The sequence below is a fragment of the Protomyctophum parallelum genome (assembly GCF_964188405.1).
Source record: "Protomyctophum parallelum genome assembly, chromosome: 4".
Classification (NCBI taxonomy): Eukaryota; Metazoa; Chordata; class Actinopteri; order Myctophiformes; family Myctophidae; genus Protomyctophum; species Protomyctophum parallelum.
In genome coordinates, this window is record NC_139700.1 from 7,967,876 (window position 1) to 8,039,964 (window position 72,089).

At 42.9% G+C, this 72,089-nt stretch overlaps 2 protein-coding genes across 2 annotated transcripts; both read left to right on the forward strand.

The window, feature by feature from the left end:
* The first annotated feature begins 1,462 nt into the window (after positions 1 to 1,462).
* mbtps1 (membrane-bound transcription factor peptidase, site 1) lies at positions 1,463 to 34,327 on the forward strand. The gene is made up of 23 exons (XM_083763981.1): positions 1,463 to 1,614; positions 6,350 to 6,877; positions 10,006 to 10,269; positions 13,088 to 13,294; positions 14,146 to 14,256; positions 14,365 to 14,474; positions 14,797 to 14,913; positions 16,340 to 16,407; positions 16,541 to 16,643; positions 19,209 to 19,360; positions 20,846 to 21,007; positions 21,924 to 22,068; positions 22,647 to 22,835; positions 23,692 to 23,867; positions 24,113 to 24,228; positions 26,175 to 26,331; positions 29,165 to 29,289; positions 29,899 to 29,976; positions 30,398 to 30,538; positions 31,223 to 31,354; positions 32,164 to 32,290; positions 32,453 to 32,583; positions 33,270 to 34,327. Exons 2-23 carry the CDS (start codon positions 6,655 to 6,657, stop codon positions 33,473 to 33,475), a joined length of 3,240 nt encoding a protein of 1,079 aa, XP_083620107.1. The 5' UTR covers positions 1,463 to 1,614; positions 6,350 to 6,654; the 3' UTR covers positions 33,476 to 34,327.
* Positions 34,328 to 43,957: 9,630 nt separating this feature from the next.
* On the forward strand, positions 43,958 to 57,025 carry slc38a8a (solute carrier family 38 member 8a; the record flags this gene model as incomplete). The annotated part of the gene is made up of 10 exons (XM_083763983.1): positions 43,958 to 44,164; positions 48,291 to 48,489; positions 49,974 to 50,130; positions 51,048 to 51,152; positions 51,651 to 51,708; positions 54,822 to 54,936; positions 55,060 to 55,207; positions 56,047 to 56,249; positions 56,357 to 56,408; positions 56,923 to 57,025. The coding sequence occupies 10 exons, from the start codon at positions 43,958 to 43,960 to the stop codon at positions 57,023 to 57,025; spliced, it is 1,347 nt and encodes a 448-aa protein (XP_083620109.1).
* Between the last annotated feature and the right edge of the window lie 15,064 nt (positions 57,026 to 72,089).

Consider the following 72,089-nt stretch of genomic DNA (forward strand, 5'->3'; position numbering starts at 1 on the left):
TGTGATTGTCCATAGGATACACAATACACATAACAACCTTAGAAATATTTTCTTTCACATCAGGATGTAAGTATCATTAAACTCAGACCAATAACCCACCTATCGATCTCCCAGAATACCTCCCCAGGGATGAGTTACGAGTTTGAATTAATGTACAGGATTAATGTGTGCAGGATGTAATTTGTAGATGTGAGACAGTGGACTTAATTTAACTGACTGTTTTTTTTGGGGAATATTTAAATTTAAAAGAAAAAACTTCTGCCTCACACTTATGCCAGTGATCACCCTCCCCTGTGCCAATGTTGGCACCCGTGCCTAAAGTAGACTATCTGACTATCAGATTCTGTTTGGCTGTTAATAATGCAAATTATGCAATTACAATGAGTTTTGTATCCCTTTTAATGTCAAACCTGATCATGTTGCCACAGACGCCCAATTCCGGCAAAACCGCAGTAAGACTGATTAAGCTTTGCATTATGCCTTAGAAGACTGTTTCAGGTCCATAATCAGATGACTGATTCTGCTGTTGTGATTTACTAGTAAAACGATAATAATAACGCACATGGCTCTAGATTACCTATTATTATGAGCTAAAGAACAAAAACATTATGGGGGATGATCTACACAAAACATGGCAACCCGACACAATCAGACGTCAGTGGTCTGCGGCTGAAGTCTACGTAAGCATTTACTTTCCGGTTAGTGGACTTCAATATAAGAGCAATTTTAGTTTTTTCTTTCTTTCTTTTTAAATGAATAAACAAATATGAAATGAAAAGGTACCAACAACTGTGTTACTGTGTATTTTACAATTAAACATTATAAAATGAAAGGAACATATGGAATCATATGGAGATGATGCAGGAAAAAAAGGCAAAACATTATTTCGATTTATAGCGATGGCCAAAACCAACTACAAGTAGGCCTACAACTCAGGCGTAAAGGTACGTTAGTTCAGATTTTTTTGCAATAATAATCTTTGAATACAGAGGCAATATCGGCCTTATCGGCCATAACAGCAATTAATTATATCGGATATCGATATCGGCCAAAATGTCTCATCGGCACACTCCTAATTTCAGCCTATCAAAATGGGTGGGGGTGAGGTGGGTGAAGTGAGATGGGTGATACAGTCTTGGGTGGGTGAGGTGGACCTACTAAATTGTTTCATAAAACTAGCGTCATTTGTATTGTTGACCTATTTCTAGTAGTCTACCATACTATAGTTCAACTCTTTGACCTCTCTGTCACATACATGGAAGTTCCATGTATGTGATGGAACTATTTTTTTGTGTCCAGTATGATAGTATCAGTATCACTACGCCAGCAGGCAGCGTACCCAGCACAAAAAAAGTTCCATGCCTCAGAGCTTACTCTTATTTTTTAAGTCCGCCGACCGGAAGTCAAATACAATCGACCTGACGCGTATGATTCACTCTATGGTATGATTAGAACACTTGACGAATGTGGTTTCGCCAGCCTTTTGCTAGCTTTTTGTTCGATGCTTGTGTGTAACTGGTAACTAAACGGAGTAGCCCCGAATCTACCACCATACGCGGTAGATAAATGATACAAACGAACGTCAGTTTACCTTGAGAAGGCATAGTTCACTGGGTGAGTAATGATGGCCGTCATAGCAACAACAACAACAACACACACACAGACAGACAGCACACAATGTGAGCTAGCGAGCTTAGCAACGCATGTGATATGAAGGCACTGTAAAATTCCTCCTGCATCTGCACGTTCCCTTGTTTACAGACATCATTTTGAGCTGTTGCGGTGTGATTCTGACACACGATCGCTTCATGCGTAACGATAACGACTTACAGATGTACTTTACGCCAAAAAATTAATTGCAATATCGTAGATTGTACAAGAAAATACAAAAGCTCCAAATACAACAGCAAATATGTCTGGTTGATGCTCTGTCCATGCTATTATTGATCAAACGTTCTTCTTGGCCATATTGCTGCTATAAACTATAGTGTAATTATAGTATATTTCTATACCACACACAGTACCGTCTTTACTTTTGTATTTTCATCTCATTAGCGCTAATGCTAACTTGTAGTTGGCTACTTCACGTGTTTGTTGGTAAAATGGGATGGTTTTAAACTGTCATGCATTGGAAATCATAAATATGCTGTGTTCCTTCTGGCCTCCTCGATTGTCGAAGTGTGCCAAGCACGTATTAATTATACTATATAATATGTTATCGTTTTGAACAGATCATATTGATGATTACCTGGCAGTTATGAAACACAAACGAACCTTTTGCATTTAATTCGTGGAAGATTGTCTGCAACCATGCAGTCTTCTTTGTGCAGACATATGCGGTATGACTACATCATGGACATGACATGTCTATTACACATCAACAACTAAATGAGTAGTTTGTTTAGTCTTGTGACTTGTGGACCAATATCTAATCAGTTTTTTTCTCAGGCACTGAAGTATTTTGGCAAATTGTTTCTAGTAGGCAGTTCCATTGTTATGACTGTTGTCTGGTATGATGTTAAGTTATCTTTAGTACTTTATTTTATATTATATTGTTATCCTATTATTATTTTTTGTGTGTTACCACTTTTTCGGTACTTGTTCACTGACTGACTACACGACCTACTGTACCTCGTGTGTATTTTTATTTTATTTCATCCTGATCCTTACTGCTGTGCTATGACAACTGAATTCCCCTCACATATAGATTTAAAAACAAATCTGAATCTAATATCTGGAAATTGGAATGAACAGTTGATCTCAACCGTTAGCCGTTTGAGAACATTTATGGCTCTTTCTTTGTTCTTTGTTCTTTGTTCTGATTTGGGGGTCTCTTAGTTGGAATTCTACTCTTGTAATCCATTATAGTTTAGGTTTGTGATCTTTGTGATGTTGACACAAGTGCTACCAGCCTGTCTTTTACAGCTCTCCCCTAACCAATACGACTACAGCCCCGAATCTTAACCAGTAGTTGTTAGGTGTATTGTTTCCACTTTCCAGGCAAAGATCCTGCTCCAAGCCGGGGCTAGTGATTCAAGGTCAAGCTAGCCCCCCCAATGCAAAGCCAGCTATGCTCCTATAATTAACACACACACACACACACACACACACACACACACACACACACACACACACACACACACACACACACACAGCAGGGTGGGACACAACGTATGCATCTAGCACCAGTATGTAATCAAGTCCCTGATTCAACAAGCTTGGTCTCCTTTCTGTGAAGTAGTACATCATGAGTGATCTTGTTTTGCTCAGCATTTGCACAACGTATCGCTTTAGGTGGGAGAGATAGACTTTGAGGACATTTATACCATGTAGTAGTAATAGTAGTGCTTTTTTGGAGGGAGAGATGGACTTTGAGTACATTACATCACCATGTTCTAATCTACACACAGGCCTGAAGTGATGACCAGTGTTGCATTGGTCATTGCACGCAGTACCGTCCACACCGTCTCCCTAAGATGTTTCAGGAGCACACGTGCATGCACATACATCGCACAAAAACAACCTTAAGTTCCCACGAACAATGTTTGGCTGCGAGTGTCACGCCTAGTGCGAAACAACATAGGAATAAGCCTGAATACACTCTACACTACAGAAGTTGTGACCTGCTAACTCATGTCGTGTAGGTGTTAAACGACATGCACTTGGCGTCATTAACAATAAGATTGTGTCCCCTCCAAAGATAAGATTGGAGGGGTACCTGCATGTGACATTGTGGGTACCTGCACATGGCATGGCACTCAACTCTGCACACTGCTGCACACTCCACTCTGGATGGAACATAACAACATATTGCACACTTTGTCCAGCCATACAACTCGGTTGTCATATCAAGCTGTGCTCGTAGAGGCTAACGGGCTCATGGGACTATGCAAATGCAAGGCACATCCATGAAATGACACCATCAGACTCTCCAAGGGAGTGACTCACACTCAATTCATGAAGGAAGCTGTAATGAAAAACAAACAAAACAAGTCATTCAATGTGTTCTGATGATACAAGGTTATAAATTCCTCCGAGGGAATGTGTCAAAAATGCAAACAAAACATCCAAAATGCCTCATCCATGGCCATCTGGTGTGAGGTACTGTAGGAGCCAGTGAAGGCAGTAAAGCTGTCTGCATTTGGCTTATATAACCTGCACTCAATATGGAGTTGATACTCTGAAGTTTTCTGTTGAATTTGGGGAATTGGTTGTGTCTGTTCAACTGTCAATTTGTCCCGGCTATGGGCTACAGGGGAAATGACCCCATACTGGCTCGGCAGTGCCGTTAGAATAGATGGAACAAAGTTTCATTGCAGCGTTCTAGCCCGTGTGCATGGAAGTTAATTTTAGGACAGGAGATCCATCTGCTGGCTGACTGAACAGCAGACGTTTAATCTCATTCACGTGAACCTCTAGAGTAGACTACTACACTATGCGTTGTGAGATTGTAGATCTGCTATATTTGGTCTAGAGATCTGTTGTGTAGATGGAAACAAGCAGTATAGTACATACCAGTAAGAATTTGAAATATAGCAAGCACACTTGTGATATTAGCCAAAAAATTTGTTGCTATTTCTGTGTAAGTAAACTACCAAATCTAAACCAAATTTACAGAATAACAACACTTAACATAACATAACATAACATCACAACACTCCATATTTGGGCATGCCTGACACAGAACATATATAGGAAGGATTAAAGGGATACAGAGAGACCGATTCAGAAATCTCCATATATGGGCATAAAAGGGACACAGACAGATGAGTGGAATGGGTACTCTGACACCGGTACAACAGGTATTGCATAGCCGGGTGGGGCATGGATCTCCAATTTCCATTGTTACCGACTTGGTGCTGTAGTAAAGACTGGCTAAAATGCACATTATCTTTAGAAATACAAATTATGAAATGGTTTCACCACACACAAAGTCTTGGAATATAATTTAATACATACAGTATAAGTATGCACTTCTTAGTTGGATGCAAGTGCAATAATAACTATACAGTATCTTTAGCTTGAACCCTAGCTCTGGTCCATATAGCTCTAATGCGTTGCATTGTTACTCTCGACTTCCACCGCTCGCATGGATGCAGACCAGCCTCTCGTCTTTAGCGTAAAACGTTTTTGCTACTCACCAAAACAAAGGCGGGTTGTGTCATTAGAAAGCCTACTTTCCTTAGTGGGAGCACTCTGAGCCCCCCACCACACGTTTAAACGGTACTTTTTGGCCAAAAGGGGATTTTGTTTACACTGGAGAAAAAAAATACTTTTAGTTACTCCACTGCGCCTTCTACCGATATTGCCCAGATAATTGCCTCATAGAGAATATTTTTCCTCTGGTGAAAAAAAATCCCTTTCTGGCCAAAAAGTACCGTTTATATGTGTGGCGGGGGGCTCAGAGGGCTTCCACTAAGGAAAGTAGGCTTTCTTTTTCTTCTTTTTTAATTGTTTTTATTTTGGTCAATGTGTACAAGCATAATGAACAGCTTTTACATCATGTGGTCAAGTGCATTAGCTTCGTTTGTGCTCGTTTCTTACAGGTATATTTCCCATGTTCTCAATGGTGACCAAAGTTACAACATTTACAAGGTTACAGCAGTTACAAAAAACAGACAAGAAAAACAAAAGACAGGAAAGTAGGCTTTCTAATGACACAAGTAGCAAAAACTTTATTTTTATTTACGCTAAAGACGAGAGGCTGGTCTGCATTCATGCGAGCGGCGGAAGTCGAGAGTAACATAGCTCTAAATGCAACGCATTAGAGCTATGGACCAGAGCCACTTGAACCCATGCCTGGTTCTCAGGGAGCTCGGATAATTTTGATGCAAAATGTGTCTTCATCACTGTCAAATGAATCACAGTATCAAACAACCATGTGCTCCAGTTTCCTTTTTGGCATCCTTCTAGAGTCTCTGCTCCGACTGTTTCTCAGGCCAGTTTTACAGTTTAGTACTGTTGATATAATGATTAACGAGTACAAAAAACAAATATAGATATATTAGCTGATTATTATTTTGTCCTTTTTTTTGTCTTCTAGATACAGCTTGCTTTGTTTGTTCGTTCATGCATCCGTGTAAAGTTGTACCTGGCCCTGACTATCCCATCTGGTTGTACTGTCCCCTTAGGGCACCATAGGTCTTATGAATGTAGGAAGAAAGGAGTGGCTATAGGCTCTGAACAGAACACTGCATGAAATGGTGTACGAAGGATAGGCCATTGTCCATTCCTAACCCATTTAGGCCATTGTACATTCCTAAGCTTTGGCACGTTAGAATTCAAATTGTGTGTTTTGTTTGGCTTTTCATTGCTTTATTTGTAAATGCTGCTCTCCTTTTTCCTGCAGGAATAAAGGACCAAAGGCACTGCAGGGGGTGTGTTCCAGGTTGACTGCATTGTCCCCCATCAGATACATTTCTCCTGGTTCCCTTCTCAAATCCAATATGGCCACCGTGTTTGTAGTCTGGCAGCATTACTGACCAGCACTACACTTGGACTACAACCATGGAGAGGAAACGTCGAAAGAAATGAATCAAGCTGCTCAGGCCGCACGCCATGTGGACTCATTTCCCAAGCTTTGGCCCTGAACTGCTCTGAAACCACAACCTCCGATCTGTATCCTGCCACTACTTGTTCATGAGTGCTTGAGAGATGCAACACAGAATGTCTCTACTTCCTGTGTGGGTGTGGTCCGTGCTGCTGGGGCTGCTGGTTGGCTACCTGCCAGCGGTAGGGATGGAATCGGGGGGAGGGGCTAAACCTTCCTCTAACCACACCCCTACCTCGGACCCCCTCCCCAACTCGGGCTCCGCCTCCAACAACTGCTCGGATCACCTACTCAAGCTGGAGTTTTCCACCAATGTGGTAGAACACGGTAAGATTATCTCCTTCCCGTTTGCACTGCTTTCCGTCCAACCTATCACGTTACCTATAACCGTACCTATCACGTTTAGTCGGATATCCTAATTGGTCAGCTCAGCTGCCTCCGGAAATGTAGATGGAGCACAATGTGTCAACTACACGAGGTTCCGTTGAGCACGGCGCCCACCGCCCAGCATGCAACTGCCCCCAAGCTACTGGCTGTCTCAATAGCACATAGTTCATACAAGTACATGATTTTTCTTGAAAAGGTTAAGAAAACACGTTGACCTTTTTAGAGAAGGTGTGTTGCTATAGGGGGGCTAATGGATTTCTGTGCACACACACACACACACACACACACACACACACACACACACACACACACGGGACAAGCAGTCTGAATGAAAAGTGTAAACGAGGCCTTAGGCAGATGTTGAACTTTGTAAGGCTGGCGCAGGCCCATCTGACAAGCGGCGCGTCTCAACCCCAGACACGCCTGCTGAGATCAACAAAACATGCTCCTTACAGTGACACTTCGTGACAAAGCCGCAGGCACAATAATAAGGTGTTTGAGGGAGAAGTATAGGGATGAAGGAGAAAGACTCAGAGGATGGATGGCTGGATAAAATGTGAAACAGAGGTCTTGAGATCGAAATGCAGGCTATTATGAATGACGTGACCCCCCCCCAGAGAGAGAGACCTGTTCAACTATCTTTGAACCGCAATCTCTGCCATTCTTGCTCAGCCGTAACCAACTCTCTGCTCTCCACTAATGTCCCTCACACAGTAGTCACCCCTCTGGGGCAGACTCTAGCGACAATGGATGTCTTAATGATACAAATGAAATACTAGCTCTGCCTGAGAGACACACCTCAGTGTCAGTAACATCAAATGATAATGGCAGCATTGTTGTTGTTATTTTGAACCCGGGGAAATAACTCAACCCATCCAACTGGTTCATTTGACCCGGGCGTTCCACCTGTTGATGTATTTTGAAAGTAAAATCGGCAATAAAATCCAGTGATGTGAGTGAATAGCCTGCATCCTGCATCCTTAGATTCACTATATTGAGAAAGGACGCAATCATGTCACCCTCCGGGGGTCCTGGGATGTAATACTGTACGAGCAGTGGCACTGACTGTACTCTAACATTGTTGAAGTAGGACTCATAAAATGTCCCTGGGACCCATTTAAAAGACCACCCCTGGGACCCGGCACCCATTACATTGAAAACCCATTACATTTTCAGTGATCTACATCACTGAAAATCTCTATTCATTAATTAAGTTGTCCTGTCTTTAATCATATAATACTAATGATGAAGTGAAACAGAAGGGCCTGAAATTAAACATTGCTTCCCTTAACATTTTGTCAAGCATTAACAATACTTGTAATGTATGCATGATTCTTCTCCAAAAAAATTAAATGCCATCCCACGACCGGCCTGGCCTTGTTGTGACCCACTTATTATGGGCTGTCCTGTAGTCCACAGAATTGAACACTACACCACCCTCCATATTGCTCTTGTCGAGTAATCCATGGCGTTTGGTGTCCTACTCAGTAGGACACCAAACGCCATCGATTACTCGACAAGAGCAATACCTTATTGTTACGCTCAATTCAATACATACAGTAGGTCCTACTGTATGTATTGAATTGAGTGCAACGATAAGGTATTTGACAACAGCTTATCCCATTTTGGGCGGGAACCCCTTTTGGCTATTGAAAAATAGCAGATCTACAAGCTCGAGTGGTGCACTACGAGCTTGTAGGTCTGCTATTTTTGAAAAATCGAAGAACGACTGACATAGAAAGATAGCTTTTTAAGAAAACTGTCAGGATGTAGAAGACATTTTTAGAATCTGATCTCAGGTCAAAAACTCAAAATGTATCATAGATTTAGTGAAGTGGATTCTTGTGGGAATTATTGTACAGCGCAATGCTGTAGCATTGTCAGTGTTGTGCTAGTCCATGCACTCTGCCATTGATGTAATTATCTCGCAGCCTGCATTTCCACAACAGTGTTCTTTATGTCTCCAAAAACGCATTTCTTGGTTCTGACCTGGGGCGACCTATCCAGTAATGGAGCAATGTTCTCCAGACTGCTAATGTACTACTAGCTTACACTTGTTGTTTTCTCCGGGCCATCTAATGTTTCAGGGATTTGGAAATGCCTTGGCAACTACACACAGTTTAAAAACCTGATACCATTTTTCTTTCCCAAGGATAATTTGGGGATGTTTTCTTTTTTGAGAAGCACCCGATAGTGCACAGTAAGATCCTTAATGTTACTTTATCTGTTCATTTTACTCTTTGGCAATAAAAGGCCTAACACTGAGGGCTTTAGTGTATCCTGCTGTCTGTGGAAGGCAATACTTGGAGCCTGTGGTTGTGTCCTATTATGCAGTTTCTCTCTGTCAATACATTGTGTCCCTAAACCTATTCAGCTGAACCTGACCTGGTGGTATTAACCCATTCTATACGGGAACCCATTTTGGTGTTAGCATCATGTTATGCTTTAAGCTATTGAAAAATAGCAGATCTACAAGCTCATATCGCGCCACCGAGTGGCGCGATACGAGCTTGTAGGTCTGCTATTTTTGAAAAATCGAAGAGCGACTGACATTTTTTAGAATCTGATCTCAGGTCAGAATGGGTTAAAAATGGATAAAAACTCCTGCGTACTGTAGTGCAGCTGTAACGGCTGCAACCGGTAAATGCTCGCCTTAAAACATGCTCGCACTCATTTTTTCTGCCGACCGCTCGGTGGGGCAGTTCTTGTATTTGTTATTACTGAGGATAAAGTTAGAAATAAGTTTAGGGTTAGGCATACTTTTACTGAGGTTTAGTAATAGTGTTAGGTTTTGTTGTTCTCAGCCTCAGCATAAAGACAGCCTGACGAAGTGAACCGAAACGTTGTGTTTTCCCTTAATAAACCTTTCAACTGCATTTGAAGACGGTGTGCAGGAGCTTTTTCCTTTTTCAGTACGTCGAGTCCTTGGTTGTCCTCCTGCTCACCTGTAGATGTGAAAAAGCCTTACTTTTACTTTTTGTTCTTGTTCTCAGCCTGAAACTGTCAAGTCTGTCTGTGTACACGGAAACACTGTTTCATGTGTGGTTTTCTCACCTCTTGTTTTCCAGAGTACATTGTAGGATTCACAGGGTATTTCTCGGCCAAAGCCCGGCGCCTTTACATCAGCAGCGCCCTGCGTAACACCGGCGAGGGAGCGTTGGAGTGGCACATTGTTCCCCGGCAAAATCCAGCCTCAGACTTCCCCAGCGACTTTGAGCTGCTCCACATCCGTAAGGCGTCGCCTAGCAACCTGTTGACCTTAGAAGACCACCCATACATCAAGAGAGTGACGCCACAACGGAAAGTGTTCCGAACACTCAAATACATCCCCTGTAAGTAAACAATAACAATTACCATTATTAGAATGATCCATAAACATACAGCAAGCCAATTCACCACAGAACGCAATGTACCTTTATATTTCAGAATTGAGTCTGTATTTATGTTCCGTCTTGGCTATCTGTGTTGCAATTGTGTTTTGGTGGGGATCACATATCGTAGCTCTACGTGGGGACCAGCCTGGGAGTGTTGATGTAGGTAGGGAGAGGTGTTTGTGTGTCCGTGTGTGGCTGTGCACAGAGAGAGGGGAGAGGGAGAGAAAGGGAGAGTAATGGGGGAGCTTGACACTGGAGTCTGTGTGCCTTCCTTGGTTCCTTGAGTGTAGTTAGTGAGTTAATGGGGAGTGCGGGAGGGGGGGGGGGGGGTAGAGAAGGGTGGGTCACCCCACTGTACCTGGCATTGCATGAAAGGCTTTAGTCAGCGTGCCCCCACTGACACAAACCCCAGCCCACCACATAACATTTGACTGAAGTCTTAACAATGACGGCATGTGTATCACTAGTAGCACCAGTAGCACCGTTGTACTTTCCCAGAACTCGGGGAAAGACCTTGAAAAAAAGTTCACACCAATGTCCGCTGCTGTTCAAATTACATTGTTTTTTGCCAGCTGCTTGAAAAGCTGTTCCCAGACCTCTGCTAGCGACCTAGTGGAAACCTTTTCATCTGCCTCAGGCTGCCTGTTAGCCAATGGGAGACTTACCCGTAAAACCCACAGGGCCCTAACGTACTGTATGCTTACCCACAAATAGCGGGTTTAGAACCTTCCACTATCCGTAAACCGTAATCCGTGTGTTTATGCGCATTCCTTACAATTGCTATCTTGCCCCCAAAGGTTTAGGACAGCGGAAAGCGCCTCCTCAGACCAGCCGCAACACAAATTCCAAATTTGATAGAACGTGTAATAGTCAGGAGTTGAGCTGCCTGGACGCACAACAGCAGTTATTCACAGCTCAGAGGTCTCGTTCTCCACAAATCTCTGTGCTTGTAATTTCCCTATAGTCGGCAGAAGTGAGAGTGTTTAACCCATTCTGACCTGAGATCAGATTCATACGAGGTTTCCGCCGGACACACACTGGTCTGATGAACCCATTCTGACCTGAGATCAGATTCTAAAAATGTCAGTCGCTCTTCGATTTTTCAAAAATAGCAGACCTACAAGCTCGTATCGCGCCACTCGGTGGCGCGATATGAGCTTGTAGATCTGCTATTTTTCAATAGCTAAAGCATAACATGATGCCAACACCAAAATGGGTGCCCGGTCAGAATGGGTTAAATCCTTAATTTAAATTGAATTGTTTGTCTATTCAAAGAAGTTATTTGATTTGTGCCGTGCATTGTGCGCTATTTCATCACTCCATTGCTCAGCAAATAATTAATGGATTCAAATTATATACAATTCCCTATAGTAACACGGGCAGCACAAAGTCCCTGCTTTATTGAGTTGGTCACAGAGTGGAATCGTGGATGATAGGGAGGAGCTACTGGACGTATTCCAAGGCAGCGACGCACGTGGCTCTTCCATGGGCCATATTGTAAGGCAAGATATCACTGGGGATAATGGGTAATGGATTGCGCAGTCTTCTCTTAAAGGCGATGGCATGTGGCGCGGTGATTGGTTTAATTATTGTAACGCCCAAACCACACCTATGCATAATGTAACGGATAGCGGAGGTGTTTTAGGGATTTAGGCTGGGGTGCAAGATGGCAATTCTTGCGGGGGAACGCCCCAAATTATGGACTTTTGTGATAGGGCCCATAGTCTGAAAGGCATAAAACCCATACTCTGAACTAGAGATGTCCCGATACCGATACAGTATCGGGACATCTCTACTCTGAACGCCGCAATGTGAAGCCGTGAGCAGAGACTGATTATACATGTTCATAAACGAGAGCTTGCTGCAGCTGGCAAATTATGACTGAGTCATAGTTATTCTGTTGTTCTGACCATGAAGTACCAAAATGATCAGAAAAGAAGCAGCTGGTGTGTATCAGAGCCTCAGAGGAGACGTGCTTGTCTTCCCCCTCCCTGAGACAAACAAGTAGGGGTTGGCAGCGACGAGGACAATACACATGGGCGGGAGTTGGCATAATTAATACATTTGGGTATACATTTCATTTGAAGTAAACTGAAGAGAATGTTACATTTTTTCCCTGTTGGTCCAGATTTCCTTTTGAAGGTGTGAAAGACGTGATTAGCTTGTTGGTTGCTGCTGCACATTGCTAATGATCTTATAATGGTGGTGTTATGTTATGGTGAGACTAGATTGACTCAAATGAGACAATAATGTAATAATGTGCCTGACTCCCTTATGCTTTCAAGTGAAAGGAGATGAGAGAGAGACAAATAAGAAGGAGAGAGATTGGCTAAATAAGGTCCGTGCTCCAGGGTAGTGCTGCACGATTCTTGCTCAATGTGAATCTCGATTTTCACACGATTATCATTTTGTCCATGAAAATAATTGTCTTTAGTTTGTAGAACATTACTACATTCAAAATGCAGTAAAGTCTCTCTCTTGTAGCAAAACCATAAGAGCCATACCTGAAATGAATTGGACAGCCAGCTAGTTCTGTTTTATATCACATGATAGGATAGGTGTCTGAATCTAGATTGCCATCTTTTTTTGATTAATTGTGCAGCACTAGTCCGGGGGATTATGTTATGTGGAGTGGTAAGTACAGTAGGATAAGGTAGTGGTACTCTACAGGGAATTGTAGTGACGTCAATGCACGTAGCAACATAAGCTGTTATTGATGTTCTTTCGACGTTAACAGTACAAGCAACTGTAAATGTGGCTGATGTTGTTTCTGTAGCACCTGAACCCCCTGCACCCTGCAACGCCACTCGATGGAGGCAGTCGTGGCAGTCATCCCGCCCCTTTCGCCGGGCGAGCCTATCCCTCGCTTCGGGCTTCTGGCACGCCACGGGTCGCCACTCCAGCCGGCGTCTGCTCCGGGCCATTCCCCGACACGTTGCTCAGATCCTGCAGGCTGATGTCCTCTGGCAGATGGGACACACGGGTAAGATGCTGACGTTTAACAGCTGCCATAAGTGACTCAGGAATTTAAAATGGAACGGGCCCATGGGAGTTCAGTGTCTTGAAATGCGATCAAAATAATAATATTGGCAAGCCTTAAAAATCCTTCAGAAATGTTTCGACACTAAAGTGTTTTGACGAGGTTCTAAACAAGTCTTTAACTCTTGAGTGTACAAATGTATATGTCCTTGAAATTAAAAAGTTTGATAACTACTTTTTCTAGGCTACAGGTAACATGCATCTCTCCATTGAAACCCACGTAAAGGCAGTAACTTAAGAGTTGTTTGAGGAATGACCATGATCCACCACAGCCTTTGAATGTAGCATGTGTACAGTATATTTATGTAGTTATCAGATTTTCTGACTGACTTGACAGCAGGTCAGCATCTTATTCTTAATAAATGAATGATATGGACTTAGAAAATAGATAGATAGAAAATGGTCATTCATTGGTTAATGCCATCACTTTTACTGTGTGTGTGTGTCTGTGTCTGTACTGTATGTAACGATGCTTTGCCGTCCATGCACGTTGTAACTGGCTGCTCTCCCACTGTCAAACTGCACTGGCAATGTTTATGTCCTTTGTACAAGGTATTCCTGTACTTCTCATTATGTGGACATAAATAAACATTTTGTGTGTGTGTGTGTGTGTGTGTGTGTGTGTGTGTGTGTGTGTGTGTGTGTGTGTGTGTGTGTGTGTGTGTGTGTGTGTGTGTGTGTGTGTGTGTGTGTGTGTGTGTGTGTGTGTGTGTGTGTGTGTGTGTGTGTGTGTGTGTGTGTGTGTGTGTGTGTGTGTGTGTGTGTGTGTGTGTGTGTGTACGCGTGCACGTGCAGGCTCTGGTGTAAAGGTGGCAGTCTTTGACACAGGCCTCAGTGAGAAGCACCCTCATTTTAAGAACGTCAAAGAAAGGACCAACTGGACCAATGAGAAGACACTGGATGATGGTGAGGAAGATGAGCTTGATGACAATGAGCTGTCTGTGAAACCAGATCACATGTGAAATGATGATGATGGCCTCTGTCCTGTCTCTCTCTCTCTCTCTCTCTCTCCAGGCCTAGGTCACGGTACCTTCGTAGCGGGAGTGATAGCCAGTATGAGGGAGTGTCAGGGCTTCGCCCCGGACTCTGAACTCCACATTTTCAGAGTCTTCACCAACAACCAGGTACATGAATTGAACATTCATTAATTATTATAATAATAATATTTGGGACATGTATAGCGCTTTTCATGGTACTCAAAGACGCTGTACATGTGTGGGGGGCCAGGGGAGGGAACATAAGAAAAGGACAACTTTATTAGGAAAACAAGTAAAAGATAAGACTTAAAACCAATAAAACGGTACATAAAGAGTCTTCACCAACAACCAGGTACATGGACATTCTCGTTCATACTTCATGGCATATTTAAGCAAAAATAATGCACTGGATACGCGCTGGAAAAACGTGTGTTTCATTTAGTCTTTTTCTTTTTCTCTTCTCTTTCAGGTTTCCTACACCTCGTGGTTCCTGGACGCCTTCAACTACGCCATCTTGAAAAAGATAGACGTTCTCAACCTCAGCATCGGCGGCCCTGACTTCATGGACCACCCCTTTGTTGACAAGGTGATGATGACGCACTTCCTGGTTAGAATGCGGTCTGAAGAAAGATTAGGAAAGTGTAGTGTAACATCGAACCCCATCCTCACTGCCAGCGATGCGAGCTAGCGAGTGATGTAAAGTTATGAAGGTGCGTTCTGAGTGACGTACCTCGAGCAACAGTGTGTTGTGCAGCGATGGCGTCCGAACACACTCGCCGTGTCTCTGGGCAAGGTTTTGTGACTGTATTCCTTTTTTATTTCCATTAATTATCTTTTTTGGCTGAGATCTTCAAAACGGAGCAAGATTTAATTAACTCAAGGAGATAAAAAAAAGCCATCCTGTAGAAAATGTCTGGAAACAACATCTGGACAGACAGACAGACAGACAGTAGACAGACAACACAGTAGCCTAGCTTCTCTAACTGTACCCTCACTTTACTTCTGACGTACTACATCATATTTATATTTGAGGATTGTTCACAGTATACATTAGCGAGACCCTCATAATTTTATAGCCTTCAGTATAGTTCAAACAACTGTCAGCTAAATGTATATTTCAGAATCGTTCGGACAGTATAGTGAGACCGTCATATTGGTTGTTTTTGCTGAAGGAGGCTCATTAAGGGATACTTGATTTATTATGCATGCACGCTGTGCAGACTCTCTCTCTCGCGCGTGTGTGTGTGCGTGTGTGCGTGTGTGCGTGTGTGCGTGTGTGTGCGCGCGCGCGTGTGTGTGTGTGTGTGTGTGCGTGCGCGCGCATGTAGATCTGTGTGTACACATGCCGCGTTGCTTAATTTGTTTCCGCTCCTGCCATTATTTATTCATTAGTTCATTTGATTGGTTCAGGCTTGATGGTTCAGGATTGATCGCAGCGCCATGGCCTGCGCTACATATCAGGAAAGTTAGTCGTGCGGTTTCCGTTGCCAGATCACTCGCTCGCTGGCAGACGGGATGTTTTGAGAACTAGAAAGGAAACCTGTGACCATGTGTGTCACGCATGTCTTCACCTCACACCCCTTGCTTTCGCTCGTCTCACTTTGTTTCACTAATATCTCAGGAAGGCAAACGTAATTGCCTCTTTCTCTTTTGTCTTTCCTTGTTTGATGTGGTGTTTGTTTACATTATGACTTTGATTGACAACCCAACGGCTGTGAAACCAGCTTCTTACTGATCTGAAACCCTTTACTTGTAACCCTTTTTTGTGGTAAAAGTGCTCAAACATTTCTTCTTTCCTGCCTCGATGTCCCCCCTCTCTCTTCTTCCCTTTCTTGTTTTTCTTGGAGAAAAGAAATTACACAATGGGAACTATGCACAAAAAATTATTTCACCCACTTTACTTGTAAAACTGTGTGACAATAAAGTTGATTCTGCTTCTGACAGGTATGGGAGCTCACCACTAACAAAGTGATTAAACTGTGTGACAATAAAGTTAATTCTGCTTCTGACAGGTATGGGAGCTCACCGCTAACAAAGTGATCATGGTCTCAGCTATCGGCAACGATGGACCTCTGTACGGGTACGTTTATCGCTTCAAATCAGAAGCTATTTGTTTCCTGTTCATTGTCACAAATGTATTTAGATGTGTCTCACTATGTGCTCATGTTTTTTGTCTTTCTCCGTCTTTTTCCCCACAAACATCATTGGCTCAGGACCCTGAACAACCCAGCAGATCAGATGGACGTGATCGGAGTAGGAGGGATCGACTTTGAGGACAACATCGCCAGATTCTCTTCTAGAGGCATGACGACCTGGGTATGCTAGACCCGGATCTCTTTCTGATTGATTGATTGATTAGTTTATTAGACAGAAATGTAAACGGCAACAGAGTACAGTGAAGTACAGAGTGAGATACAGATAAGTGATTATTGGCCTGTTTTAAAGGAAGCCAGTGGTCTGCATTTTTTGAGGGAAGGGGTCAGGGCCCCACACTTGGGTGGCAGTGCTAGAGAAGCAGAATGTATAGCCTGGTTTGCAGCCTGATTCGCTGCGTTCCGTGAATTTGTTTTGTCACTACTCAGTCTGGAAAGTCTTTTATCTCCAAGGTAGGCGGGACGTGCCAACAAACGTCCTCCTTCTGCTTAACGACTAGCCTACAAATACACTGTCTGTGAGCATCTTTATCTTTTGCATCTGCCGCAGCATAACATTGTGGCAGAGTAGAAACCCCCCCTCCCCCGCCGTGCGCACCAACTTGCATGTACAGGTGCTCCTTTGAGAACTAGCCCAAATAATTATGTACAGCACTGGGTATGAAATTCGAGTTAAACAGGAGGCTGGCCAGAATGACTTTACTTTAATTGTTTATTTGGACAGGACAGTGCATATTAATGGACGTCACATGGACGTAAATACACCGGATATAGCACAGTTGCTCATTTTCATCCGCAGTACTCATAGGAAACACAAAACGGAAAAACAGACAGTCAAACAGTGGAATACATTTACATAACATTACATAGCGAACACAGCATAAAAAAAAGAAATACACCTAAAATAATCATGAATGGTTGCAGCTTTGGTTTTCAAGCAACCATTTTTTCAGATTGTATTTAAAAGAGGGAAATGTGGGGCACGGTGGCACAGTTGGTAGTGCTGTCGCCTCACAGCTAGAAGGTCCTGGGTTTGATTCCCGCTGGGGACACTGTGGGCACTGGCGGCATGTTCCCTCCTCCGCGTCATCAGTGCCCATACCCGAGGCGGGGGATGGCGATAGGGCCTTTCTGTGTGGAGTTTGCATGTTCTCCCTGTGTCCCCTAGGGTAGATACCCTCACAAAAACATGCCGTAATCCTGGTCTCTAAAACTACCTCCCCCTGGCCAGCCGGGGCACCTGATGGAGGGGAAAGGAACTGGTCGGAATAACGTGTCCCTTCCACGCGCTACGTCCGGCCGGGGAAATTCCCCTCTGTCAGGTGAAAAGAAGCAGCTTGGACTCCTCATGCATAGAAGGAGGCATGAGGTCAGTCCGCTGCCCCCCCAGGTTGGCAGAGGAAGTGTAGCGCCCAGGATTACATTAGATAATTGGCACTGGGTGAAAAGAAAACTGGGTTACAAAATCGTGGGATAAAAATGTAAGTAAAAAAAAAAAAAGAGGGAAATGTAGCACAATCCCTTATATTCAGAGGAAGGCCATTCCATGCTACACAACCCTGTACTGAGAGGACATTTTGGCCGAATGTTGTTTGCCGGTGCGGCACTTCGCAGTCTCCTCGAGTGGTGGCTCTGGTACTGATTCCCCTATCGGGCTTTCGTTTAATGAATTCACTTAGGGGGGGGCGGGCACAGACTATGTAGGGTCTTGACCCCAACCTGTTTGAAAATGTTAAAGATATCAAAACTAAAAAAGAATTAGCCTCCGGGGGATGTTACAATGATGATATGAGGCTTCCTGTCAAACACTTTGAGCGCACTCTTGTAGAGCTGTTCTATGGGTTTGAGAGTAGTCACACCTGTGCAAGACCAGTTTGTGAAACAGTATTCAATGTGTGTTGATAGCGGAGTGACAAAACAAATTCACGGAACGCAGCGAATCAGGCTGGAATCCAGGCTAGATACTTCTCCCATGTTTGTTTTATAAGAGGGTGGTACCACATCGTTGTTCTCGCTTCCTCTAGTATTGTGGCTGTTGCTCACTTTGTTATTGTAGCTCACTCTCTTGCACTCTCTCTCTCACACGGGTGTCGCCAAAGGGCAAATGCCATCGTTCAGAAGTCTTTGCACCACACAGCAACTTATCTATCTGCAGTAGACCAGAGCTCACAGCCACCCTGGGCTCTGCACTCTGTTCCTTCAGTCATCCAAGGCGTAGACCAGAGCTCAGCGCCACCCTGGGCTCTGCACTCTGTTCCTTCAGTCATCCAAGGCGTAGTTCTGCTCCTTCTGTCGTATCCAGTCAGGCGTTTCAACACTCTCCTGTCTCCTGCACATACCGGCTCTTCTATCAGTCGTAGACCCAGGCTGTCATCCACTTGAAGATCTCATTTAGCTGTGACTCCCACCCCCAGCTGTCTACTCAGTCAGTCCCTCCAGATCCTTTCTGCTCCCATATTCACAGTCAGTCAACCACACAAAAGTAAAAAACAGAACTGTCCCACTTCCCTTTCAGCCCAATATCCTTTTCACTTTCTCTCTCCATCTTTTGCCATTACTCTAGCCTTCACTCTCCATGTTTTTGCACTCCATCTGTCACTCTGCCATAATCCATCATTTCAAAAGCTCAACTTCTCATCGTCACTTTTTCTCTTCGTCAACTTCTGTCTTCATTTTGCCTCTCTTTGCCCCTCTCTCTCTCTCTCTCTGTGTGTGTGTGTGTCTACAGGAGCTGCCAGGTGGCTATGGCCGAGTGAAGCCTGACATCGTGACCTATGGGTCGGGGGTCAGGGGGTCAGGGATGAAGGAGGGCTGTCGCTCCCTGTCTGGCACCAGTGTGGCATCACCGGTGGTGGCCGGGGCGGTCACCCTGCTGGCCAGGTCGGTATCAGAACCATTGTTGACTCGCCCCTATGCTGTTAACACGCCTACATTGTTGTCGACCCCATGCCTGGCGAAGACCCAGAATCAAATCAAATCAAGCTTTATTTATATAGCACATTTAAAACAATCGAGATTGACCAAAGTGCTTTACATCTAGAGACAGTTATGCATACAAAATACAAAAACATCAAACAAGTAACAACAAGAAATGAAACGGTTCAAATGACAAAAATTAAAAATCAGGAAGGATCAAAGGCCATAGAAAAGAGATGAGTCTTGAGAAGAGTTCAATGGACTGAGCACTTTTAATATAAAAAGGGAGGCTATTCCAGAGAGTGGGTGCTGCAACAGCAAAGGCACGATTACCTCTGGATCTTAAATTGGATGGGGGAACAGTCAAAACATTATTTCTCTGGATCTTAAATTGGATCTTAAACAGTCAAAACATTATTTCTCTGCAAATTAAGTGCCTGGGAGCGTGCCTTCCCTTTTCACAGTATCATAACCCTGGCAGAGTCCATATCATGAATTTTAAGATCTATATTATATTATTTTCTTTTTTGAGGGCCACTAGCCCCTCCAACCTCTGGCTTTTAGACATGACGTCATGTGGCAGCCAAGTCTATGGACTTTTAAAGTTTGTCACCCTCAAAAATCAGCAATTTACCCCTCACAAAAAAACATGCCCCCCCCCCAAAAAAAAAATCAGTGTCAGCCAAGTCTATGGACCTTTTATGTTTGTTTTAAGAATGCCCCTTCTGTGACGTACAAAAGCAAACCAAGGCGCCCCTCACTCCTCGGCACGAGTGTGACTTTTTCTTTTCCAGTTTGGTTCTACAGGACCAAACTTGTGTCCTATGTTTGTGTTGGCAGCATGTTCCAATGTGTAAGCTGCCCTCACTCAAAAAGATCAAAGGCATCCCTATTCTGGGCATGTCGACGTTAGGCAACGTGTCACGATGCAACACATCGTCTAATTCCGAATTATATATGGCTTAAGTGGTAAAGTCATTTTCTTAAAGAGGAGATGAGCCCTATTTTTGTTTCCCCAAAATGTTACAATAAGTAGCAGGCCCTTAGAATTTCTTCTCAGTCACTCGTTATCCCCTTTGGTCTCGGGGAGAAAACTCTCTGTTGTGGTTTGGCATTCCCGGCACGGATGTGTGACTAGACTGGACAGATAGCAGATATGGTTGTTGTTAAACACCACACCAGCCTTCCTGTCTACTCCCTTCTCAGTACATTTAAAAACACATAAACTGCCCAGGTATTCATGAATTCTCCGTCATCGACTGTGAATGTGTTAGAAGGGAAATTACACTTGTATTCGTGTAATGTCATGAACATTGGTGGATAATCCACCAGCCCTCTTTCTCTCTCCTATATGTGCGCGCGCGCACACACACACACACACACACACACACACACACACACACACACACACACACACTAATCCAATCGTGGTTTTCCTTTAACCCCCAGCACTGTGCTGAACCGAGAGCTGGTGAACCCAGCCTCCATGAAGCAGGCTCTGATCGCGTCGGCCCGCAGGCTGCCTGGTGTCAACATGTTCGAACAGGGCCACGGAAAACTAGACCTGATCAGAGCCTACCAGATCCTCAACAGCTACCGACCCCAAGCCAGGTAGGCCTGGAGACGCCACTCAAAAACTATAATATATTACCTACTATTTGCTTAAGATTATTAGTATATTAATCCCTTGAAGACAAAAAAAGCAACTTGCCATCCCCCAGTAATTGCATCTTTTGTCCCCAAAACGTCTCACACTACCCAGTTTGTTTCCGTACGGTTTAGGTCTGCCCTTCCACATCTAATTCACAGGCACAGAAAAGTGTGCATCTTTTCTAGATCTAGAACGGATCACCAGCCTACAAAGCAACTCCATCCCAAACTAGTCTACCATTATAAACACTCCAGTACCGCCAAGGCTCGTGAAAATAGTAACTTGTGACTTTTGGAAAATGGTAACTGTAATATTATTACTCAAATTGTGAAAGTAATTACCGGTAGTTATTCTTCTAGTTACTAGTTTTCACCAGTGGTTCCCAAATCTTTTAGCTTGAGACCAAAAATTGAAATTAGACGTTTGCCCTGAGACCCAAACTAGTTGGGGAAAAAAAACAGATCTATAAGCTCACAACGCTCACAATTATATTTTGCTTTATGAACACACAACATTGCATGCACAGACTACTTTCCCTATCATGGTGTGTTTTTCTGTGTGTTTAGCCTGTCTCCTAGTGTATTTCTGTGTGTTTAGCCTGTCTCCTAGTGTATTTCTGTGTGTTTAGCCAGTCTCCTAGTGTATTTCTGTGTGTTTAGCCAGTCTCCTAGTGTATTTCTGTGTGTTTAGCCAGTCTCCTAGTGTATTTCTGTGTGTTTAGCCAGTCTCCTAGTGTATTGCTGTGTGTATAGCCTGTCTCCTAGTGTATTTCTGTGTGTTTAGCCTGTCTCCTAGTGTATTTCTGTGTGTTTAGCCTGTCTCCTAGTGTATTTCTGTGTGTTTAGCCTGTCTCCTAGTGTATTTCTGTGTGTTTAGCCTGTCTCCTAGCTACATCGACCTGACAGAGTGTCCGTACATGTGGCCATACTGCTCCCAGCCCATCTACTACGGGGGAATGCCCACCATCGTCAACGTGACCATTCTAAACGGAATGGGCGTCACCGGCAGGATTGTCGACAAGGTACAGTCACACACACACACACACACACACACACACACACACACACACACACACACACACACACACACACACACACACACACACACAGTCACACACACACACACACACACAGACTCAACTGGGGAGATCTCAAAAGAACCGCCCGCCAATAATCCAATGACGTGGAAGACATTTGTCAATGGCTTATGCTCCCTTGAGGAACAAAGGGCTTAAGCCAAGTCAAGTACTACAACTCTGGCTTGTACTTCATCAAAGGATTTTTGACTTTCGATTGGTTGTTCACACAACATACAAGGATTTCTGACTTTCGATTGGTTGCTCACACAAAATCATGAAGAGTTGACTGTGGAATATCAGGATCTTTAACTATAGAAATAAAAAAATACATACATTTTAGTCGACTAAATCAACTGTAGATTTAGTCTACTAAAACTAGACTAAAACTAAAACATTTCAGATGACTAAAATATGACTAAAACTAAATGGAATTTTATTCAAAAGACTGACTAAAACTAAAACATTGCTGTCAAAAGCAACACTAAATGGCATTTAAATGACCATGTCTCCATCGCATCCAGCCTATCTGGCAGCCCTACCTGCCTCAGAACGGCGACCACATTGACGTGGCGGTCTCCTATTCGCCGGTGCTGTGGCCGTGGGCGGGCTACCTGGCCATCTCCATCTCCGTGGCCAAGAAAGCGGCATCCTGGGAAGGCATCGCTCAGGGTCATGTGATGGTCACCGTGGCGTCGCCTGCAGAGAATGACGTGAGTGGCTTCAAGCTGTGTGTTTCTATTAGTGGTTCTCAAATGTTTTCATGGCAAGGACCCCCAAAATGATATGTTTGCCTGCGCACCCCCATCTCACAATATTTTGTTCCAGGAACCCCAGAAGCAAAGTTTTGAGTAAAAAGAATAGTAGATCGGGACGCCCGCTGACCAAGTGGTCCAGGGCCAGGCGCATGCATGCCACATATAGGCTCAGGCCTGACAGCGCGTCGCGTGTTCGAGTCCCGTTCATGACGACCTTTGCTGCGTGTCTCTCCCCTTCTCTCTCTCCCTCTTTCCTGTCTGTCTTCACTAATAACTATCAATAAAGGCACAAAGCCAATCTACAAGCTCACAGTGTGTCACTTGTATATCTATTTTTAATGGACAAAGTGTTTTTTTCTTTTTTTTTTAGCTCAAATCTAACTTGAGACAGATGCGTTCCTAGACTTATTCCTGCCAGATTAAGATTTTTATGACTCTAGCAGTGACTCTCAACCATTTTAATTTCAAGGGCCGCCAGTGTGACATGCATTAATGTAATTTTTATATCTGTGACCCCGCTTTATATCGTAAAATCATTAATCGTTGATTAACTGAGCGTCTACAAATGGAACCAAACGGACCCGTACAAATGGACGGGTTCGTTTGGTTCCATTTGTACACAATCAGTGTACAAACATGGACCCCACAAGGGTCCATTTGGTTCCTAACTATAATTTAGCTGGGGACCCCCTGGAACTCCCTCAAGGACTCCCGGGGGTCCCCGGACCCCACGTTGGGAACCACTGTGTTAAGTGACAGTGTCAACCAGAAAAACTAAAAAGAAATGCTTCGCCTGTTCCGTCCTGTGCAGTCCGAGGCCGGGGGTGGGGAGCTGACCTCCACGGTCAAGCTGCCAATCAAGGTGAAGATCGTACCGACTCCTCCGCGCAGCAAGAGGGTGCTGTGGGACCAGTACCACAATCTCCGCTACCCGCCGGGCTACTTCCCACGGGATAACCTCCGTATGAAGAATGACCCGCTAGATTGGTGAGTGGTAACAGTGTCGCTGCGTTTCCTAGGCCTCGCTGCTTTTATTTGATTCAGAGTGAAACGCCTTTCAAAATAAGACGGTTAAGAAGTACACAATTCAGCCACCAGATGGCGGTGTTGGCCCGGCGAATGAGTTTACTGTAAGTTGTGTCTGCTGCTCTCTCATGTCTCCCATCTGTCTGTCTTTTTTATTTTTCCTGAAATGCTAAATCTTTTCTGTGTGCTGTTCTCTGTATTTCCAGGAACGGAGACCACATTCACACCAACTTCAGAGATATGTACCAGCATCTCAGAAGCATGGGATACTTCATCGAGGTGCTGGGCGCTCCCATCACCTGCTTTGATGCCAGCCAGTATGGTGAGAGCACTAGCCCATTTAGGCCTGACATCGAAATTAAAAAAAAAAATCTTCTAAATCCTCCAGTTTTCTGAAATAAATATTATCACAAATTTTCAAAAATAGCAGACCTACAAGCTTGTAGCGCGCTATGAGCTTGTAGATCTGCTATTTTTCAATAGCTAAATTATAACATAATGTTTAAAGCACCAAAAGGGGTTCCCGCCCAAAATGGGCTAGGCGAAACTATCTACGCCACCTGTCCAGAGTTGTAGGTCGACCATAGCTGAGTGGGTAGAGGTTTTGATTATAATTTAGTTTTAGTCATATTTTTCTATCTGAAATGTAAAAAAAAAAAAAAGTAGTCTAGTTGTAGTTGACTAAATATCATACGATTTTAGTCGACTAAACTCTACAACAATGTATGTTGGTAGGCCTTGATTGCGTTGGAATGCCTGTTTTTACACTTGGTTGCATGCTGAAAATAGCATTTAGTTAATAATTAATAATAGCGATTAGGTAATCGACGAACATTTTTCATTACCGGTTTAGTCTTCGAAAACAACACTATAAATGCAGCTATAAAAAGCTGCATTTATAGAAGCTATAAATGCAGTTTCCCTTTCCCTCACTGCTGCACCGGTATATGCAGTCATAAGCCCAATTTATTCACTGTCACATACAGCTCGGTGCACACCAAAAATAGCTGATCTACAAGCCGATCTTCTTGTAGATAGGCTATTTTCGGCACGCAACGTGTTGTACGACAGAGTATAAATTAGGCAATCGAAGCGCTGAAGTCTCTAAACCATTCAGCACACTAATGATGATTACAAGTGATCAACTGATCACCTCTTGCTCATTAAGCCTAACCTTATGAGCGTCAGGACATCAGACTAAATGTCTCCTCTGTGTCGCTGATGATGGACACACTAAATGTCTACTCTCTCCATCTCACAGGCACGTTACTGATGGTGGACACGTTAAATGTCTACTCTCTGTAGACTAAGGTCACATTCATACCAGAGAGCTTTGCTGCGATTAAAACGAATTCTGCTGCGCATTTTCAGAAAGTGCACTTCGTTTGGCAGGTGTGAAGGCTCATTCGAATCGTAATGCGTATCAAAGAACCGCATTATACTCCGAGCAAAAACAGGGGTTTCGCTTCGCTTCCAATCGCACTTGATTACGATTCGGTGCAGGTGTGAATGCCATCCGCAGTAAATAAAGGAAATGAAGCAAACAATGTGGCGGGTGAGGAGCTGAACACAGTTGGAGACGGAGAAAGCATATTTTACGCAGCGCAAAGATGTCCCGTTACCGTGGATAGACGTGGTCGAATGAGGAGACTGAAGCCCTGATCGAAATGAGGACGAGTACATTAATCAATTGCTTAAGAAAGAAGAACACTGCAGTGCAGTGTAATAGTATTATAGCCTACAGAATATTCTGTCTGTCTGTGCGTGCCGTAAACATGGAGTGCTGTCACTGTGTGGGGACTAGTGGGGACTGGAACTTTCATCTCAATAAACGTGTAAACATTTTGCGCTGCTGTCTGTTATATCGGTGCGCTCAGCGCTGTGCCTGCATGCCCAAAAGAACAGTGTGTGGCACTGTGGCTGCGTGCGTATAGTGAGAGTGAGAGTGAGAGAGAGAGAGAGGGGGGGGGGGGGGGTCCAGTCCCAGACGGCACGACACATGCACGTTATGAGTATAATTTTATCACAATAGATTTCACTGTGTTGTAGGCTGTGTTGTAGGCTAGGTTTATGAATGGAACACATTGATAAAGGTCCCCCCTGCTGCGTTTCCAATTGCTACGGATGACAGTGTGAAGGCAAACCGCAGCAAATTAAATATGCAAGAATCCCAAAATCTCCGCCCATACGCATGAGTCTACCGAAGTATTAGGTGAGAATGTGACCTAAATGTCTACTCATTGCGTCTGTCTGTCTCTCACCTCACAGGCACGTTACTGATGGTGGACAGTGAGGAGGAGTACTTCCCAGAGGAGATCACCAAGCTGAGGAGAGACATCGACAACGGCCTGTCGCTCATCATCTTCGCCGACTGGTACAACACCTCCGTCATGAGGAAGGTCAAGTTCTACGACGAGAACACCAGGTATGATCCCACACACACACGCATGCACGGACACACGCACAGGTGCACTCTAATGCTCACACACCTTGCTGAAGTAGAATGATGTACATCTTGTGACTAGGGTTATCACAATTATTACATAACCGCTATCATTTTGTCATCGTGTCCATTTTTTAATACAAAGCAGAAATAACAGAACTACAAGCTTACAGCTTGTAGAATCAGATCAACTGTCTGCTTTATTTTATTTTAATTCAGTTATTTGTCATCTCTGCGTTTTTATTACGAAGCCTAAAAGGCAAACGGAATTGTAATTTCTAGTCATAATGTTTCATAATTTCCAACACCAAAAACACGAGTCCTACCGTGTTAGTTTTATTTGGGTCGTTTTCGGCGTCTCTTGTTTTCAAGTTGTTAATAACAATCATCTTTCACTATCGTGAGTCCAGAAAAGGGACGCTAGTGTAGAGGTGGTTAAGGTGTGCCAGCTGTTCTCCTGTACACCATTATAGGATTATATGAATGGTTTAATATAGATGAAGGACATTGTGGGGTTTCGTGTTCACAGCTGAATTTCTCATGCAGCTGAGAGGATTCATTATTGGCTCCATTAATATCCCATTTTAACTGTCACAGTACATCAGGAGGTCCTTAGAAACCCTTAAATACAGTTAAATATAGCCTCGGGGTCCTTCAAAATAGTTTATCTCTTTCACATAAGAGATTATGGTTAAGTGGTCAACATTTCACATCACATCTTGATGACATCATCAAGATGTGATTCACAATGTTAATGATTTTTTTTCAGACCTCCAGTTCTAGGAAACACAGAATGGGGTCGACTTTTTTTATTATTTTTATAATGACATAGTAAAATGTTGAAAATGAGTGGTATGCCCCTTTAACCACTGTTGTACGTAAAATATTAAGAATAGCCAATATTTTCTACAAGTTCACAACGTGTCGCGTTTCAATGCATTGTACTGTAAGTAGGGTTGTCCCGAACTGATCACGTGATCGTAAATCGGGTGCAGATGATGCAGATCACGTCATTTTCAAATGATCGGAATCATGCACTGAAGAGACATTTGTTCACTCTGGCAACTAGTTTTTTTTTTTTTTTTTGTCTTGTAAAGCGTCCTTGGGTTTCTCGAAAGGCGCTATATAAATTATTATTATGCATTGCGATGCATCGTAGAATCGAAACCAGGTGAATTGTAATCGAATTGAATCATGAAGGCAGTGCCAATAAGTAAGCCTTGCCAAGAGGCCCATCGGGCAGGAGCCTATCTCCTGTTTCTGTAGCAAGGTTCGAGGTTAGCTTTATTGTAGCCAGATCATAGTAAAAAATACACACAACATTCAATACAAGACTAAGATCTAAGAACACTAGATCACTAGAACACTAGACACTAGGGCACTAGAGACAGAGAATTCATCACATTCAATAGTAGCAAAGTCAGCAAAAGTGCATTAGTGGGCAGTATGTGCAAAGAGGAGAGGCAAGAATAAAGTGCTATCTGCTGTTCAGCAGTTGAATAGCAGCCGGGGCAAAGGATAGTTTGAACCGATTAGTCTTTGTGGCGGGCACCCTCAGCCGACGACCTGAGGGCAACAGTTCAAACTCAGACCGAAGTGGGTGATCCGATACGTCCAGGAGGAAGGAGGCTCTCTTAAGTATCTGCCTCTTGTACAGTTCTATGAGTTACTGGCCACTTTGACGAGGCTGCTGAGCCTGTTCTTGCTTGCCATTGCCAAGCGTGAGGCAGCTTGATGTACAAGTACACCCCCTGGACACGACGCTAGTATGTCACAGCCTGCAGGGATAGAGTTGATGTGGTTAAAACAAATGGATCTTACTGTTCTTTTGAGTTATATACGTATTTAACCCATTCTGACCGGGCACCCATTTTGGTGTTAGCATCATGTTATGCTTTAGCTATTGAAAAATAGCAGATCTACAAGCTCATATCGCGCCACCGAGTGGCGCGCTACGAGCTTGTAGGTCTGCTATTTTTTGAAAAATCGAAGAACGACTGACATTTTTAGAATCTGATCTCAGGTCAGAATGGGTTCATCAGACCAGTGTGTGTCCAGTGGAAACCTCGTATGAATCTGATCTCAGGTCAGAATGGGTTAAATTATTTTTGCCTAAGTCAGTTCAGACTTTTTAAGACCCATAAAACCAGTGTCACTGTACTAGTGTTAAGTTCAAGGCCATTCAATTAAAATGTTTTGTCAAATCACAACAAGTTGTCGCAAGACACTTTACATATAGTAAGTATAAGAATGTTAAGATAATATACAGAATAGTGGCATTAGGCATAGTATAATATGGTAGCAATCCATGGTCGTGCTCCGTGAAGAGGCCCGATCCGTGAAGAGTGCTTTATCATTCTTTCCACTTGGCATTAAAACCTATTAAATAACATCTTCAACATGGAGACACCACTTGTGCGTTATTTTTAATTACACACAGGCCCTGATGGATGGTTTGCCATTACACCACATAATGGTTGTAATATTAATTTTGTATATGGTTGTTTTTATTTCTTCATTATTTTTATTATTAGTAATTATCTTGCCTTCAGGCTGTGGTGGATGTTTTGTTGGCTCTAGTTATGGGAATTATTTAGCTGATGTATGCTGCTGCTGGCAATGGGCAGATAATTAAACTCTAGTGCTCTAGTCTGTGTAAATGTTCCTCAAGCATAATATATGGTTTGTTGATTACAATGTCATCGGAGTGATTTGCTTCGTGTTATCTGCGGGCAGGAGAACAGGTGCTTTCTGGATTATAGTGTGTGTAGAACTAGAAATCAGTCTGACATTTCTTGACTTGGAATCTTTATAGACAGTGGTGGATGCCGGACACAGGGGGCGCTAACGTGCCAGCACTGAACGACCTGATCTCGGTGTGGGGAATGGCCTTCAGCGACGGCCTGTACGAGGGAGACTTCACCATGGCTGACCATGACAGTAGGACGCATCTCTTTGTCTTTATAATCTGTCATCTGTCACTCTGAATACAGCCACCACGGCACAGACAAGACACAACCCAACCCTTCTCTTTCCCTCAGCATAGTACTTTTTTTCCCTTATTGGTGTTTTAAATATTATGTTATAATTTAGCTATTGAAAAATAGCAGATCTACAAGCTCACCGAGTGGCGCGCTATGAGCTTGTAGGTCTGCTATTTTTGAAAAATCGTGAAAATGTGGCACAAATCTTTGAATATATATTCTTTCAGAGCGAACGTTTTTAACTCAAATATTTGCTTCTGAGGTGTTCCTGGAACAACATATTTTCAGATGGGGGTCGGCGGCCAAATACATATAATTTGTGGGGTCCTTGACATGAAATATTGAGCACCACTGATATAGAAACATAGGAATTTCAGAAAACTGAATTTAGAAGATTTTATTTTTATTTTGACGTCAGGCCTAAATGGGTTAAATGTACAAAGTAGCAATACCACAATATAGAAATGCTCTGTTACAAGTAAAATACCTGTATTCAAGATGTTTTACTTCAGTCAAAACACAAATGTATATCTTACTGTTTCTCTCCCTCTATCACTCTTCACAGTGTACTATGCCTCAGGCTGTAGCATCGCCCGTTTCCCAGAAGATGGAATAGTGATTGCCAAGAACCTGAAAGACCAAGGTACCGTCTCGTCCTTTAAAATATTGAACTAGGCTGAGTGCAAACCAAACGCTGCCTGCAGATTATGTTCCCACTAGTAGCAACATCATTAGCGTTTGCTTCCCCTCTACAGGTCTGGTAAATGCAAATCATCAACGACAGTAATAAGTCAAATAAGTAAAATAAAATGAGAAAAAATAGGTTGCACATCAGCAATGGCTTTCAGTGGAGTGCCAAACCCAAATCAAGTATACAGTACATCAAAAAAATAGGAATTAAAAAAATTCGGCTATAAATGTCTGCTATGCAGCCTTCATCAGAGCATGCTCTGATGAAGGCTGCATAGCCGAAACGCGTAAGCGTTCCTTTTTGGTGTGGGCCAATAAAGAAATGGAAAAGTGAGTACTTTGTCCCCCGCTTGTTTAATTTTTGGATGTGCTAGGTCTGGAGGTGTTGAAGCAGGAGACAGCGGTGGTGGAAGGTGTTCCTATTCTGGGGTTGTATCAAACACCCTCTGACGGAGGGGGTCGCATCGCTCTCTATGGAGACTCTAACTGCATAGATGACAGCCACAGACAGAAAGGTAAGAGTCCAACTGCATTCATGACAGCCACAGACAGAAAGATGAGACAATCACCCTTTCTCTCTCTGCGAATGGGAATTACGGAGACTGATGTGAATGACATGACACGATGGAGCTTTTTCTTTATTCATGAAGGACAAAATCTGTGTATTTCTTTACAGCAGACGGTAGCAGAATATAGATATAGTTGTCACAGGTAGATGACACCCCCAGACAGAACAGACCAAATTCAGTTGTCATAGCAGCACCTTGAGTCCAGTGTATGGACAATTTACAATATAGCCTCAATGCAGTGCCATACTAGTGACCGATGTCACCACAAATCTATATATAGAAGTATTATACAGATATCATCTAAGCAACGATAACACGCTAGCCTGGTCTGCAGCAGGCTAGCTTCACAGAAGTTACTATGGTAACGTATGTGCCACTGCTTTCATAAAACAGTCATGGCTCATGAGTAAACTGAGCCAGGGATAACTGACTAAGTTCATCTCGCTAGATAACTTTCGCTTTAACGAAACCGAGACATGGATAAGCCACGATAAATTGAGCCAGGATAAATAACATGCATCCCGGTTTAATCTGCCATCTAGATTTTATGAAACGGGCCCCTGGTTGGCCGCACACATTTCTTCGTTGCTATACACACGTTCAATGTCCTCTGTGCTGCTTTCCTTCCAGATTGTTTCTGGCTGCTCGACGCTCTGCTGCAGTACACATCCTATAGTATGACTCCTCCCAGCCTCAGTCACTCTCACAGCAGAGTCACGCCACCTACAGGTGCTGACCGCCCACTGCCTCTGAGACTAGAAGGTGAGCAGGCGATGTACACACAATGAATACACACACATGCAGCCCTTTTCCATAATACTGTACATATAGCTAAACCAGGCACTGATAAAGTCTGCCTCCTTTCTCTCCTCTCCTCTCCTCTCCTCTCCTCTCCTCTCCTCTCCTCTCCTCTCCTCTCCTCTCCTCTCCTCTCCTCTCCTCTCCTCTCCTCTCCTCTCCTCTCCTCTCCTCTCCTCTCCTCTCCTCTCCTCTCCTCTCCTCTCCTCTCCTCTCCTCTCCTCTCCTCTCCTCTCCTCTCCTCTCCTCTCCTCTCCTCTCCTCTTTTCTTCCCTCTCCTCTCCTCTCCTCTGCACTGTTCTCCTCTCCTCTCCTCTCCTCTCCTCTCCTCTCCTCTCCTCTCCTCTCCTCTCCTCTCCTCTCCTCTCCTCTCCTCTCCTCTCCTCTCCTCTCCTCTCCTCTCCTCTCCTCTCCTCTCCTCTCCTCTCCTCTCCTCTCCTCTCCTCTCCTCTCCTCTCCTCTCCTCTCCTCTCCTCTCCTCTCCTCTCCTCTCCTCTCCTCTCCTCTTTTCTTCCCTCTCCTCTCCTCTCCTCTCCTCTCCTCTCCTCTCCTCTCCTCTCCTCTCCTCTCCTCTCCTCTCCTCTCCTCTCCTCTCCTCTCCTCTCCTCTCCTCTCCTCTCCTCTCCTCTCCTCTCCTCTCCTCTCCTCTCCTCTCCTCTCCTCTCCTCTCCTCTCCTCTCCTCTCCTCTCCTCTCCTCTCCTCTCCTCTCCTCTCCTCTCCTCTCCTCTCCTCTCCTCTCCTCTCCTCTCCTCTCCTCTCCTCTCCTCTCCAGGCAACCATCTGTACCGCTACTCCAAGGTTCTGGAGCCTCATCTGGGAGACCCTAAGCCCCGCCCCCTACCTGCCTGTCCTCATCTTTCCTGGGCCAAGCCTCAGCCACTGAACGAGACGGCGCCCAGGTCAGTCAAAACTTGTCACCTTTTAATTGTTTATTTTTTTATCGCACTGGTTCTCAAACTCTTTCAGGTCAAGGACCCCTAAATTACAAATTGATTTTATACTCTCTCTCTCTCTCTCTCTCTCTCTCTCTCTCTCTCTCTCTCTCTATGACTCTCTCCCAGTAACTTGTGGAAGCACCAGAAGCTGCTGTCGATCGATCTGGACAAGGTGGTTCTACCCAATATGAGACCCTACCGTCCCCAGGTCAGGCCTCTGTCTCCTGGGGAGAGTGGAGCCTGGGACATCCCTGGAGGTAAGACACCAAGGACCAGTGTTACATTGGTGATTTTATCTTTGGGAGGACGCTTTTTAATGACGACTAATGCAACACTGCCAAGGACCAACAATACACCAGTGGTGGAAAGTAACATCACTTAAAGTGCATTACAGTAATCCAGCCTGGAGGAGACCAAGGCGTGGACTAGCTTCTCAGCATCAGGCAGAGTGAGGGTGGGACGGAGTTTGGCTGTCTACATCTGTCTCAGCTTCCACTCAGGAGTGTAATCCTTGAGGAGGTCTGACAGATACCGTGGGGCTAGGGCATGGAGAGCTTCGTAGGTGAGGAGTAGCAGTTTGTAGGTGATGTGGAACCTAATTACCGGAAGCCAGTGGAGGCGTTCGAGGGTGGGGGTGATGTGCTGCCAGCGTTTTGTACGAGTTTTGCACATACTGCAGTCTGTCAAGGGCTTTGTTTGGGTCCTTGGGGAGCCCGAACAGGACACCATTACAGTAATTCAGGCGGGCCGGGAGGACATTGAAGCGTGGATGAGGGTCTCGGCAACAGAGTCTGGGAGTGACGGTCAGAGTCTGGAAATGTTTTTGAGGTGGAAGAAGGCAGATTTGGTAACATATTTGATGTAGGATTGATAGGAGAGGGTAAAGTCCAGGTTGACATGGCATGTCCCCTCAAGTTGACGATACTCTTCCTCCTCTCCTCAGGTATAATGCCGGGTCGCTACAACCAGGAAGTGGGCCAGACCATCCCCGTCTTTGCCTTCCTGGGAGCAATGGTCGTGCTGTCCTTCTTTGTGGTCCAGCTCACCAAGGCCAAGAACAAACCCAAGCGCAGAAAGCCCCGTGTCAAACGGCCCACGTACCTCCAGCAGCAGCAGCAGACGTTGACCGGGAAGACACCCGCAGTTTGACTGGACTTGGACTGGATGTGGTGTGTGGTGGCTTCAGCTCAGGAGCCTTACATTAGGTGTCTATCTAGAACACATTCTAGAACTCCAGACGCGGAAATGTGGAGTGAATGGACTCTCTTAAACTCTTGGAATAATCAGCCAGGTCTTGGACTGCTGGATTGACTGCAAATTGGCTTGTTATGGAACTCTGTAATCTTAGAGCTCATCTCAAGCTCTGCCAGACCTGAACTTATTTCCCCACCACACCGAGATGGTGTCTGTGCCTCTTGTCTGTCTACTCTAGGCTGTCCAGGCGGGAGTTTGTGTGTGAACTGATGAACAGTGTTAGACAGTGTTACAAATAACACCATACAAATAACAGCCTAGATACCGACCTGTTCCAGACAGGAATATTGCCTACATTCTTTTTATTTTTCTCCCTTCGTTCTAAAGAGATTCTGTAATTCCTCTGACCAAATGGACCTGATGAATTTGTTTGTTCACTTTTGTATTTATTGAATCTGCCCATATACCCTGACACACACACACACACACACCCCCCTTAACAGAAACACAATGTTGACAGAAATACTCTTTGCATGAACTCTCAAAAAAAGACAGAAAGACACAAACAAAAATGTATTGTATGTCTTACGTTGCCTGGACCTAGAGCCTTGTCTTCAGTCATCAGTGTTTTTTGTATGTCCTGCCCATATTAATTGTTTAAATTTATTGTCCTTTCTTTGTTTTTATATTTTATATTATAATGAATGAATTATGGCAACGCGCTTCTCCTCCATGATTTCATGCTCACTACGGTGGCATTGACAAAACCATTCAAATATATCGCGTCAATAAAAGAAAGCATCTTCATGGCATGTTTTGTGTGGATGTGTGTTATATTAATCTAGTTGAATGTAACATCAACCCAGGGCTAGAAACCTGAAAGGCAATTAGCCAACACTTTAAATGACCACACGTCATCCATCTTCTAGTGCTGTCACGATTAATTGTCACACAAAATAAATCTGATTAACGATTTAATTATGGTTTTGCCATTGGAAATCCCAACATTATGAATATAAATTACATTTCTGTTTGCCTTTTAGGTTTTGTAATTTAAAGTGTAAAAAAAAGTGCACAGGGCAGATATGACAAATAACTGAAATATACCAAGGAACCCCATTGTGATTAGACGATTATGTAATGATTGTGACAACCCTACCATCTTCAACCTATATGCTCATATAATTGGTCATCAGTTGGCACTGTATTGATGGCTTCTCAGTCTGTGTGCCCAGAGGAGGGATGTGGACCGTTCAGAAACCTGCCTACCAGTGACATCATTTGCAGACAGGTTTGGTCATTTCAGAAAATATGTTTTATTAATGCAAGAACAATGTTGAGAACCATGTTCTAGACCAACTGTGACACGCAGTAAAGGTGTCAAATGAGTAAATAGTAATCACTGCACAACTTGCCAATTCCTTGCAAGTGACTGAATATTATGGTCACCTTCTACAACACATTTAATTTGATTTGGACCCCCTATACGTTAGCCTAGGTGTACTTAACTTTTTCCCCCATCAGATTTAATACAGATAAAGTGTAATTCATATACTACACCATCGTATGGCCATTGCTTCTGAGGGGTTCCTGGAACAACATATTTTCAGAAGGGGGTCGGTGGCCAATTACATATCATTTTTGGGGTCCTTGAGATGAAATACTGAGCACCACTGATATAGAAACATAGGTATTTCAGAAAACTGAAAAGTTTCGACGTCAGGCCTAAATGGGTTAAGATGTGATGATGTTCAAATGCATACATAATTTGAACCACATTAATTCTCTGGTATTGATGTGGACTACATGGTGTTGCTGAAGAGTAAATGCACTGATGTAGGCTGATTTTCCGATGGCGGGGGTGGGGGTGGGGGAGCTTTGGCTCTTTATCTGGGGCTAATAGGCCAGATCAGCTTGTGAATCTGTCACCTGTCCTTTCAGATGAAGGACCCGCTAGTGAACTAATCTCCCCCGGAGCCTTGGGAAAGTGGGAAATGACCCCGGAGCCAGCTAGCCGCATTAACAAGATTTGGGAAAGCCGGTTGTGAACGGGGGTCACATGCCCTCTTTCCCTGCGCGGTTCTCAGATGCCAGGACATCCGATCAGGTCACCCAGTCATATCCTGGATACCACACTGTGGTGGAGAGAGACAAGCTGGCGACGCTGAACTCAACTCAACTCAACACCTTACCTGTACTTCCCATTTCTTTACCCTCCCTGTCCCACAAACCGGTTCCAGTCTACCACTTTTTCCTGTCAATTTTTGAGGGGCGCTAGCCCCTTCTATACACAGGTTTAATGTTTAGTAAACGCATTGACAACTAGAACTGCACTCTGTCGAGTGCATACTTGCTTGTTGCACACTAGTAGGCCATAAATGGCCAACTAGTGCGCAAGCAGAGCGCGCATGTAATCTTTTCGCCCGCTGTAAACTGCCAAATTTCAGTATCTCTGTGGAGGAACGTTTGAAATGATTAATGTTTAGATGTAATTATTTGCTACCTACTATACATGTAATCATTTAGTATTAAGTATGATTTTAGTTTCTATCTATATAAGAAATACTGTTTTATTGTTGTAGATATATTCTGGATCCATTTTTTGTTTTTCAGAGACAAATAAATCATTTATATGTGTTGAAAAAAAAAGGTATATAAACTGAATTAAAATATGTTATACAGTATACTTTTTCTGTAAACGGTGGAATCTCAATATCTCTGTGAAGGAACATTTGAAATGTGTAATTATTAGGTGTAACTATTTACTACCTATCTAATTTATGTATGTAAACGCTTATAAAAAAACGCTTATAAAAAAAAGTATATAAACTGAATTAAAAATGTAATTTTAATTTTAAATCTATTTCATGTTAGACTATAGTGATATTAATACTAAATCATGGTCAGAGTAATATGTGTCTCTAACTTCAATTTCTATAATAATACTTTCACATTTGTTAAAATATACATGATCTAAAATATTTCCGTAATCTGTAGTTGGATTTGTATTTAATTGTTTAAAGCCTAATTTTGACATGTAGGTCTTTATACTTCTTTCTATCTCAGTATTATGGTTTTCATTGAAATCTCCTATTATCAAAATTGCAGAAGTCGGAGATGATATGTACTGTATCATGTATTCGAGAAATGTGTTTAATTTTGAAAGGTCTGTTTTAGGTGATCTGTACATAAGAATGATATATAGATTTTTATCTTTTACATGTATACATATATGTTCTACTTTCTCTAATATCCTGCTTTCAGTTGGAATTATGTATTCCAATACTTGCGCGCTCTGCTTGCGCAAGTAATGAAGGGAAAATATACGTCATAATGTGTCGTTTACGTCATATTGTCTCTTTATTGTTAATGCCGTTTAATGTTTGTGTTGGCACCGTTTGTTTTACATCACCATTATATCACCTAATCAACATGAGTTAGACTTTAATATATTTGCACCCCTCACTTCACACGGGTGTGATTTTCTTTTTAGATGGGCTATACAAGTGCAAGTCTATATCACATATTTAGCCCTTGATTTGTAATGGATAATTCTGGCATAGACACATAGCTATTACAATAGGTACTGTACATACTAGGCTGTAGGAGACCGACATCGATGTATGATTGACCACCTTGGGAAAATGAAAAGCAAATTCGACTTTTTACTGCCATCATTTATGCTGAATCTGAAATAATCTCCCCCTGGCCGTATCTTAAATTCCCTTCCACTACCCATAATGTAGGTATTGTGCTGATGGCGCACATTACCTACATTATGGGCAAATACGAGCCATCAATTCTTACGCTATAGCAACCAGCCTATTGCCCTTTGAAGGTTTTATCCATTGTCCTTTACAACTGCTGTGACTAGATGTTTTATAGGCCGAGACTTGTTTTCACCCCTGTCCACCCGTGTCAGTGCATGTGCCCAGCTGTCTGTCTGTGCGTGCGCGCGCGCGCGCGCGTGCGTGCGTGTGTGCGTGCGTGCGTTTGTGTCTGTGTCTGTGTGTTACGGAGATGTTCGCCTGGGGTCTTATGGTGAATACTAAATTACCAATATGACAATACTTGGCAATTTCTCTGCCTGCTGTGTCGCTGAATAGATGTTTTGTACTGGAGCATTCTACAGTGGGTACTGTGGGTTGTTGCGAGCCCCCCCGCCTGGTTCCAAGCAGTTGGAACCTATTGTCTACATGTGATGAAGGGAGGATAGCCCAAACATCTGTCATCATTCATTTTGTTACCTTGAGGCATATATGGATGGAACATTACAAATGTGACTTTTATTTCTGAGTGCAAGCCTCCACGTCATGATTTATTCTACATGTGATATTTCCATAGCCATTTCTTCCCCTTCCAGACAGTAGCCTTTCTTACATGTATGTCACAAACTGACATCCCTGCAGGTGATGGCCAGTATACTAACATTCTGATCTGGCCAGCTGGAATCTGTATCTTTTGCAGTGGTGGAAAGTATCTAATAAATCTAGTATCTAAATCGTAATCGTAATCTAAATCTATAGTATTTACTTAAGTCTGTAGCCTACTTAGCCTAAGTACAATTTTGAGGTATTTGTACTTTTACTCCTATTTCCAATACACTTACTTCTACCCCACTACATCTCAGAGGAAAATATTGTGCTTTTATTCCACTATAATTATTTGAAAACTTTTACTTACTAGTTACTTTGCAGATTTTGATTATTATTACAAAGCATACCCACTCCAACCCTATACATTTCGGCCATTTGAAAATAGCAGATCTACATTGTGAGCTTGTAGATTGCCCATTTTCAAAATATTTGTATACATTTAAAAACTTGAAATGGGACATTGAGTTGGCCTACTTTTACAGTACATTGTGATGCCACTACTTTAGTTCCTCAGTTTTACTTAAGTACATTAGTCCTGACTATTACGTGTAACAGAGTATTTCTACATTGCAGTAGCCTATTGATGCTTTTACTTAAGTAAAAAAGAAAAATGCTATTTCCGTGCTTAGACGGACCCAGCCAGCCAGGTGGCTGCACCACTCAAAACAAATGTGAGTTATTTTTCCACCACTGGCCTCCTCCTCACCCTTCCCATGACTTTCCAGTTCTTTTGTCCAAATAATAAATAAATAAATCACACTTGTGTGAATGAAGTGAGGGGCGCTCCTATCACCATACATCACATTCCGTGCTCAGCCAATCAAATCATCACAAATCATTGTGTGATTGTCATTCCGGCCAGTCACTTTCTGCCATCTTCACTTTTCTGCCATCACTTTTATCCTCAATATGTGTAGCGTATACTTTGCTCAGCCAATCAAATTATCATTCATCGCTATGGTGTGATCAGTCAATCATCAGCCAATGTTTGTGTTCAGATGCTGGGCATAGGGGGGTCCTATTTGCTTCATTAGTCTCCTTCCATTCTTCCCACAATCTGCTCTCTGAGTTTGCCTCTCCCTTGCAGTGTTCAGTGACATTTCTGGATGTGACAGTTGGGCGAGTTGGCTAGGAAATACCACCCCCCCCCCTACCTTCAGTCTACTCCACTAGCTGCACCTCTCCACCGTCTCTCTGTCTCTCTGTCTCTCTCTGTCTCTCTGTCTCTCTGTCTCTCTCCGTCTCTCTCTGTCTCTCTGTCTCTCTCTCTCTCTGTCTCTCTGTCTCTCTGTCTCTCTCTGCCTCTCTGTCTCTCTCTGTCTCTCTCTGTCTCTCTGTCTCTCTCTGTCTCTCTGTCTCTCTCTGTCTCTCTCTGTCTCTCTGTCTCTCTCTCTCTCTCTCTGTCTCTCTGTCTCTCTCTGTCTCTCTCTGCCTCTCTGTCTCTCTCTGTCTCTCTGTCTCTCTCTGTCTCTCTGTCTCTCTGTCTCGCACAACTAATGTGCATATATGCATGTACAGAATGTCCTAATGTGTTACAAATACTAACTCTAATACTATTAGTGGTTTTAGTCTACCACTAATCTGCAGAAATCCTGTGATCAATGATTTTGCTCTGATCCCCCACTTGCTTTCTCTCTCTCTATATCTCTCTCTCTCTCTCTCTCTCTCTCTCTCTCTCTCTCTCTCTCTCTCTCTCTCTCTCAATCTTTTTATATTACTATGAATTCTAGAGATCAAATTCCAAACACTGTTTCCAGCACTGAGAAGATTCGCTTCTCCTGGTCTGGCTGCCTTTTCCGTAGGCTGCCAATGTAGATTAAGACAATTAATACATTTTCATGTCTTTCAAAGATCCTATAGGCTACTTCACAACAGGCTCTTTGAGCCTATTTGTCCTTGGACGATGCAAAAACGCTAATCCACGCCTTTGTTTTTTCTCGGCTTGACTACTGCAATGCGCTCTTTTCAGGACTGCCTAAGAAAACAACTGACAGACTACAACTTGTACAAAATGCAGCAGCTAGAGTTGTAACTAGAACTAAGATGAGAGAACATATTACTCCAGTTTTGGCATCACTGCACTGGCTTCCTGTTGTTTTTAGGATTGATTTTAAAATTATTTTACTTGTCTATAAAGCTCTCAATGGTCTCGCACCTTCCTACCTACATGACTGCCTGCCTAAATATGTCCCAAACCGGCCCCTAAGGTCTTCCACTGCTGGCCTGCTCGCTCTGCCTAAAAAAATGGCAACTAAAAAATACGGGGAAGCAGCTTTTTGCTTCTACGGGCCGTCGGCATGGAACAAGCTCCCAATGTACCTTCGTCAGGCAGCCTCTGTAGACATTTTTAAAGCTCAGCTCAAGACCCACCTCTACATCATAGCTTTTAAGTGATCTTTTATTTTTATTTATTATTTTTATTACTATTTTTAAATGTCGTTGCCTTATTTTATCTGTTCTTATCTTTGTACCACTGCCTTCTCCGGATTTGACACTGCGTTATTGTCCTATTGTTTTAACTGCTTGCCTGTTTTAATACTGTTTTATTTTGCTTTTGTTTTTATTATCTTCTCTGCTCTGTAAAGCACTTTGAGCTACATTTATGTATGAAAGGTGCTATATAAATAAATAAAGTTTATTATTATTATTATTATTTGGTGAAACAAGTATCCTAGCTTTAATGTCTTTCTGTGCCACGTGCTGTTTACATTTCTGATTAATAAAGTATTCATTAGACCTTCTAAATGCAATTACCTATTGTTTAGTAAGACAATTAACATTTCAAATATTGAACTATTGGCTAATTTAACTATTAGACTAATTTGTAGAGATGTCCCGATACTGTATCGGTATCGGAAAAGTATTGGCCCTTATTTGTCATATCGGCGAATATGCCAGTCTAACCACAAATCTGACACAGGTGTAAGGGCATGTGGAGTCGGGACATCCCTACTAATTTGCATTAATAATTGTATTATTTAGACTTTCAGTTAAGCAGGAAACCATAACCAAATGAGCAGAGGTGGAATAAGTACTAGAGCAGGGGACGGGGTTCCAGGTTCAATGTAGAAGTGAGAAGTAAGTATGTGACTTTTATTTAGTGAATAACAATGTTATTTTGTTATGTAATTGGTTGGTTGTATTTGGTCTCCCTGCAGCTCTTCTATTGGATCATTTAGATCCTGTCTGGTTTGACACGACCTTTGACATGGTCCTCTTTCTGGTTTGACACAGAGTAATGTATAGTAAAAGAGTGGTGACACGCTTTGATCTCGCCACAAAGCGGGTGCCTATGGGCAATAGTTCCAAACATTGCTCCTATGGAACTATTCCATTGAGATAGAATGAGCACTTCCGCATTCCATTGTTACACTGCGAGTCAACGGGAGTGTCATTACTCTCTTACTAGATTACTCTGGTTTGACACAAAGTTTGACTAAAAAAATCACACCTGTGTGAAGTGAGGAGCGCTAATACAGTATATTAAAGAGGGAGTGCCATGATTTTTTTCCCCACCCTAAAACATGATCATCAGGTCTTATTGTTATATTAGGAGGAAGAAGTAAAAAAAAAAAAGGTGTACAGTATTTGTTAAAATGTATGCCTGGTTTTCCTGGTGGGTGGTGATCCACCTGAACTTAAGCCGCAGCTGTAATACAGCTGTAATTGTATGATAAAGGGGGAGGTGTTAGAGGAGGGGCTGATCATGTGATGTCAGTATATTACTGTTTTTTTCATTGGCACGTTTGACTGTCAAGGGTTCAGCTTCCAGGAAGAAACCCTATAGACCGATTCCGTACCGGTTTCATGGTCGCAGCCTACGTATTTCCTATAGGCGGACTCGACGTAGCTGCGGGGGTAAAACCCTCACCAGGCGCACCTCTTCCACTACAGTGAACGGCAGAGTGACTGATGTTAGTTTGCCTCAAACTTTACTCCTTTACCTGCTTTTTTACTAACACTAACATTACAAAGATGCCCAGAACATCGAGATGAACCTGTGTAGTTTATGGCTGCTCCAACAGTAGTGGCAACATAACAAATAAAATAAAACGGAATGTCTAATATCCACCACGATGGCTGAGACCAGAGCCATTGAGTAATGGTTGAGACAAAGCAGTGAAGAATCCTGCAAGATACATAATTTCAGTCTTACCCAATACCCAATCTTTCTGTTTTATGAACACAAGGCTGCTGTATTTTATACCTCATACTAAGCATTTAAAGTATGAGGTATAAAGTACAGCAGCCTTGTGTTAATAAAACAGAAATATTTGGTATTGGGTAAGACTGGCGTTATGTATCTTTCACTGCTTTGTCTCAACCATTACTCAATGGCTCTGGCCTCAGCCACCACGGTGGATATTTTGACATTCCGTTTTATTTTATTTTTTATGTTGCCACTACTGTTGGAGCAGCCATAAACTACACAGGTTCATCTCGATGTTCTGGGCATCTTTGTAATGTTAGTGTTAGTAAAAAAGCAGGTAAAGGAGTAAAGTTTGAGGCAAACTAACATCAGTCACTCTGCCGTTCACTGTAGTGGAAGAGGTGCGCCTGGTGAGGGTTTTACTCCCGCAGCTATGTCGAGTCCGCCTACAGGAAATACGTAGGCTGCGGCCATGAGACCCGCTACGGAATCGGTCTATAGGGAATACACCATTGCACATAAAAACGACTCCAGGGTGTCTAATGAAGTACTGTCACCTCATAGACACATGAAAAATTGGTGATGTAATGGTGATGTAAAACAAACGGTGCAATCACAAACATTAAATGCCATTAACAATAAAGAGACAATATGACGTAAATGACACATTATGACGTAAATGTTCCCTTCATTGTCAATGCGTTTACAAAACAAACTAAAGACATTGAACTAAAGACAAACATAAAACCTGTGTATAGGAGGGGCTAGTTGATTTCTCAACTTGAGAATCTCAAGCAAGCTAGCAGCTCAGTGGTAAAACAATCACACTTAGCGTTGACTCCCATTGTAACAATGGAATGCGGAAGTGCTCATTCTATCTCAATGGGATAGTTCCAATGTTTGGAACTATAGCCCATAGCCGGCACCAGCTTTGCGGCGAGATCAAAGCGTGTCGCCACTCTCTTACTATCCCCCCTCGGGTACAGACACACAAAGCTGTGCATAGGAGGGGCTATAGCGCCCCTCAAAAATAAAAATAAATTAGACATCTGAAACAAATGTGACCATGCACGAATGCACTGCTTTTTGTGATATGTCAACAGCCAAAAAGGGTTAATGGAAACCACAGGTTTAAGCTTTAATAATGTGATTATCCATTTTTGTGTCAAATCTCTATCTGAAAACTTTAACTTTAACTAAAACGGTCAAGTGCATCATGTAGTGTAGTATATAAAGTGCAATATAGCCTAACGTAGTAGCATGAAACAGAAATACTCCAGTACAGTAGGCTACATTTTTGTACTCAACTCAAGTAACATACACCCTACACTGCCTACAGTAAGACTGGCCATTTTCTCAGCTTGCAATACACCTCCCAACCGATAGGGTCACGTCGTTGAAAGCATGGTGAAAAACTGAGAAACTGGCCAGCGGTCGGATTAAAAATGATTTTTATTGAACAATACGGAAGGAACGCATGCCAATAGTCATCCGAGCAAAGTTGTTACATCCGTGGGCAGGGGATGAGCACTTTATTTTTGAAATAATGTAGACGTTAACGTTGTAAATGGAGCACGCGCGTAAAACTGTGCGTCGTGACTGTCATCATTATGACAGCCATGTTTCAGGGCTAGGGTCATGATTAACCTCGCCTCACCAGGCTTTGGTCATGATTGGTTTAGGAAGGTGGGTGACACCTCCAGACAGTCATCCTCCACTCCACCACTTCCCCTTTCAATCCTAGCTCACAAAAAAAAAAAAAAAAAGCAAACCCCATGTGAGCGCACTCACCGCACTGCTGCAGTGTGGCACACCCACGAGGTGCAAAAGTTTGTTCGGGGGAGAGTGGACCCACCACGCCGCGTGTGTGTGTGTGTGTGTGTGTATGTGGGTCGGTCTGTCCGTTGAAGCATGGAGGAGTTGGCGAGAGAAAGCATCAGTTTGCTTGCATCAGCTTCAGCCAAGCCAGGCCCAGCGCTCCACCCGGACGGCCCACGCCTCGGTTCGATGGGGGCGATATTCATCATGCTGAAGTCCGCTCTGGGTGCCGGACTCCTCAACTTCCCCTGGGCTTTCGAGAGAGCCGGAGGGGTCCGCAACGCAGTCACCGTGGAACTGGTTTGTGATATGAAGTTATATTCCCTTTTCCCTATGCCTTAAGTTATTACTGACCTCTGCCAGGGCAACATGTATACAAGTTCCAAGTTCACAGTGGAGTTTATTTGAGGTAGACCTAGAATGCCTGTGATCATTTAATTATACTTCGTAAATTTTCATGTATCTCAGGCATAGATGGCTTGGACCGGGTCCTGGTCGAATTGAAAATGTGCGGCATAAATGTGATGAATGCTCCGTTTGTACTCCCCCATTAAATTATTCCAAAGACATGGAGTGAAATATCGTCCTCTAGTTTTATATCCATGTGAAAGTTCTGGCACAAAACGTGTATTACGCAGACGTCATCACCAATTGACCAGGGAAACACAAAAGTTTTCAGTCACACAATTGGCAGGTGGTGTGATTAATTACCCAGCACCTATCGCAAAGCACCTGCCAATTGTGTGACCGCAAACTTTTGTGTTTCCCTGGTCAATTGGTGATGACGTCTGCGGTAAACAGGACGTATTTGTAAAACCAGTTCATCGATCATTCCGGCCCCCCCTCGCCCGGAGAGAAAGATGTCCGTGTGCATCTCTTGAAAAAGTGGAGCTAATTCACTAAATACGTCCAGACATGGATATAAAACTAGAGGACCATTTTTCACACCACGTCTTTGGAATAATTTAATGGGTGAGTACAAACGGAGCATTCATCACATTTAGGCCGACCATTTAGAACCCGAACTGAAATTAACCCATGTGTTCTATGGCTCTGTATGTGAAATACTGTACATACTGTATGTAACAACAAGAGCCGTTCTAGGGCTATATTTGAGGTAGCCCTCACATTTTGATGGAATGTTTCATTTAATTTCAGACCCCCCCAGTTTTGTTTTTCTTTACTTTTCTTCAATCTCTCAGAGGCAAATTGAACACTCATGGTTTTCAGTGCATGTTCTCCTCAGTTTCACACTAATCCCTTATATTATAGGTTCCCCTGGATTGATAGGCTACAAAGCCTTAATTGACTCCCCTGTCAATGGGGACATTTTCGTTGTATTGCTAACGTTTCTATATTATTGTATGGTGGCTGCTTGTGCACACAAGCCTACCAGTTACAACACTGTAGCTTAGCACTATTGACATAATACAACAATATTTGTTTACAAATCTTTGTAGCACTGTTAGTGTTGACCTAATACAAATGTATTGTTTACAAATCTTTTCAGTGCCAAGATGGTAGAAGTTCCCTGTGAAGAATTTGAAGAAATATAGATTTCTATATGTTGGCCAGTGCCCAAATTAATTGAAAACTATATGACAGTAAAAGGGATGGTAGAATAGAAGAACTCTCAATCATTCTTGTGGCGATCTGCACTGACTCGGCTGAAGCGGACTTGAGCCACGAGAGGCACGGCACCAAGCGAGCCATTAGGCGAGCGAGTTGCCGTGCCAAACGTTGCAAAGTCTGTGTCTCTAAAATGCTTTTTTCCCCAACTAATTTAATATTAGGGGCTGTAATTTCTGTTCTCACCAAGAGCGGGCATTCGGAGTACGTGTCCAAGCCATTTTAGGCGACTGTGGCCACGTCTCGGCAGCCAGTCTTTGAAATTGTGTAGAGATCTCTGTTGGAAATTTTGTTGGGCCAGAATATACGGCAGATCTTCCTCAGGCAGCATTGTGGAAGGAGCTGAGGCACAGAAACCCTCTTGCTTTTTGTTGTGGATATTATCATGTGCATTGTACCAGTTAAAGTTGAACCTGACAATGCTCTGATACGCTTTCCACAATCTCATTATACAACGCGCTCATATTTAAGTCTTTTTGCACCTTAATGTCTGTCTAATAACATGTACAGTATATACCTGCTGCTTTGTTCATGCACCTTATGTCAAATACTCATGCACACATACTGTGTACACTGTACAGGATGGATATGCTGATATTTAGTGTCTTTTCCTTTCGGCTTTTCGCCACAGCGAATCATCTGCTTCCATCTCACCCTGTCCTCTGCCTCCTCTTCTCTCACACCAACTAACTTCTTTCACTACATCCATAAATCTTCTCTTTGGTCTTCCTCTAGGCCTGGCAGTTCCAACCTCAACATCCTTCTAACTGATATACTCATTACTCACTATTATCCCTCCTGTACGTGTCCAAACCATTTCAGTCTGGCCTCTCTGGCTTCATCTCCAAAACATCTGACATGCACTGCCCCTCTGATTTACTCGAGTCGTTCCTGATCCTATCCATCCTTGTTACTCCCAGAGAGAACATTTTAGTCTCTTCTGCCTGTATACTATACTATACCTATATACTATATATGTAGATCTTTTATTAGTTTTTCTTTTTTCCCTTGCTATTCGAATAGCTTGAATTTTTGGTTAATTTGTAAAAAGATTATCGAAATAGCTGATCTACAAGCCCACAACGCATTGCAGCATGACATGTTGAGACCTTGTAGATCTGCTACCCTTCAAAGCAATGTGCTTGAGCTCCACGATTCATGACTCACTGACTGAATATTTAATCTCGCCCGTAGCGTCTCCCCCAGGCCACTTTGTCGTTTGAAATTCGGGTCATTACTCTTTTCATGACTAGCTTCGACTTAAAAAAAACAAGATCGATGGTCAGGCCTATTTATTTTTCTTTCTCTTTCTAGAAATAAAAATAAAATAAAAACACAAATTAATTTCACTTTTCTTCACCCATACTTAACCTGTGGCACTTTTGACTGTAATGATTGAGTTAATGAATGTAGTAGATTCACTGCGCATGAAGTGAAATATTTAAAAACTTTTTTGTTTTAATCTTTATGATTATGGCAAACTGCTCATGAAATTCAAAGCAGCACTTGGCACCTGCCCACAGAGCCAAAACTGCTAGTAATTGGTGTACTGGCCATGGTATTACTGTGCTTAACACCTTGAGCGCCCGGGGCTATTTAATCCATTAATAAAATGTGCCCATCGTCAGCAAGTGCCTCTAGGCTGTAGAGCGATGCGATCAGTTTTCATAGCATTAATTTGACGGAGATTATCAATCTCCGTCTCGGGCACATGACCGTGCACTTGAACTTGACGGTGATTTACGTCATGAACCCCACAGAGAATCTATGTTTTATTGTCAAGGGGAAGGTGTGAGACACTAGATTCTACAATACTATTGAGTTTAATGCTGCTATCAAAGCAAATCTGGGCTTCCATAAGTCCTCAACAGTGCCACGGGTCACGCCCCATTGATGAAATAATTTGTTTAAAAGTAGCCCAGACCACGTATTGAGTGCATCAAATAACATACTTTTCAGATGGTTGACATTTCTGTATTATAAATGTTTTTTAGTGGGTCTCTGTAAATAATGCACCTTATTATATTCCCTTATGCCCTTTCCCCACATTTTCATTCTTGTTTTATCAGTGTAACTGCAGCCATAAGAAATAAATATTAACATAAAACGAAAATAACTTCACCCAATCCATTATACTTTGGTGTAAAATGGTGATGTGACAATGTTGAGTTTGATGAGAGCAATGCAGAACACTTGTAAACTCTGTAATGCAACTGCCACTGGCAAATTCAGAAAAAAGGATTTTAATCCATTTTGAGTGGGAACCCCTTTTGGTGTTAGCTATTGCAAAATAGCAGATCTACAAGCTCATAGCGCGCGCTACGAGCTTGTAGGTCTGCTATTTTTGAAAAATAGAAGAACGACTGACACAGAAACATAGCTTTTTCAGAAAAATGTCATTTTCAAACAGACATTTTTAGAATCTGATCTCGGGTTAAAATGGGTTAAGGCACAGCATTATAGCTTTCTCAATGGCATGCTATTATGATCAGGACCGTATTGTTCTCGCTGCATCCAAATGTCCCATTTGGGACAATTAAAGTACAGCATGTCCTTGGACACAGAAACATAGCTTTTTCAGAAAAATGTCATTTTCAAACAGACATTTTTAGAATCTGATCTCAGGTTAAAATGGGTTAAGGCACAGCATTATATCTTTCTCAATGGCATGCAATTATGATCAGGACCGTACTGTTCTCGCTGCATCCAAATGTCCCATTTGGGACAAATAAAGTACAGCATGTCCTTGGAGCCTTTCTCATTATCTTCATGCTCGTTTCTTTCTCCATCCATTCAGGTCTCCCTAGTGTTCCTGATCAGCGGTCTGGTCATCCTGGGATACTCATCGTCCGTCAGTGGCCAGTGCACGTACCAGGCGGTGGTGAAGGAGATGTGTGGGCTGTCCATCGGCCAGCTGTGTGAGATCTGCTTCGTCTTCAACCTCTTCATGATCTCCGTCGCCTTCCTGGTCATCCTGGACGACCAGCTGGTGAAATGTGAGATGAATAAAATAAAATAAACGAGTGGTGCAACTCCCCTCTCTCCCCCCTCCTCTCTCTCTCTCTCTCTCTCTCTCTCTCTCTCTCTGCTCCGTCAGATTAGCTTTATTATGGATATCAATCCGCGTCGCTGAGAACTATTTTTTCATTATTATTTTGGCTCTTAGCGAACCTAGACAGTCAGAAGTTGGATTTGCGTCCAGCAGGTGGCAGCCATGTCACATACTTCTCTCGTTCCAATTTCACGCATGTGCACACCACTCGTGCTCACACAGGTAAACGGACATTGCTGGATGTAGGAGTGGTTGCACCACTCAAAAACAGACCCACAGGAACGCACCCAGGGTGACGGCCCGATTCCGGCGAGCCGCCTCGCGTCCGAAACGGTTGAGAAATGACAGTTACCGTGTGCCGGTCCCTCTACTGTATACCCTCTACTGTACTGTACTGGCACACCCGAAATCATCATAATTAGTTAATATTTGTGTGTGTGTTTGTGTGTGTGTTAGCCTGTTAGGTTGCGCACAGGTGGTGAAAAACAACCATACTGTTTTCGTGCTCATACCCAGGCAGGCACCCACCCACCCACCCAGCCAGCCAGCCACACATAGCTCCGTAAGGGAGTGGTTGCACCAGGGGTATTGCCGTACTGAAACGGACACACATAATGGACAGACACACATAGTTGTGCATAGGAGACGACGGTGTGTCACCACTCAAAAATACACCATTTTCATATTTGTTTACCGATTTTCAGCACAGCCGAGCCACGAGACGAGACACGAGTCAAATGGTCTGTGGTAATGAAACTTACAAGCCTCATTCTCAGAGGGGAAAACCCTGAATGATTCAGAGGCCAGGGTAGAGACTTTGACAGGCTGAACATTTCCGAGATACAAGGCTGTAAAAAGTATTTTGCACACCTAACGAGGGCGACATATGCGCAGGAGAACACCAAACGAGAGCATACTGAAAGTGAAAAAAACTCCTTCACACAGTCTTCAAATGCAATTAAAATGTTTTAATGGGAATAACAACGTTTCGGTCTGTTGGTTAGACCTTCATTTTGGTACTGCATGCGTCACTTTTCATCAGTGACGCATGCAGAGGAACAAGAACACGTTTATTTTCTTTCTTGAATGCGCACCTTCATTTAGTTCCTTGTGTCCAAAATATCAGGTGATTTTGGAGTATTTGAAAGATTTGAAGTATCTGCCGATTTTTCCCGATATTTTTTATATTTTTAATAGAACACTTATGCAGACAATATCATGATATGGATATAATTTTGATAATGGGGATGTCCCAATTTCCGATCACGTAATCGGATTGGGGCAACCCTACTGTAGTTTTAAGTATTTTAAAGGTGTACTGTACTGTACTGTACTGTACTGTACTGTACTGTACTCAGTACTGTACTGTGAAGCATTTTGCCCCTTGTCGCCAGTAAAAACAACTTCTGTGACTGTGTTGTCTTTCAGTGTGTCTCTCCATCTACGAGTTGGTGACGGGGTTGTCGGAGTCAGAGATGCCTTACTATTGGTACACGGACCGGCGCTGTGCTCTCCTGCTGCTCTGCGTCCTTCTCATTCTTCCACTGTCCATCCCCAAAGAGATCACCATCCAAAAATACATCAGGTCAGCAGTGGCACGCATGCACGCAGGTACACACCTAGGTGCCCCTGTGACCTATGAAAACCTGCAAAACCTGTCGGTCCGTCAGTGACTTCGTCACAACATCATATATGGCCGTCATGCCTCGTGACACGCTCCATATATGGCCGTCTCCATATATGAAGATCACGACACTGACCGAATCAAACCCTGGCGAAAACTAGAGTTCTCAACTGGCCCGAAGATGAAGGCCCAGCCTTACCTGGGCCTTCATCAAACTCTGTACACTCAAGCCACTGCCCCCGCGACCACCCTTAGATTTCCATATATGGAGCTGACCTGTTCTGACATTCCATATGTTGATCTGACCTCATCAAACCCTGTACACTCGACACTGCCACCACTGCCACCCTTAGATCTATATGGCGCTGACCTGTTCTGACATTCCATATGTTGATCTGACCTCATCAAACCCTGTACACTCAAGACACGCTCCATTTATGGCTAGACCTCATCAAACCCTGTACACTCAAGACACGCTCCATATATGGCCAGACCTTATCAAACCCTCGTCAAACCCCAAACCACACTCAACCCAGCCAGGCCAAAGGCAGGGTCGGAGATATTGTTGAGCCCCTCCTATATACAGGTTTAATGTTTGTCTTTCCTAGACAAACATTAAAAACGCCATTGACAATGAACAGAGTTTAATGTTTGTTTTGTCTGTCACTGAGAAAATCAGCCGCTGCTTGCCACGCTTAGGCTGCCTGTTCTATTTGTATAGCTATAGCACATTTCCAACTCCGACTGGTTGTCCGATCTAAGATCTAGGTTAGCCGATGGAGGGAGGTTTAGGCGTGTCCACTGGTGGAGAATTGTGCTACACTATAAGCGCCGCTTTCTAATTTCAATTTTTGTGTTTGTTATGGCCTCTCTCAAAGTGTTCTAGGTACTCTGGCAGCAACCTACCTGACGATTGCCATCATAATCAAATATCATACCATGCCTTCAACGCAGGTTCACATCGCCCCTGTCTATAGCACTGGGTAAGTCAGTGTGTCCAAATGGATTGGTTTCAGGGAAAGGATATTTAAGTAGGTGTTGTGGATATGAAAGTATGAATACTCTTTCACACAGGAGAAGGCTAAGCTATTGGTGAAGGAATGAGTCCCACACATTTGTACCAGAATGGTACTGGATAGTACTAGATCTTAGTTGGGTCTTTTAGATACTTCTTTTATCCATAAGCTCGTGATATTTAACATTTTTGCATTCCTCTTGACATAGTGGTAATGTTGTGTTGTAGAAGTTCAATTTGACAATGGGACAGAGAGGAGATACCTATACAGTACATACTGCATGTCAGCCTGATTGGAAACAGTGGATGCTGTGGGTCTCTGCCAAACTAATATCCATTAACAATAAATAAAATTCAAAATATGAAAAAAAGTAAACTATATATGCTTACAAAATTATTGTGTAAGTATTTGTGGTGTTTAACGAGTACCCATTTGCACCTGTAATGTGTGTGTGTGTGTGTGTAGGATCAGTTCCTGGGCCTCCACGTTTAGTGTGATTCCAACCATCTGCTTTGGTTTCCAAGTGAGTAGAACATTTTAAACGTTTTCAGATTTCAGCAATGACGAGACTTGTTTATCATCATCAAACGGTAGGGAGTGTGTGTGTGTGGGGTGTGAAACTGTATTTCCTGTCAATATTGGCGAGTCTTGATGGCCACTATAAATAAGATCTAGATCTAAATGAGATCTAGGATGTGTAGTGTACTGTCAGTAGGCTGCTGGGACCTGGACCAGAAGAGTGATTTAGTGAGTCTAGTCCAGTCTATAGTTCAGCTGGATGGCACGGCCTGGGATTGCTGTGCTCTGTGATATAGGCTGCCCTTGGATTCCTTTGACATCTTAGAACGGAGCAGAGGGATCAAACAAAAGACTCTGATTCATGTGTTTCCTCGCAATTTACCACGGTAACTTAATAAACGAGGGGGGGAGTGGAAAGGATTGACGCACAGGTGCGCACTTGTGTGCCTACCCATGCCACACACCTTCCTTCCTTCGTTCCCTCCCTCAGGCGAAATGATTACAGTCTGTGGGTTCAAAAGGAAGCTGATGAGATCCTCAGTTGAATGGACAAAAACGAGACGGAGGGAAGCAAGATTGAAAGTTCCAGCGACGGCGACTGGGATCAGGTTAAGCCAAAGACTGCATTTCGCGTTCCCTTGATGGTGTAACGTGCTCGACTGTCACTCTGAAGATTTATACTTGGCTGCACACCAGTGTCCCGCAACGGAAATGGCTAATCTACAAGCTCACAAAGCGTCGCATCACCATGCATCGTGAGCTTCTAGATCTGCTATTTTCTGTGCATGGCACTGGCATGCAACCAAATATAACTCTGTCTAACGGATTCCATTTCATTCCACCTCAAAACGCATTAAAGGGGAAATGAGCCGAGCACCCTTGGATACTCTCCTTATACCTGGGTTCCAAGTAGGGGTGGTACGATATGGGTACCTCACGATAATGATAATATCGCGATATTCTATATTGCAACTAAGAGATTATATCTACTGAAAATGGGGGAAAAAATAACCATAAAAGGCAAAACATCTGGAATTATGTGTTTTTTCCTAAATCCTAAAGGTTTTTTAATGATGTTTAGGACACAATAAACACTTTTTTTATGTGTGCAATGTGTTTCTAGGTGTTTTAGTCATGGTGCCCTGTTCATTGTTCATGACCAAAATTTGTCATGCAAATGTGGTCTCACTTCCTTCCTGGAATACAAGTCACATGAGGTACATGAAGGACCCTAATGGAAACAAGCCATACTGCTTTCTTGGGTTATAAAATCCTCTTACATGAGGTACATGAAGGACCCTAATGGAAACAAGCCATATTGCTTTCTTGGGTTATAAAATCCTCTTAGCAGACCTTGTATTGAACTGTAGGATACGTTCCTGTGCTTTTTCTGTAAACTGTTTATAAAGTAAGTCGCGCAATTAATTTAGAGCCAAATCAAAAGCAGTTGAATTGCTTATAAGTTGTAAAAATAAGTGCAGACAAATTGATTTTTATTTAATTCATGGCTCTATAGTTAACGTGATTCATAAAATATCAGACAGAAAGATGTAGAGTCATTGGCGTTCTAAATTAACACCATTAACATTTTGAATAAAAAGCTCTGTAGAAGTTAGTAGTTTTTATTTTCTAACGTAACTAGCCTGGGGAAAGTGAACCAGTCTTGCATCATCCTCGTTCCCCGCCGGCTGTGGTGGAACTGCGGGGAGTGCGGGCACGGCTTTCCGCAGGCTCTCAAACACGATGTGCCTAGATTAATCTTGTGAGTCGTGGACTCATGTAGGCATATTGATTTTGAGATGTTTCCTCAATGTGGACGTGCAAATGGTGCAAGTTGCAACAACCTTTGCAGGAAACTATGGCATCACATTTATTGCAATTTGCGTGCTCAGCCTCAGTCATTTCCCTCTCTGTTAACCACACTTTGGAGATCTCTTCGACATACTGTCCTGCTCGCTCCGGTGACCGGTCGCTGAATGCATAGTGGGCGTATCCTCCATATACTGTAGGTGTGGTGACAGTAACTTGGCTCTGCTTCAGTGGCGGTTGGAAGGTCCCACGGGCCCCGAGGCGAGATTGACAGCCATGTCCGTCCATCTGTATGATTAGGCTACTGTTGTTGTCTTGGTATTCCTTTCATTGCGACTTCACTCACCTCCAGTGCATGTGGATGGAGCTGCTGCTGTTGTGTTTGTATTCCACCTTACTCCATCTATCTTGCCCTCTTTTGCCTGTGGTAATTTTATGTCTTGTTTATGACTGTTCAAATAATCAAAACTCAACTTTATCAGGCGATTGCAGTGCAGGGCTAACAACTGTATACAGACACAGCGTGACAGCGGACATACTGGAGCAAATCCATCTACTCTAGTACTCTAACGTGCAGCCCAGTTTAAACCTTCTATTTCCTGCCTGCGCCGTGCAGGGCCCTTCACAATAAAGCGTCACCCTTTAACTCCCAATGAACTACATTTTACACTGCTTATTATTGACAGGAAATGTAGTCTTAGTTGCGGTAACTTAACAGCGTGTTTGTGGGAGAGAGAGCCAGAGAGAGAGAGTGAGAGAGAGAGAGTATACAGTTTATTACCACGCATCGGATACTTGACTATTGTAACTCTACTTACTGGCCTACCGGCATGTGCACTTAAGCCTCTCCAATTGATCCAGAATGCCGCAGCACGCTTGGTCTTCAACCAGACAAAATTCTCACATGTCTCCTCCCCCCTTCTCCGCTCCCTCCATTTGCTGCCCGCAGAGTACAAAACACTGATGCTGGCCTACAAAGCAACCAAGGGTATGGCACCTCCATATCTTCAAAGTCTGATCCAACCCAGTGAGTCCCAGCCGGCAACAAAACTTCCAGTTGCTATCAGAACTCACTCCCAATCTTCTGCCGTAGTCTGAAAACTCACCTCTTCAGACTCCATCTTAGCCCATAGCACTTGTCTACGTTCTTGCTTCACAAGTCGCTCTGGATTAAGAGCTTCTGTTGAATGCCTAAATTGATTGCCATCTATCTACAGTTTCCATCTATCTACAGTTTCCATCTATCTACAGTTTCCATCGTGTGTGTGTGTGTGTGTGTGGTGTGTGGTGTGTTTGTATGTGTTTCAGTGCCACGAGGCATCCATTGCCATCTACAGCAGCATGGAGAACCAGCGCCTCTCTCACTGGGCCTTCATCTCCGTGCTCTCCATGGTCTTCTGCCTCGTCATATACTCGCTCACTGGTTAGGATGTTTTCTGTTGCTGCTATTCTCTGGCACACAGTGTGCCAATATTAATCATATTCATGATTCATAATAACTTTTCTGCTAGTTGTATGAACAGGTTGTTATCTGTCTCACTTGCAGGAGCTTATGGGTACTTGACATTTGGAAAGGCAGTGAAGGCAGACATTTTAATGTCTTACAACGGCGGTGATGTCCTAATGCTCATCGCTAGGCTACTGTTTGGAATCTCTATCATCACCATCTATCCCATAATTGTACTGCTGGGGAGGTAAGTCACTCTGTGATTGGAAATTACTTTGTTTTTAACTCGTTACTGCCTGAGGCAAATGCCTTCTAAATCAGTAGTTCTCACACTTTCAAGATGTTTCAAAATGTAAAGAAAATAGCAGATACAACGATGTTGATTTTGTCGACTGAAACTATGCCCAAAAATGTTCGTCAACCTTTTTTCACTGACAAAAATAAAAGACATGATGACTAAACTAAATATACTGACAATTTTGTCAACAAATAAAAACTAGCCTAAACTAGACAATCGGATCTTGCTCTCTGAAAATAACCGATCTACAAGCTCACAATCCATCGCGCTGCGACGCATTGTGAGCTTGTATATCGGCTATTTTCAGCATGCAACCTGAGTGTAAAATCTGCTATTACGAAACATCGAGGCCTGACAAATTTAATTTTTATTGACTAAATCAACTGTAGATTTAGCTGACTAAAATTGTATATTATTTGGTCGACTAAAACTAGACCAACACTAAAACTTTTCAGGTGAATTAAATATGATTTGCTGTCAAAATCACCATTGTGGGCCTGGGCCATGGATCAGCGGTCCAGGCACCTTGGCTGGTAATCCAGTCTGGCAGTGTGCCGCGGGTTCGACTCCCGATCCCGACGGCCTTTACTGCATGTCACTCTCCCATCTCTCTCCCCATTTCCTGTCAGCCTACTCTCTGTCCCTCCATAAAAAGTATAAAATATAGGCGAAAGCCAAAAAAAAAGAAGAAAAAAAAGACCACCGTTGTGCAAGCTCGCAGCGCGGCACAAAGTGAGGCGCATGCAGAATTGTCAAATCCTAAATGTGAATATTCTCTGCAACGTTAGATCAGTGATCCAGGATCCTCTGCTAAGCTGGCATCGGCGACGGGGTGGACTAAAGACAGACCAGTTTGAAAGCCGCAGCCGATGTGTGCTGACCATCCTGTGGGTCACGGTGACTCTTCTCATTGCCATATTCGTACCAGACATCAGCAAGGTCATCAGTGTCATCGGCGGGATCAGTGCCTTTTTTATCTTTATTTTCCCAGGTAACACACTTGGCATACATGTACCTTTTTTAGAGATGCAGACACTGAAGATCAACTTGTTTGTACTTAATAAATAATCCCATTGATCCCCACCTGTGTTCAAACAGGGCTCTGTCTGATCTTTGCTATGCAGTCTGAGCCAGTCTCCTGTAAGACCAGGCAAGTCTTTTTTATTTTTTAAATGTATTTATTTGTTTTTGATTAATAGTAGGCAGGCTGCACATCTGAAGAAATACCTGTAACGTGACAATTGTGGGACTCAAATGCGCTCTCTTGTGCTGTCTGATACATGAAACCCCCTTTTTTGTAATATTGTATAATCTTCTATAAAAATATGAAATGGCTCTTTTCTCTCCTTTCTCCCGTTAACATGCACGTTTGTGTGTCATAAACGCATTGTGTGTGTGTGTGTGTGTGTGTGTGTGTGTGTGTGTGTGTGTGTGCCTGCCTCAGGCAGCTCACAATTTATTTCTTCACACTTGCTTTTAGCATTATATCCACTCTGATCGTTTAGGTGCCTTTTTAATGTAAACTGTACACTCTGGTTTGAAAGCTTTGGGATTTGAGGTGTGTAATAGTTTTGGCTTATATTTATATAATTGTTTTTATATCAATGACATACATTTTGATATATTTCATTATGACCCCTCTCTCTCTGTCTCTCTCTCTCCAGAGTTGCTCTCACACTGTGGGGTGTGGTGACCTTGATCTGTGGAGCTTTCATCTTTGGCCAGAGCACCACAACAGCTGTCATGCAGCTCCTTGGCAGGATCTGATGCTCTCATGTCATGTAGTCCACTCCAAAATGTGTTTTTGCCTTTTCTCCATTATTACTTAGTTCAATGGAACTATTACTTAGTTCCACAGGAAGGGAATGCATGTGGCTACCGTGGACCTTGCTATGTCTTCATGGAGAGGACCCTTGACTAGTTACGATGCCCTAAACCCTGCACTTATTGCACAATCATTCTGTCATCGTGAACTAGAGTAAAATAAAAAGATACTCACTTTAAAAAAAATATATGAGCCATTCTACCGAATTGGTTCAAATTGCAGTCCCACAATGTAAAATATATATTTAAAAACAATTAAGTAGTCAGTCCTTACATGTGTACAAATATCATCTTTTGTCTATTTAATCACAATACATGTATTGAGATAGAAGTAGAACAAAATGTAATGTATATATAGTAATACATACTTTATATGTTACTTTCTATTGGGATGTAGCTGTACCAACCGCTAACTCCTACATTTCAATTCATGAAAACAATATCTTGTAGATCTGCTATTTTTAATTTAAATGTTAATGTAAATTAATGCAAATCGCTCTGGATTAAGAGCGTCTGCTAAATGCCTAAAGTTTCTGTAGTGGCATGATTGTTTCGGTAGTGACACAATTGGATGTGTGTGCTTTTGAGACATTATTAATGTACATAATTCTGATTTTTATTTCATCATGTGGTCCAAAATCCCAAAACAAAATTTAAAAAGTGTGGCAAATAGAGACTGAGAATGCAGGCAAAGAAGATGGAGAGGTTTGTTAGGCTTCCACATGACCTAGCACCGAAGTGATCAGGCAGTAGTAGTAGATTAGTAGTAGCTTGAGCAAATGTAAAGCATATGAGTTCACTAATGTTGCTCTGGAGAGGGAAGTCTGGAGCACTCTGGTGGAGCTGTTGCCCCCGCGACCCGACTACGGATAAGCGGTTGAAGATGGATGGATGGATGAGTTAATATTTAGCAAAATGCTGTGGGCACTACCGAAACACTGGTTGTTTTGTCAAAAATACAAAATAGTGAGTTATCAACCAATATTTTCAGATCATGATTGGTTACCGGTATCTGTAATGTCAATGTCAACTATCATTGATGCTGAAATCAATATAATCAACTTTATGCATTTTACAAAGAATATAGCCTTTAGATTTGGATTAATCTTAATAATTCAACAAAGAAATGTTAAAATATCAATTCTTATTTTTATTTAATTGTAGAACCACCTACATTATACTTTTTAAATGGTCTGTACAGGGGGGAATTGAGAAATTATAGACTAAAATAAGTCTTTATTCGAAGGTAAAAGTCTGTTTCGGTAGTGACAAATAATGGGAGAGGAAAGATATTCCAATTAATTATTCAAATACAATATGATTGACGTTTACTGTGCGTTTACTAAAAATGTGTCCCTTAGATCTCGTGCAACATGAATATGGGCAAAGTTTTTCCAAAATGGCATACAAATTTCACACAATTTCCAACTCTGAATTTGAACCAATTCGGTAGAATGGCTCATATATGTTGGACCTCCAAGGCCTCTCCTGCCGTGTTTCTAGTGGTCTGTGTAGAATCATAATGCTGGTAGTTCTCATACTTGGTGGTTGCATTATCATCACTATTGTTTTTATTACATTTTTCATTTTATGGTGGTAGTTTGTCTTTTGTCACTGTTTTAGCTTCTGAAAAACTCATTTGTGTTCTCTGTACTAGACACTAACCAACCACTCACCAACTTTTATAGAATTTTCATGGTCACTAGACAATTAATCTGAAGATGGAGGGTCCTTTGCAAGTAGGCACATCCACTTTGACCTTATCACTAAGGCCTCAAGGCCTAACCGTGGCCTGTCTCGGGCCAATTTCTTTTTGCTTGGTTTACCTTTAGGGTACCGTACCGTACCTGTTCCCAAGGGCAGGAGTTATGTTATAACCTTGTATTCACGGTTCGACTACTACAGCCTGCACTGCAATATGTGATGAAGGAGACCTAAATGATAACATTTATATTGAGGATGGTCCCTGCTGCAAAGCCATAACACTACTGAATGGATGACGTTTGCTTCAAGGTGCCATTAACATGCTGTCTGCGTGTTTATGTAGAGGAGGGTGTAAATACTACCATTTTAGTCTTGCAATCTGGGTGCCCATTGGCAAAACACAGGAAAAACAGTCCATCTGTCTCGATACACTAGTCTTGCTGTAGTTATTGTGTCTTCTGACCTTCATGTGAACGTGCCTTGTGGTTTCTCGTTGTGGACATGCATGTTCCATACATTCTTGTTGTGCGTGTATAAATAGAACAAAAATAAAATGAATTTATAATAAGTCCTTTGACTCCTGCACATCTACTGTCTTATCATGCTATGTGCCTATTTTGTTATTTCACTTTTGATATTTTGAGCACACATATTTTTCAGCCAATGATTGTGCCTGTTATTGCACTTTATTACCTCAATACAAGACAAGTTGCCTCAAACATTATGGAACAAAGGGAGATGTAACACACTGCATGTATTTACCACCACAAGATGGCGCTGTAGCAACAACAGACCACCTGTTACACTCCACACTGTGCAGATCAAGTCCCAAGACTTTGGGACCGGTGTTGAGTTGGATTCATGAGATCCAAGATGGCGGAATAAACAAACCTATAAGTCTGATACAGACAGACACACGTCCTTGTGTTTATTAAATAATATTAATATTAAATTAATATATTATTTTACACTTTGGTTTAATGGTTGGTTATAACCAACCAAAGCGTTAAATAATGTGCGCACACAGCTGTGATGATCAACAGTGGATGATCCAATCACTTATCACTCTGATCAACGGACCAATGACGGACGGACTAGTTGAACAGGTGACCGGATCTAGTGGGCGGGGCTTTGGATTTAAATAGGAGCGGCCATGTTCTTTCCCACCATGCTGTTTGGTTTGGGATCCAGGCTGTTTCACTGCATGCTGTCTGGGAGCCAAGCTGTTTGTTCCAAGGTAAGAAGCGTTTGTTTGAGAAACACGGTTTTATCCTTTAACACTGTTATTCTTTAGATAGAGGATTTATAAGACTGTTTGTTGTGACACTAAATGGACGACAATGTCAGGAATGTTTGTCCTTTTAGGCCTCATTCACACATAAAGAACACATGTTCTGTTGCCCTGCCTGTGTTTGATGGCTGCCTCAATGCTTTTCCAATGGGAGGCACATGGTTTGACCAAACGCTCGGCTTGTGTTTGATTGCCCCCCTCCCCTCCATTAAATACAAATGTTTGGTCAAACCATGTGACTTCCATTGGAAAGGCTTTGAGGCTTTGAATCTATCATGGTTAAAATGGAGTTTGAAGTTATAATGGGTTTGTATAGGAAAGGGGCAGCTAAAATGAATATCGAATATCTAAATACTGAATCAAGCAACTTAAAAGCTGTCTGCTGTGTTCACATAAGCCTGAGTAGAGGATAAAGTGAAATATCCTTTTAATATTATATGAATTTTACAATGTATGAAATCTGGATAAAGAGTAGGCTAATGTTGTTTTTATGTATGTCTTACAGGTTAATCATGTGACCTTGGTGTCATGTGTGACCTTGGATGGGGTCATCAGGAGATGGCTGGTATTGGTAATAGTGTCTACTCGGCTGAGCTGAAATGTATAACGGTGTCAACAAACGCTCCCTGAGATTACGAGGCGTACGGTGCTCGGGACGTATTGTGCCATACAACCTACGCGGCTCTATTAATACCGGCTATCTTCAACCGAGTGACGGAAGGCCCCCCACGGTACGTACCTGGATTACATGTGGCTGTAGTAGAAACTAGGGCTGTGTCACCATTACATGTTAAGTTGACCATTAATTGTCATACATATGATTGCGATTAACACATGAATACAAAGTTTACATTTCTTTATGGCTTTTAGGCTTTATAAACAAGCTACACGAGGCTGATATGACTAATTATAATTATGCATTAATTACTTTTATACTTTGCCAAAAAAGGGAGAAACACTTTACTGAGGTTTTTATATGTTTTTAGTATTTCAAAGTGTCCATGATATCATGGACACTTCCTACCCAGACCCATAATGCTTTGGTGCACTGCTCCTTGTGGATAGGGGGAGGGCTGTCTTACTGAGACAACATGTAGTCCAAGGAAGCTCTTAGAAGGAAGTGAAGTGGTCACGTGACTGGGCTGCACCATGACACTTTCATGGACACTTTCACGGGAGCCAAACTACACCCGGAAGTTCGGCAGAATGCACTGGAGCCAATGAGGGCTCAGTGACCAGCTCATGAAGAAACATTATTTATGAATAACTGAGACCTTTTGTAAAGTGATTGCTTCTGGAAAATAAAATAAAATAAATATATATATAACATGTTATTTTAGGGCCTAAAATAACATGTTATATATATTTTATATATATATATAAATAAATCACATTTAGTATGCACATAAAAAAAATAAGACAGCCTAAAATTTAGACTGTTTTATTTTTTGATGTGCATACTAAATGTGATTTATTTTTTCAAAGAGCAGAGAGCAGCCCAGGCAGAACTTACTATGTGCTCTTCTATACATGCCTCAATAAAAATAAATGGTTATTAAGTCGAAGAAAAACCACTCGTAAAAAACGTGTGATATCACTTATGTCTTCTTTCATATTCCTGAACCAATTATATGACAAAGCTCGCAATTGTTCATGAATAATGTTTGTTATGAGCTGGTCCAGCCGGCTCCATTCACCCTCCCAAATGAAAGTGTCATGGCGCAGCCCAGTCACGTGACCACTTCACTTCCTTCTAAGAGCTTCCTTGATGTAGTCCAGGAAGGAAGTGAGCCCGGTGTCCATGATACTACATATCTAAAAACGACGATTACCCCCACAAAAAACCCAGGAAAGTGTTTCTTGTCTCCCAAACATCATTAAAATAAGCTCTGGTTGCAAAAGGTGAAGTCGCCCATTAATGGGTTGAATCGTTAAAGCTGCTATAAGCAATATGTCAAATGTAATTATTTTTATTTATTTTTGCATTCAAAGATTTTCCTAGCTTTTGATCGATTTGCCTGTCTACTTCCTGATTGGTCAGTAATTTTGTCCGGGTTCTTTTTTTTCTCTGACCAATGACAAAGCTTCTAGGAACATCTTTGACTGCAGATTGTGGCCCCTAGATGTAACGCAGAGACTAAATCATTTTTGGGAGTGTTTTACTCATTGCTGGCTGTTTGAATAAAATAAAAATCATTAAATTACATTATTGCTTATAGCAGCTTTAATCACAATTTGTGACAATATTAAAGTAAAATATTGGTGAAGCAGCCCTGTTTGACTGTTGTTAATACAGTAAAATATTGGTGACACAGCCCTGTCAGTGACTGTTGTTAATACAGTAAAGTAATGGTGACACAGCTTTCAGTGACTGTTATGACTTCCAAAATGTCATCCTGTAGGCCGACAACTAAATGTTTTTTTTTTCCTTGTCATTTCAGAACGTGAAGCTGACAAGGCGACGTCGGTATTGAAGGTAGAAACTCTGCTGTTGTTGCCACTGATGGGTGCTGTTAGCAGTGAAGGTTAGTAATGAACCTTTTGATTCCTGCTGCTTGTGTAAGTGGGGTACATGCTACCATACCATAGGTTGTCATTCGCACAGTGTATCGTTTCACGTCATTTGTGTATAATGCCACATCACATGCCACTATGTGATTTATTTATTGTTTAACATAATTTACGGGTAAAGCTTTCACGTCACATCACATATGTATGTTCTGTTCTAGTGTTTCTGTACTGTTTTCTGTGTCGCGTTATTTGAGTTTATATTGTCTCCTTTCTCTTTTCTTTTAATAAAGTTATTTGTTTTGGTTGTCTTAGGAAAAAAAACAAGTATTTTATTTATATCTCCTTGCCTATCTATTGTCCTTGTTCTTCACTAGTGGACTGTGTGTACAAATGTGTACAAATGTGACTTATGTCCGGTATCACTATAGTAGCATGTAGCCTGCTTAACACTGTTTACAGCCTTCTATGCTGTAGATCTGTCCAAACTAACGGGAAGAAAATTATGGCAGATTTTCTTCCTTGGTTTGTTTTGTTTAGTGCTGATATTGAAGGTAAGTGGGTGTAGTTTATTATCTTTGGATGTCGGGCAGAAACCTTGTCTCCATAGTTCAACCTTCTTTTGTAAATTTAATTTCCTTACTTGGTCATGCTACAGTGTCACACACTAAAGTAGCAAATAGCTGATCTACAAGCTAACGATGCAAAGATCATCCATTATTGAATATAACCTATTATGTTTTAATGTATCGAACCCTTTAAGTATAAACAAGAGCTTGTAAATAATAACATTGGAACACAGATTATTATATAAATATTATCATCGGATCACAGGTCCAGAAAAGTAACAGTTTTGGACATGCACGGTTTCTACCCGACCTTTCATCTCTTCTATTCTTTGCTTTAATAAAGTTATTGGTTTTTGTGGTCTCAGAGTTTTGAATCGCATTTTGCTTTATTTTGTATAAGTAATTTATTTCTTTCCTATCTATCACTAGTTCTTCACTAGTGTATGTGGTGTGAGTCGGGTCGTGTCTTTTATAATGTGTGAGTGAAGCTTCATTGCATCAGTTCACATCACATTATGTGATGTGATTTATTTATGCTGCCATTTGCAGCTAGAATTTCATTCATGCCGGTCAGTAGGCGAGTAATTGATGATGGGCCTATGACCCAAAAGTTTTCTGCTGCGCTTTTCACTTAGCACTTTGCAGCACTTTATGAGCATGAAAAAATTTAATATTTTCTTAGTTTATGTCTGAGGAGTTTTCCTTAAGTTATTTGTGGAGTGAGTCTTCTTCTGTATTTCAATTGTATAACGACATAGTCATGGCTATCATTTATAGTCTGTTATGATTCAAATTGTTATGAATGTGATTGCTTTTGGACCTGTAAATTACAACAAAACTAACTAAGGCACTGGTGTGGTACTACTGGTTTACCAGAATGGGGTTCAACTCCCTGCGGTGCCCTCAACTTGTTGTATTTACATGGTTCAGTCGTGCTCATTGTGTTTCCTTTTCATAGATGATACAGTTGGGTTACAAGTCTATTTAGTGACCAAGCCCAAAGGGACTCTTGGTCCCTTTTTTCTCTTCTCCTTCCACCAAAAAAATGGCAGTTCTGGCTGAACCGTTCAGGTTTTTTGCGAAACAATGTGACCAAATTTGACAGACTCTCATTGGAATGTTTTGAATTTTAGCTTTTTCATGTCGTATGAAATCATGGCTTCAAATTGATGTATTGGTGGTTCAGTTTGTCCCACCAGTTTTGTAGATATGGCTTATAGAGTAATGTCTTACAGAAAACAGCGAGTTGAGGAAAGGGCCTTGAAAGGATCACTTCTGTGGTCTCTAGCATTACACCTAGCTACATGTTTAAGCAATTCACATTTACATGTCGATTTCAGCTCTGACACTTATTACAGACATGCTCTAGTATGTGAAGAGTCTGCCTGTGCTATTGACTCATTTTGACGTTTTCCTCTTCTGGTGAAAAGCTGGAATTTGCGTGATGGCAGTCTCTCAGTCTGGTCATGTGTGTGCGTGTGTGTGTATATATATATGTAACCCGGTGGATATTTATATAGTGGGTATTAACCTGGTGGAACTGTGTTTTATTTTGTAACATTGACTGGTCTGGTGCTTTTATTTTCTATGGGTCTGTGTATTTTGGTCAAAGCTGAATTAATGATGATGTCATTATTGTGTCAATTATAACTTGCCTAGCTAGTGTGATTGGTGGATGTGGGGAATTGGGTAGTTTCAGAGAGCCGGAGTCAGTGAGTGTACAGGTGCCTGTGATTTCTAATCAAGGAGAGCGGAGCACAGAGGCTGCGTCCGTTTTTGCTGTGTGATCTAAAGTTTTAACTTTACGATGTAAAATAGTATTTAGCTGTAGTTTCTGTGTGTGTCTGCTCGACAACTACAGTGAAGCTGCAGTAATCACGTGTGGACTCGGACTGAACGTCTACACAACGTTTTATACCGTGATATGCTGCGTGTGAAGTGATTATCAGTGCTTGCTAAATCAGCAAGGGTAAGTGACTGTTTTTTGCCGCACGTCTCACTAGCTCAGAGACGTTGTTTGGGCTAGAGACCGTCAGCCTTCAAGTCTCTGCTAAAGTCCGGACGGGAGGAGAGATGTTTCTGCGGTGAGCTGCCTGCCTGCATGCTCTGAGGACATTCTTCTGCTGTTCTTTGTTGGGACGTCGGGACCGGTCTGCTGTTGGAGAGGACCTCTGAACTATTGCATCACCCACAGACACTCGTCACACGAACGAAAGGTACCTTTTTATTTTCCTGGCTCAGGAGAGTGAAGGGGCCATTCCGTTTTAGGCCACCACGTACCCGAGCATCTACAGGCCTGCAACGGGGGTTAATAGTGATTAATTCCTTATCGTCAGGCTGTAAGGTGTGAAAGGTTGTGGGCCCACATTTCAGTTTTACCAGTCTTTTGATCCATTGTTTATTGTGGTTGAAATCTAAAGTTCATTGAACAAAGTGTTTTTCTTTTATTTAAGGTAATCCACCGGGTTAATATTGTAACGATCTCAGGAACCGGAGGCAGAGACGCAGTCACAATGATAAAGATCTCTCTTTATTACTTTCAAGATCACTCATATAACAGCAGCCAGTTTGGGGGGGGAAAGGGAGCCCGGGGGGGGGGGGGGGGGGCAGGGGGGGAACGGGACAAGGGCGTAGGGGCAGGGGAAACAGTGTCTCCTTGCGGCATGGGCGGAGACCCGGGGGGGAGTTGGGCTGCCGGAGGAGAGGGAGAGGTCGCCGGTGCGTTCGTGTCGGGGGAGGTAGGACCCCCCCTGTAGGGGGCCAGTCTGTCTCTGTGGAGGGCTACCTTCCTTCCCCGAGGAGGCATCTGCACACGGTAAACAACCTCTCCCAGCCTCTCTAACACCTTGCAGGGTCCTGTCCACTTGCTGTCCAACTTGGGGCTCCGTCCCTTCTTCCGTCTCGCCCCCGGGACTTCACGTCGTAGTAGCGCTTCTGCTTCACTGCGGCCTCCTGTAGCTGCACCCGGGCGAAGCTGTGGGCAGAGTCCAGCCGATCCTGCAGTTTCCTGGCGTACTCTGGCCCTGCAGGGACGGCTGGGGCGTCCGGCGGGCGACCGAAGACCAGCTCAGCTGGGGTGCGCAGCTCCCGTCCCAGCATGAGGAGAGCCGGTGTGCACTCCGTCGACTCCTGTACCGCAGAGCGGCATGCCATGAGCACCAGGGGCAGGTGCTTGTCCCAGTCCCGCTGGTGTCGGGAGGTGACGATGGCAAGCTGATCTCCCATGTTCCGGTGAAACCTCTCCACCAACCCGTCGCTCTGGGGGTGCAACGGGGTAGTGCGAGTCTTGTGTATGCCCAGGCGCTCGCACATGGCAGCGAACACCCGAGATTCAAAGTTCGTCCCCCTATCGCTGTGTAGGGACTCCATGGCGCCGAACCGGCTAATCATGCCCTCCACCAGGGCATCAGCGACCGTTACCGCCTCCTGGTTTGGGATGGCATATGCCTCTGGCCACTTAGTAAAGTAGTCTATGGCGGAGAGGACATAACAGTTGCCCCCCTCGGAGCGTGGGTAAGGTCCCGTAATGTCTATCCCCACCCTCTCCATCGGGCACCCCACCGGGAACTGTTGGAGTGGCGCTTGCGAGCGCCCGGGGGGGCCTTTGCGGGCAACGCAGAGGTCACAGCGACGGCAGAAGTCAGCGACGTCCCTCTTCTGCCGCCCCCAGTAGAAGTTCTGCCGAAGACGGCGAAGTGTTTTGGTGACTCCAAAGTGTCCCGACCCACCTGCTCCGTGCATGGCTTTCAGTACAGCCTCCTGCAGGTCCTTAGGGACCACCACTTGCCACTGCTCCTCCACGGTGGCCGCCGTCTTGAACGCCCGCTGTAGTACTCCTCCGGACAGCCGCAGTGAGTCGAACATGGTCCACAGACCCTTGGTCGCCTTGGAGAGGGGCGCCACCGCCTCCCATGGCGCGTGCTGCTGGGCCTCCACCCACAGCAAGACGGGCTGCAGGTCCGGGTCTTCCTCCTGTTTGTCTCTCCATTCAGTGTCTGTCACCGTTTGCAGCTCCTTGCAGACGACCTCCTCGATCCTCCTGACGGCTGTACACTCCTCCCCCTCCGCTGGGCTCCCTCCGCTGGACAACAGGCCTGGGCTGGCGATGTTGGGGCAGCGGTGGAAATAGGGGCCCGCATATCCCCGTCTATGCGGACCCCGAGGAGTTTCCCCGCTTCTGGAGAGCAGCCGGGCACCTCCGTAGTATGTGGCCGGGCTGGCCACACCCCCAGTCTTGCCTGTTGGCCTGGTCCTCGGGGTCGAGGACTTTTGTGAGGGGGGGGTAGTGTAGCGGCCAGCTATGGCGTCAGCCAATGGGACTGTCGTGGGAGTGTAACGATCTCAGGAACCGGAGGCAGAGACGCAGTCACAATGATAAAGATCTCTCTTTATTACTTTCAAGATCACTCATATAACAGCAGCCAGTTTGTGCACATCCAAGTTAGACAAGCATGCACTCTCAACCTAACTACACACACAGAGCAACCCGTCACTCCCAGTCGCCAGTCCCACCCCCACGACAGTCCCATTGGCTGACGCCATAGCTGGCCGCTACACTATATAGTCTAAACAAGGTTCTTTGTCATTTCATATTTAATCTTAAGGGTGTAGTAAGGTTACTTTGATATAGGGTTTAAATTAGTATTAAAATAGGATTAAAATAGGGTTTAAATTAGTATTAAAATAGGATTCTAAAAACAGGGTTTTGGTATAGGGTTTAATTCTAAAAGGTATATTGTTTTACACTAGTTGGTATTATACCACAGGTATTTTTCTGGTTGGTGTGATTATTATTATTATGTCTGACATTAAAGGTTTACAACTAGGGTTGTGGTTTTTGAGTTTATTTTGTGTTTGCATATTGAAGGAACTATTTGTATGTTATTGTCCGTTTATTTGTTTGTCTAAGTAAATATTATTATTTTATTATACTTAGCTGACTGGACATCTATTTTTTGGTAACAATATTAGTTGAAGTATACTTACCTGTTGATCTGGGAATTAAGATACTTGGCGTTCTAATTACCTGGAGGAAGAAAACAGTGTTGGTTATTTACAGTAGACAGGGACTGTGAATTAACTTAATTGCTAATACTTACCGGCGTACACCTGAAACACAAGAGGTAAATTAATCTAAACGTATTACGTATTTTAAAACCATAACTATAGGAACTCAGGGCCCTGCCCTTATTCACTAGTAGGAGGAAGGAGTGCTACATATATATTTTTGTTTTTGGCTCCCGATTCCAATCATTTGAAAATGACGATTGGCCCTGATTTCTGATCGGGACAACCTCTAGAGGGCAATGCCAAACGGTGAGGACGCAAAGCCCACAACCATTGGCCAATGGGTGGCCCTATAGCACTCAACTGAAAATGCTAACTTTAAACGGGCATAGCTCATGAACCGTTTGACCGTGAGCAATACAACTTTAGCCAAATTCCAATACCGCAACTTTCACACTCGCTCACTCCTTAGCTCTGCCCCCAGCAAGGAGGAGAGGATTCGATGCGAGGACAGGAGTGGATTTGCCTCTAGAATCGGAATGTACTACGCTGTCCTTTCAAAGCGACGGCAATTTCTGCGCTCACTTATGACTTGTATCAATTCAATTCAAAGGGCTTTATTGGCATGGGAAAACATATGTTTACATTGCCAAAGCAAAAGTGGTGGAACAGTGTCACACAGCTGGATCACTGGAACTCCAAACCCAGAGCTGTACAGTGACTACAGTCTACAGAAGAATATACTCATTTTGTGCATGTAACCGAGGCCAATGGCATGCACAGAGAAATTAACTAGCTTTTGAGGCAGATTAAGTGCGCACAATATAGACTATATTTTATATAGCCTACTTTTATTATGCTTATATCACACAACGCAATAAAGCCAGTGGTCCTTTCACTTTCACATATGTAGGCTATTCTGAAGCTCTCTTAATTCAGCGAAAATGTGTCTTCAACAAATGGCAACTCTTTTTAGTTTAGTGTGTGCGCCGTCTGTCCGTGCATGACTGTGTTGGGTCAGCCGCAGCGCGCTAGTGGATCGGGGGCGGCATGGCTAGTATCGGGTTTCAAGCAGTGTTTTCTGTGCCACACGTGGAGGAGGAGGACTTATGTCACTGAGAAGGAAAAAACATGTACACGTGATGCGGAAATCCGCCGCGAGGAGACAAACACCATCGAGCCTGCACCTGATGTACACTCGCTCTATGCGCTCTCGGAGAGCCCACTCGCCTCCTCGATGGAGCAAAAAAGCACCCCGAGTGGGAGTGAGCGAGTGGCCAAGATTTTGGGTATTGGAATTTGGTTATAGATAACCATGTGTCTCCTCTTGCCTCACTTTCGTGTTCTGACTTTTGACCTCTGATCACCTGCTATTTTGAATTTTATCTCTCCTCCCGGGATCTTTGAGCAAAATGCCCAAACATTTCTACACATGAACTTTGGCCCTATACCGATACGAAAAAAAGAAGTCTGAAGTCACAAAGAAAATACTTACTGTAATAGTGTGTTTACTATACAGGTCCATCCCATGTAATTAGAATATTTTGTAAAGGTTTTTCTTCCGTAATATAATCTAAAAAACTTTCATATATTCTCAATTAATTTTGTATTACCTTTTTTTGTTTTAATCTTGATTATGGCGTACAGCTCATGAAAATCAAAGTCCTATCCCAATGAATTAGAATATTTTACAAGACTACTAAAAAATTTATTTCTTTAAAAACGAAATGTCGACCATCTGAAAAGTGTATTGTACAATGTACAGTATTGGCACAGACAGGAAATGCTTCTCCCAGTTAGAAGCATAGAAATAAATACAAGAAAGACAGGGAAGATACAGGCAAATACAACTAGTAGCAATAATACAAGTAATAGTAATAGTGTAAGATGTGGTATTAGTCCAGTAAAAAACACTCCTTGGGCTAATACCGGCCATAGCCACTTGCCCAAATGTGCTGACCTCATCACATTTGTGATGACGGCTATGGCCGTTATTAGCCCAAGGAGTGTTTTTATGCAAAACTAATGCTTGGAATGGACTCAGCAACAAACCATGTACAAACCATGTACAACCCAGATTCGGCACAAACAAGGGACTAAATTATTTTCGCTCCTATGCCACCAAAATGTGGAACGCCCTACCAACAGTCATTAAGACATGTGAATCCCTTGACTCCTTCAAAACCGCTCTCAAAGGGCACCTACGGATGGCTGCAATTCGAAACTGGCCTCTGTAAAATCTATCATCTAATCATGCTAAATGATCTATCAAATTAATTGTTTCTGCTGTTAAACTATGATTTAATTGGATGATGAGCTGAGCTGATTGTGACAATAGGGTCAATATAATTGGAGGAAATAAATAAATGATTATAAAAAAATCAGAAAAAACAGATCTGATATGGTATGGATGCGTGGATTATACACTATACCTATACATGGATGGTGGCAGTATAAGTGCATAATGGTGCTTATACGATATCTCAGAAATATGGGAAGTGTTCACTTCTAACATTCACAAAAACATGAGTTCTTGTTACATTACAGACACCAATTTGTCATTTTGTAAACAAAAGGGCAGAGCCATGGGCTGTCCTTTTATAAGGAGGGGGAGGGACTAGGACAAGTGGGTGTTCTTAAAGGAGGAGGCGGAGGGACTGGATTAGGTGGGTGGTGCTACGGTTAAACTCACGCATACCTAATGAACTGGTCGGTGTGTCCACATAAAACCATCATTTTAACAAATACTGTACACTTTTTTGAAAAACTTATACCTCATATATACCTAAATACACCTGATGATCATGTTTAAGTGTGGAAAAAAATCACGGCACTCCATCTTTAAAGCAAAAGGAAATTTTGAAATTATTTGCCTTATATTGGATGTCTATGGTGGCCATAGTGTACAGGTCATTTTCAACACTTTCCCCTCAGACAATTCCAGGCAACTTTTTGTATGTTATTCAGGACATATGTAAGATCCAAAATCAGCTGAGTTTGTTTTTTTTGCAATTAGTTGGAGGTTGACCCCTTTTTTCCCATATAATGCCTGTACTATATAGCAATGTCAGATAATGTATGTGAGTATTAAGATATGGTGTAGTGGTGTAATAATCCATGGGGAGGCCGGGTCCACTGTCACACTTTTGACAAACAGACAAACAGACATTACACAACAAGAACATAATAACAAACAAAAGGAAATAAAGTCCATTATAATGTTATGCCATGATTTATTTGATGGAGCAACATCCTTGATCCAAAACAAAAGAATATTTTTCCTAGCAGCAAACGTTAATAAGTTGAACAACCTCTTATGTTTGACATCAATGACATGAACATCCGGGAGACCAAGTAAAAGACACAACGGATCTAAATCGATCGAGACACCAAAAATAACAGAGAGTTCTGACACAATGTCATACCAATAGTTCTGAAGCTTCACACAGGACCAAAGACAGTGAACGTAACTACCAATCTCTGTCTTACACTTAAAGCAAAATGGGGACGCACTGACATCCATTTTGTTCTTGAGAGCAGGAGTTATATGTATACGATGTAATATTCTGAACTGGATGGATTTAGTTCGGTTACAAACTGAAATCTGTTTCGCATAGGCCCACATATCTGCCCAGCCCTCATCATGAATAGAGACGTCCAGATCTTTTTCCCAGGACTGCTTAGTAATCTGAGAGGATATAGATGAGTAGGAATTCAATACGTCACAGAAAATTGAAATTTGTTTCTTAGATAATTGCAAAGAGAGGGCTCGTTCTACCTGTGGAGCGGAACTATTGGCTAGAAGTGAAGTGTCCTCAGTAATAAAATGTCTAATTTGTAAATACCTGAAGAAGTCAGATTTTGGCAACCCATGACGCTGCTGCAATTGTGTGAAAGACCTCAAGGTATGGCCATCAAAAAGGTCTCC

What these genes read in the sequence shown, in the direction of transcription:
- mbtps1 (XM_083763981.1), top strand. Translation starts at nt 6,655, where the DNA reads ATGCAACACAGAATGTCTCTACTTCCTGTGTGGGTGTGGTCCGTGCTG. An exon ending in CCGGCAGGATTGTCGACAAG is followed by an intron (nt 22,069 to 22,646) that starts GTACAGTCACAC and finishes CATCGCATCCAG; the next exon opens with CCTATCTGGCAGCCCTACCT. An exon ending in CACCATGGCTGACCATGACA is followed by an intron (nt 29,290 to 29,898) that starts GTAGGACGCATC and finishes CACTCTTCACAG; the next exon opens with TGTACTATGCCTCAGGCTGT.